Source organism: Protopterus annectens, chromosome 2.part2 (assembly GCF_019279795.1).
Source record: "Protopterus annectens isolate FY-2018-M chromosome 2.part2, PAN1.0, whole genome shotgun sequence".
Lineage (NCBI taxonomy): Eukaryota > Metazoa > Chordata > Ceratodontiformes > Protopteridae > Protopterus > Protopterus annectens.
The window spans coordinates 216,012,554-216,084,642 of record NC_056730.1 but is presented as its reverse complement, the minus strand read 5'-3'; positions in this window follow the sequence as shown (position 1 = coordinate 216,084,642).

Sequence of the window (72,089 nt, the reverse complement as noted above, 5' to 3'; positions counted from 1 at the left end):
TATATATATATATATATACATATATATGTACATACATACACACACATTGGATTAAGGTAAAGAGAGAGTTTCAGGCGGAGGGAAAAATTGGAAGGAAGAAGATGCTTAGACGGATGGTAGAGTGGGGTGGGAAGGTAAGGGTGTAGACGTGTGAAAATATTAGAAGTAAGCAGATGCTTATAAGAATAGTACAGAAGGATGGGAAAGAATGGATGCAGAAATATGTTAGTGGTTAAATGGGTGAACTTCAAGTTTTAGGGAGAGGAAAGAAAGCTGTTAGGGAATGAAAGGAGTTCACCTGTTAAGAAAATAATTTGTACTGTAGAATCCTTTCTTACATGAAAATCAGCCTTCTCCTTCCATAATTATACTCTGAAAAGTATGTAGTGTTATGTGGCATTAGCTAATAGCACATTATAAACACAAGCATATATTCTTCTTTGCAGCTCAGTAGCATGTTTTACTGGAAAGTATGCAATAAGATCATTTAAAAAACATGGGACAGGATTCACGAAGGCTTGCACGGAGTCTAAGAGTAGTGTAAGACTCCATGCAGCCTTCGCGATCCAGGAACAGCCCAAAGTCCGTGTAAGAGACAAGCTAAAACGTCTTTTACACGGAGTGGGCATGGATAAGCTAGTCACCTCACTTGCAGCCGAATAGCATGCAAATGAGGATGATTAGTGATCAAGGAAGCCCAGAGCAGCCCGTGTAAGAGACGTTTTAGCTGCAGAAATGTACTCAGTTGACAACTGAGTACGTTTCTGCAAAAACCGTAATGGAGCCATGTCAGCTCCAAATAAAGGGTGCATATGTGTCAGGCAGCATGGTAGCCCGATGCAAAAATAATAAAAATATCATTTTTTTTTTCGGCAATCACCGATGTTTAAACCCAGCGCAGCCACGCGCAAACCGGCTGCGCTGTATAAAACATAAAAACGAAGGTTATAAACCCACAAATGTGGGTTTTATGCAATACATGGAATGTCAATGCAGGGACCAGCAGACCAAAACCAACATGGCCACCGTGTAGTGGTTGCTAAGGGGGGAAGCTGAGTCTAAGAGATGTAACTAAGCATTAGCAGGCAATCTGATGCAAATGAGTGTTAGGATACTGAATTCCACTGTCACATAGCAAATGAGCACAGTCTGAGTAGTGTCAGAGTTACATAAGGGGGAGGAACAGAGTAGGAGATAGGTGACATCACAGGGGGGAATGGTAAAAAGAAATGCAGTTCATTGGAGGTCAGAGTTACATGACAGATGTCAGATAGATATCATGGAAAGAGGTGTGCCACTAGATAAGCATGAGAAAGTCAAGAAATGGAAGGTGTACACTGTTGCCTACACCAAAGTTTCTTGCTGGGCATGCATGCGCACGTGTGCACGCCATGAAGCGCGGGTAAGGCAGTGTGCGTGCGTGTAAGGCAGACTGAGCATGTGGGAGCATGTTGGGAGATGCTTAACACTGTTTGCATGGGTGTGCACATGTTTTAATCCAAATAAGCAGATTCTGAACCATGTAAGCATGTATGCGAACGTGTAAGCCACTGTGAGCGTGTTTCTGCTGGTTTGCCCACGGCTCCTCCCTGAGGAAACAGAGAGGAAAAAGGAAGCAACAGATTTAGTAGGAAGCTAGCAGGGAATACTGCTGGAGCTAGCAGGTGAAAACAATTAGAAGCAGGCAATTACACAGGCAGAATAGTAGCCCAGCCCAGCACTTAAAACTCTGCAAACAGCAGTGCAGGATGTTTCTCTTAAGAGACACTGCAAGACAGGAGTAAGTTATTAGAAGTGAAAACTGAAAAAGCTGAACTCAGAGCAGAAATGTTAGGGGCTGCCATAGCTGTCATAATGAGACATAGGCGACTTGCTGAGGGTGGTGACAATGCAGATGGTGACAGACAACCCACAGTGAGTAGACGGAGAAGAGTGTACAGGCCCAGGGTCACCTACCATGGGTTACATGAGCTGGAGATAGTAGAGCGCTATAGAGTGGACAGAGACCTCCTGCAGAAAATAGTGGAGCTGTGCAGGCCATGCCTCACACACAGAACCAACAGAGGGGAACCCATCCCTGTGGAAACCAAGGTATGTGTTGGCCTAAGAATACTAGCAACAGGTACCTTCCAGAGACCAACTGGTGATATGATGGGGATATCACAGGCATCGGCCTCCAGGGTATTGCACCAGTTCCTGGATGCCATGTCAGCACATGTCGGTGATCATGTATATTTCCCCAATGCCCGTGAGGTATTGGCCAGCAATATGCGTCTCTTCAGGCAAATAGCGGAATACCCTGAGGTAGTGGGTGCAATAGACTGCACGCACATATGCATTAAAGCACCAGCCGGTGAGCGGGGTATGGCATACATCAACCGCAAGGGCTTCCCCTCCATCAACTGCCAGGTCGTGTGTGATGCCCAGGGCATAATAATGAATGTGTGTGCTGGCTGTCCTGGGAGCTACCATGATTCCCACATCTGGCATTTGACGCAGCTGTACCAGACATTTGCCAGTGGGGACATCCCGCACGGACACCTAGTGGGGGATGCAGGTTATGCACTGGAGCCGTGGCTAATGACACCCATCAGAAACGCACACACACCTGAACAGGAATGCCATAATGAGGCACACGCACAAACACATAATGTAATAGAGCGTGTGTTTGGGCTGCTCAAGTCATGGTTCCGGTGTCTGGACACATCTGGTGGAGCCTTGCAGTACACACCAACTACATGTACCCAAATTGTCATGGTATGTGCTATGCTACATAATATGATCTTGCGAAAACAGTTGCAGCAGGACCAGCATAGGGCCGGGCCAAACAGCCCCCCACCATTGCCAAGGCCATCATAGGCAGAGCGTGACTCGGAGGAGGAACAACCTGAGCCTGCCCCAGTAGGCAGAAGGAGGCATGCCCAGTATGCCCTGGCCTTGGCAAAGAGGCAACGCATAGCACATACACTGGCTCAGTAGGAACCCTGGGAATGATACCCCCTCTGACTCACTCAAATAATAACATGGATGCCTACAATGACATGACCTGCTCACAAACATGTACAGGGAAGTGAAATATGCGCATCCGACAGAGGCAGCCCTGCAGCACCACCTGAGGCATGAATGCCATGTGTTAAGTAATGTAACACCATGTACTATATGCACACCTGAGGACCCTGACTAACATCCTACCCTCACCAAGCATCATACCACAATATGACAATGAGATGATCAAGTGCAATAATTGACTGAAGTATCGCAGTTAGTCAAAGGGGATCCAATATGTGCCAGTCTGGGATGACATGCTGAGCATGACATGATGCTCCACCTGCTAGGACTGGCGTGCACCTATCAGTGCAGGCCATATGGATACTGGCAAAGGCTGTTGTTACCCACAGTGTGCCCTGAATAGGTAAGGCTCAAAACACAAACCTATCTCCATAGGTATCAGAAGGGATAAGAATAAGATAAGGGATAAGTCGAAACAGCAAGATGCATGCAGTCTAAACTCACCCAGTATGGAGAATGTTGATATCTGTGCTGTAACAGAAAACTGAGTCAAGGCTCACAACAGCACCCTAACACTACTAGGTTACACCTCATACTGTGCTGTACAGCCTCAAAACATGGAACAAGCTACAAAAGGAGGGTGACTAGCAAGAATTGTCAAGGATAACCACACCCCCATGTTGGTACCACAACAAGAAGTGCATGGACTAGCCATGGTCAAGTAACAGTGGCTAAAACTGCCCCCCAGTTTATAGCCTGCTACAGACTACTGTCCCAACACCAGGAACTGCACCTGGTCTATGCTGGAATACATGAATATATCAAGTCCTCCAAACCACATTATATTGGGTGACTGAAAATACCCAGACATAGAGTGGGAGCATTATACTAGCTCCAACAGTGTAGGACAAAAGTTCATAGAATCCATAAACCAAAAGGCCCAGGAACAATGTACCACTCCCACAAGAGGGGTAAGCATACTGGATGTGATAATCAGCAACATGGGTACTGGATGGCAAGACGAGAAGTGTATTGCTCACTGGTAAAACCAGACCATAGAGTAATCACACTGGATATACAAATCCTGACCACAGTCCCTGGCCAGAAAACCACAGTGGAAAACATGTGTAAAGCAATATTTGCACTCCTCCAAACTGATGTGGAATCCATTAAAGGTCCTGTGCAGGTGCAAAATATGGGCCACACCTCAGAACCTGTAATACAGCCATTCCATGAACACTGCCAGGAATGCTTGGATTATGCAATCCTAAATTAAAACAAGACACAATGCCATACATGCAGGCAGCTGGCATGGTGGACACCACCCATAACCAAACCATGCAAGAGAATGAGGAAGCTACTACATGATAGAGCAAACATAAACAATGAAGTAATCACTGATCAGTAGTATGGCAATAAAATATGTCCACACATACAATCCACTAAGGCCAGCCACAACAAGTTGAATCTGTGAATCCTGAGGCAATGTTACACCTGCCCCAAGTACACAGACAACCCCCAACTCCACCCAAGAAATACAAATATATGTGAGAGATGCAACCATCTATCCAAACTGGAGGCTGAGCTCCCTCAACTCAGTACTCCCAAAACTAGTCAGGAGGAGAAGGTAACCACACACACCACAAACACAGTCCCACATAGACCTATCACAACTGCAAACCAAACACATAAACACAGAAAAACATTCCCGGAGGCACAAATTACAAACACAGCACACCAACAGAGGCCTCTAAAGCAGACACCCAATCAAACAACCTCCAAACATAGCACATGCAACACATAGTACACAAAGCTGGTGTGCCAAACAGTCACAGGCCAGAAGGAGAAACAACATGCCTGATACAGTTGTAATAGGTGACTCCATAGTCAGACACACTGCTGTCCCGCACACCAGACTGAACAAGGGAAAGGGCACAATTAGCTGCCTGTAGGCTGCCACAATACGCCACATAACAGAAGTATGCAGGTCACTCCAAAGCAAGTAGAAATATGATGCAGTCATAGTCCATGCTGGTGAGAATGACCTGAGATGTACCTCCCTAGACTACATGAAAAGAGACATAGATGAGCTCTCTGATTATGTAGTCCAGGCCGGTATGACACTCACCATTTGCAGCATCCTACCCTTACCAAGAATAATGCCACAGTACAAACACAGAATGATCAGTCATAGCAAGTGGCACACTTACTGGTGTCATTCCAAGGGGATCCAATGTCTGTCTGCTTGGGATGTCATGCTTGACAAGCCACGCAGCTGTTCTTGGGATGGCTTGCACCTGCTACCCCTGGGCGTCTGGATATTGGATAAGGCCTTTGCCACCTCCATAGAGCCTTTTGTAGGCAAGGCTGAAAAGACTAACCCACCACCCTAGAAAACATAAGTGGAAAGAAACATAAGGGTAATGCTGACCAATGCCAGATATGTAAACCCCAATATGCATGCTCCCAAGGCCATCCCCAGTATGGAGAACATTGATGTCTGTGCAGTGACAGAAACCTGCTGCAAGCCTCCTGACAGCACACCAGCACTACCAGGTTATACCACATATCATGTGTCACGGCCCCAAAACCTGGAACAAAACATAAAAGGAGGGTGAGTATCCATATTCAGCACAGACACCCATACGTCCAGGTAACTGACAATGCACAAGGCATTGGAGTCCACCCATGTGCAACTAACTGTAGGCAAGACTGCTGTACAGTCTGTAGCATGCTACAGACCACACTCTCACACACAGGAACCCCACCCAGCCATCCTGAAGACACTGGACAATATGAATGTCCCACCAAATACCAAACAAGGTACCACAAATTACCACATAGGTGGTAAACCATTATGTATGGAAGGAGTAATCAGGGACCTAGGGACACAAGTGGACAGTAACCTGTTATGTGACACTCACATTGCCAATGTGGCTAGGAAGACTGTTTACATTTGACACCGTATCAGGAAAGGATTCACATCTACGTCAACAGAGGTCATTGTGCCCCTGTACTGTTCTCTTATCACACCCATAATCTAGTACAATGCCTCATATGGGATGTACCTTACCTGACACCTGCAGCAGTTAGAAAGACCTCAAAGGTACCTCACCAAGAGGATAAAGGGTCTCAAATATTTGTCATATGCTGCCTGGCTGTAGACACCCCAGCTGAATGCAGTCACATACTGCCTACACAGAGGCATTGCATGCCTGTTGTAGAAGGCCATGCCCAACACAGGAGTAATGAACATGCTCCACCCCAGAAAACTCAAAGCCATCGGAGCTGTGAGAGTGAGAGATGTCAACCTCAACAAATAATGAAATAGGATGTGCTGGTGGGACAGATACATAATCCAGAGGCTCCCCACACCCTGGACCAGAATCCCACTCCATGTTAGGCAGAGCCCCTCACTGACACTCTTCAACAGGAATCTTGCCAAGTGGATGGATGATTGTAGAGTTACACTGGGGTCTTCACTGTGTCATGTCCAGACAGAGGCACAGCAAAGCAAATCATAAATGGCCATAATATTCACATAGCAAGGGGTGGCAAAAGCCACACACACTCTGGCTAGGCTAACAAATGCCCTAGGGTGGATAGCCTAGTATGAACCTATGAACCTATGAAGATACAAATTGTACAGGACACTAAGGATAATCCCAAGGCTTTCACAACTGATGGTAGGAACCGTGTTGGGAATTCACAGATATGCTCTGAATCACACAAATATCACAAACACACACACATATTGCCAACATACATCCTGACAGGTGCAATGCAACCCCCCCCCCCAGAATGCAAAATATCTATCCCAGCAGACTGCTGGCCCCCTGACATTGCAGATGCTGAGGTAACAGCCAGCATCTACAAAGCAAAACACACAGCAGCAATGGTATGAGATGGTGTCCTGGGCTGAGTGCAACATGGACTCCAAGATGAATGGAATGCCAAATCACACTACTGCTCAATGTCAGCCTTACCACAGAATATGTACCCAAAGAGCAGTGTAAAACAACAGTGGTCCTTCTCAACAAAGGTGTTGCCTGAATGGATACTGAAAACTACTACCCCAGAATCCTGAGAAGCTCGGTCTGCACAGCTATGGAAAGGATCAGCATGTACCACAGACATAAATATATCGGGGACCTACTGACACCGGACCCTACCCAGTGTGGCTTTCTTAAGTGCAGATCCTGCCCCTAAACATGTTTGACTCAATTGAAACAGTCATTAAGGTCATTGATGAGGGCAATGTGGTCCACACAGTGTAGCTGGACCTTGCAGAGGCTTCTATACAATACCCTACGTGTTCATTATAGATAAGCTCACCAGCTTAAATATAAACCCCTATGTCAGTAGAGGGGTTGCAAACCAGACCAAGGACAGAACAGACATGGTCAGACATGCTGCAGCCATGTCAGACTACAAACCAGATATAACTGACATCCCACAAGGCTTGGTCCTGGGATCTCCCTCTTCTGGTATATATGTCCCATAGGTACAGGCAAACATGGAAGGACTGTGTCTGAACATGTTTGCAGAGGAGTGCAAACTGCTCACCATATATGATCCACCAGCTGACACAAGCATCCCACAAAAGGGCCACATAGAAACAGACAACTGGTGCCATAGCCATGTCAGCAAGCTAATTACAGAAAAGTGTATAGTCAACCACCGTGGATATACAGTAAGTGCCCACCAATTACCACATAGGTGTTAACCCATTATGTAGTTAACATGTAATGAGAGACCTGGGGACACAAGGTGATAGATATCCTGCATTGGACAAACATGTGCTGTAGTGTTTACAGAAACATACCATATACCCACCTAATCATGAAGGTTGTCAGATCTAGATAAGGGGAGGTCATTGTGGCTCTGCAGTCATCCTTCATCAGCGGTACAATTGACTACAATAGCCCCTGTGGGATGTACCTCAGCAGACACCTCCATCAACCGTAAAGTCCCCAACAGTACCTCACCAGGAGTATCAAAGAGCTTGCACAGATGCCATGTGTTGCCTGTGTTGCTGGTATCAATAAACATGCTGCACCTTGTACAATCTGAATGGCAGTGAGCTATGCACATGAGAGACCTGAACCCCAGCACTGACTTACATAGGACAAGCTGTACTGCATGATCCATAACACAGAAGCCACCCCCACCCATGAGTGAACTCCCAGTACAGGCTACCCATAGAGTCACTTATCAATTTTCCTCAATAGAAATCTTGATGAGTGGATGGGAGATGTTAGCTTTATCCTGGGTATTACTGTCATGTCACAGGTAGACAGAGGCACAGTATACTAACCATGACATATGTCATGGCAAACTTCACTTACAATGTGTGTTGAAGGACAAACACTCTCTCAAACTAGCATTAGACATGGACTAGGGCACATCGCTAGTGTTTGCAAATGTACACCTATGTTGTGGAATACACTACCAATGTTGGACAAGCCTGGTTTAAGTAGTTCATATCTGAACAGAATGCAACATGGTCAGATGTACACAACTGGCCCCTAACCAGGCTGTTGTGCTCACTATCAAAATGTAAAGCAGTGATAGCACTAAAGCCCAGGATACTGTCCACCACAGTCAAAGTACTACCAGTACACTATACAGTACTACAGTGTTAGGTCAGTGTGAAAGGATGTTGACAACTGTATGCAAAGTATCCCATGCAAACACTGCAGGCACAGTATAATCCTGTTGTGTTCACACACAAAGCAGTTGTACAGTAACTACACAACATGACACACAACACACAACCATAAATGGGTGATATTTGTTGAAGTTCACACTCATCCGCAGATGTGGTGGGCTGCAGAGTTCAACATATGGAATGCTCACACTGGGCATGCTCACACACTTTGATAAATGAGGCATATGTCAGACAACATGCCATGGGAAGGCTGAACTGGGCATGCTCACACACTTAGGCCAAATCTCAGTTTAGCAGTTGGACACACATATCTGGTATTTTTACGTGTTATTCCAGGAACCAACCACATTACAGCAGTCTGCCCAGTGCACACAGTTAAATAACTACAGAGACATCCGTGATATAGTGGATCCCTCCCATATGCAAACATCTTCCACAGATGCACAAGTTGTTCATACAAACAGGGAATGCTATGGCAAGAAAGATGTGCAAACAGTCTATCAGCAACAAATAATGTGCATTTGACAATTAAACATATGGGTGTAGAGGTCAACACTAGGCTGTTTGCCCTAGGGAATGACAGCTTAGCCAGAGTGTGCTTGGCGTCTGCCTCCCCACAGGATGCATATTCCCCTTTCTAAACACCGATGATGTCAGCACCCTATAAGTACAGCAGGAGAAAAGAAACCTTCCAGTAATGCAAATAACGCGCTCCGCTAATGCGTCTGTCTCAAATGTCATAACATAGTTAGTTAGGGGTTTGAATCCTACAAGTGTGTGTGTTTGTCTGAGGGGGATTCGTGTGTGTGTGAAGAAAATGTTCCTTTCGGCAACTAGGAGAACAGACTACAGGATGCACATTCCCCTTTCTAAACACCAATGATGTCAGCACTCTATAAGTATAGCAGGAGAAGGGAAACCTCCCAGTAATGCGAATAGCTCGCTCCGCTAATGCGTCCGTCTCAAATGTCAAAACATAATTAGATAGGGGTTTGAATCCTGCAAATGCCAAGTGTGTGTGTTTGTCTGAGGGGGATTTGTGTGTGTGAAATTGTGTGTAAGGCAAATGTCCCTTTTGGCAACTAGGAGAACAGACTACAGGATGCACATTCCCCTTCCTAAACACAGATGATGTCAGCACTGTATAAGTATAGCAGGAGAAAGGAAACCTCCCGTAATGCGAATAGCGCGCTCTGCTAATGCGTCTGTCTCAACTGTCATAACATAGTTAGGTAGGGGTTTGAATCCTGCAAATGAGAAGTGTGTGTGTTTGGCTGAGGGGGGGTTAGTGGGTGTGTGAGAGAAATGTCCCTTTTGGCAACTAGGAGAACAGACTACAGGATGCACATTTCCCTTTCTAAACACTGATGATGTCAGCACCCTATAAGTACAGCAAGAGAAGGAAAACCTCCCAGTAATGCGAATAGCACACTCTGCTAATGTGTCTGTCTCGAGTGTCATAACATAGTCAGATCGGGGTTTGAATCCTGCAAATGGCAAGTGTGTGTTTTTGGCTGAGGGGGGTTAGTGTGTGTGAGGAAAATGTCCCTTTTGGCAACTAGGTGAACAGACTACAGGATGCACATTTCCCTTTCTAAACACTGATGATGTCAGCACCCAATAAGTACAGCAAGAGAAGAGACACCTCCAAGTAATGCGAATAGCACACTCTGCTAATGTGTCTGTCTCAAGTATCATAACGTAGTCAGGTAGGGGTTTGAATCCGGCAAGTGTGTGTTTTTGGCTGAGGGGGGTTAGTGTGTGTGAGGAAAATGTCCCTTTTGGCAACTAGGTGAACAGACTACAGGATGCACATTTCCCTTTCTAAACACTGTTCAGCTGAAGGCCATGGCTCTGGCACAAGTTGTCTGTTTCTATGATGCCCCTTTGGAAGATGCTTGTGTCGGCTGGAGAGTTGATTATGGTGGCCAGTTCGCAGTCATCTGCATATCTGGTCAGCCACAGTCCGTCCGTGTTGGCCTGTACCTCCAATAAATATATATCAAACAAGAGAGGTCCCAGGACTGAGCCTTGTGGGACACAACTCGTAACTGGTTTGGAGTCTGGCATGGCTCCAGCAATTCTAACCATGTGGGTTCTGTCCTTGAGCCACTGTGCAATCCATCTAGTGACATAGGGGCTTATATTTAAGCTGATGAGCTTCTCTAGAATGCCCAAGTGGGGTATTGTTGTGAAGGCTTTGCAGGTCCAGGTAGGCTGTGTGAACCACCTTCCCCTCGTCAATGGCCTTGGTGACTGTTTCAAAGAAATCAACCAGGTTAAACCTGGTAGTGCTGGTGTGCTCTCAGTAGCCCTGAACCAGGCATCTGTTACTGCACAGATATCGATGTTCTCCATGCCAAGGAGAGTTTCGGGTGCATGCATCTGGAGGTTTAGACTTCTGGCGTTGGGTAGCATTACTCTTAATTTCTTATCCCTTGTGATACCTATGAAGGTGGGTTTGTCATTTGAGCCTTGCCTAACATAGGCACTATGGGGGTAGCAAGAGCCTTTGCCAATATCTGAAAGCCCAGGGGTGACAGGTGCAGGCCGTCCCTAGCGAAGCAGGTAGTTCAACAGAAGATGAATATGTGAAGGTGTAGTGCCTGTGATTAGTTAGCAGTAGCATATATGACTGCTCACTTGGACACATGCCAGGTAAGTCATATGCACTGTGTCACAGGCAATGTACATGTGAACAGGACAAACAGTGACATCCTGTCAAGTGGGACATGGACATACATATAGTAAGCTATGCAGATGGCACTAGGAGTCCACAGAAAGTCTATAACTATGCATTGCAGGTGTGATCAGTATTCCAGGGTAATTGCAAGCAAACATGCATGCAAACAAAGCTACAGTAAACAGGGCTGCATGTAGTCCATTGTACAACAAACAAGCTGTACCACTTCCAGTAGGTAACACTGCAAATATGCAGGCACTATGCACATGTATATGGAAATAGACGGGTCAGATGGCTAGGGTCCAGTCTCAGCACACACAAGTGTACAGACCATGTACTGTCAGGATGTACAATAACTGGATGGAAACCCATGTGCTCATACCTGCAGTAATACACATGTCAAATAACAGACACTGAGCCTTCACTCAGTGGTTCCATACTTAGTAGGATGTATGCTACCTGGCCTGCCACCACAGTATCCCTGACATATATGGGGACTCTCCCTCCTGTGACAGTTAGTTTTGTGTGTTGGGGCTGTCTAGCATTGTATGAGATGTGAGCATGCAGTGCTAGGGTGCTCCTGTGTGTCCTGTACCAGTCGTGTAGTACTGCACACATATCAACATCCTCAAACATCTGCATTGCAGAGTCCAGTGTGGGCAACATGCCACTTGCAATTTACATGTCCATCATTGCGTATTACTACATTCATTACCTTATCCCCTGTGCTACCTATGTATGTAGCCTTCTGTTGACATCATTACCACCAGTATGCCAACATGTGCAGATGATACACTATGGTACTTACCATGGGTGTAGACAACAGTACATGACAATCACACACTTACTGCATCAGGCATGCTGTGATATACCCACAATTAATTCAGCACACAGTACTGGTAACAACATGATACTATTACTACACATCTATGTGGTCACCCTGTGCATCAGCAACATGTTAACCTGTACCTGCACAGTTGTTACAGATTGCAAGAGGTGGCACAGTTTCATCATATGCACAGGGTGTGAACTTGGTATGCCTGAGTCAGCCACCGATACCACCGATTGACATGTATGTGTATGTGTGTTGATGAGGGACAGCAGTAGAAGGTGGGGCAATGTTGATGCAGTGTGTGCGTGTATGCGGTAGCCCTAGGTGTTGTCAATTTGCATGTGTGTATGGATGCACACAGTTCCACCTCATGGCTGCCATATACTGGTGTTTATGGACAGCCACAGACTGTACCTGCCAGGTCATACAGACCAGTATCTCTGGCCACGGACATGGTACCTGTGCCTTGCAGGGGTGCTACGGACTGTATCCGGTACCAACCCAGACTGGGTACTGTCATCAGAAGCAGGTGTTCGTTGACTGGGCACAGATCCCTGTCGGGCCTGGCCAGAGCCACGTGCACGTGGTCTCCTGGGGCGGTCTGATGACAGCACAGACCCAGCATTGCTGGGGCTGCTGCTGGCACTACGGAGGTGGCCGCGGCCCTGTTGTCGTCCGCAACGACTGCCAGCTGCTGCTGTTGCTGGCATACGGCCACGTCGATGCCTCAACCGCCCACCATCGCCCTGGCTCATGGACATGTAGTTGTGGAACCGGTCTAATATGTCCCCACAACGTCTGTCTATGACATCGGTGAAATCACGGATGGCAGCCGCAATGTCACGCATACTGTCAGTCCTGGCTGTGCGACATGCTGTCAGCTCCCTCAGACCCTGTCTGGTGTACCATTCCATACGTGACTGTGCCTGCATGACAGCCCGAAACATAGCTGAGGTTGTAAGACCTCTGTGGGCACGTCTGACAGGGGCAGTACGCCCGTGGATGCTCCCACGAGAACCCCTGGACATCTGTCTGTGTGGTACCATCTCTGGGCCATGCCCATGGCTGCTGTGTGGGGAGGCATGTGCCACAGATACCACATTACCCTGGTCAATGCCCACTGTATGCTGTCCATCACCTAGGGACATTGGTGACAAAGGGTGTATTGGCAGGATAACTGTGCGCATTGATGGGGTCGACAGCTGAGTACTGTCAATCGGCTGACCAATGGCGGACCCTGGCATACTTTCCTGTGCCATTACACAGATGTCATCATTATCAGTACCCACGGCACCTGATTCAGGTTCCCTGCTACATGACACCAGAGCAGCACCAGAACCTGTGGGAGGGAAACAGGAAACACAGTTTACAATGTCTACACATTACCAGTGCACAGGTGCACACATGCACACATGCACAGGTGCACACATGCACAGGTGCACACATGCACACATGCACAGGTGCACACATGCACACATGCACAGGTGCACACATGTACACATGTACACATGCACACATGCACAGGTGCACACATGCACACATGCACACGTGCACACATGCACGCATGCACAGATGCACACATGCACACATGCACACATGCACAGGTGCACACATGCACACATGCACACATGCACCCATGCACACATGCACAGGTGCACACATGCACACATGCACACATGCACAGGTGCACACATGCACACATGCACACATGCACACAGTTTCACACAATTGTACAGTACTCAGTATGTGTGATATCAACACACAGACACAGACACACCTACATGCATACAAAGAGCACTACTAAGTGAGCCAAATAGTACTATTACTATCAAGACTATTACAGGAATTGTTAATACACACTCACCAGCATGGATAGGCTGCATTGCTGTTATACCAGAGGGACCTGCAGACGTGAAGAAACTAATGTCAGTGGGCACAACTGTGCCATTGTTACTGAGTATGATACAGGTCAGTAGTACAACAGTTGCCTTTCACAGGTCAGCTGCTAATATTGAGGATATCACACTTGCACATTAAATACTATGGTGACAGCTACAAACCAAGGACACACCTCACACATGCATTAACTACCAGTGTACACAACAGTCAACTATACATATGGCATATTACCTGCACGTTCACTTTCTTGCTGCTGCGTGGCTCCAGCCTCCATCATAATGCATGTCTGCTGCTGTTGTTGTTGCTGGCGGACTGGAGCCACTACACTCATGAGTAGTCCCTCCAGTCTGGTGAGTGGGGGATGTGTAGCCACCCCACCACCTGTGGCGACCTGTTGCCTGTGGATATCCAATGCACGCTGACGGACATGTCTGATTAAATCACTGCAGTGATGTTGTACCTGCTCATATGTCCTATTATGCATGCCTATGTCATTTACCCGACGGACAAGGTCTTGCCACAGTGCAGCCCTCTCCTGCTGATTCTGGCTGGTGCGTGAAAAGAGTATTGCATAATCCCGCACCAGGCTCTGGTGTATCTCCTCATCCTCAGCTGTGGAGTAAGTGGGATTCCGCAGGTGGGCCATGTACCTGAGAAAGAAAATAACCTGATATCAGCAATATATGTCAGCAGAATTTGACACACATACTACACATGCTACTCGACTGTTATGATACAACATATTAAACATATATTGCATCTGTCTGTCTATTGGTGGATACACATGTAAATGGCCAGGTATCAGTGCTCAGCCAGCAACTGTGCAACAGTACCTGGCACACTCCATACGACATACTACCAAACCCCAGCAGTCAGAACACTGATTCAGGTCAAGAGCACCTCCTCACTCTGGGGTTTTTTATCTAGGTACTGTATGGCCTACATCATCAACTACTGTGAGCTGACCACACACTGATTGCCCTGGATATACATATCCCACCTCCACCACCAGCACAAACGACTATAGTGAATAACATTACAGATGCAAACTTTACACTTTGTAACAGTGACATGGTATCCTTTCAGCCCACTGGGCCAGTGGCAAATACAACCCACAATGCTGACCCCTACACATTTGCTTTCTACAGACATCTCCGAGAATGCATGGATTATGCAATCCCATATATGACCAAGCCACTCTCCACAAAGGGACAGCATCCTGTCTGGTGGACCCCAGCCATAGACAAATTGTATTACAGAAGATGGAAGCTACTGCAAGTCAGAGCATAATTCCATAAAGGGAGGGCATGTCTGAGCAGCACTAGTAAGGATCTATTTTCCATCATACAAACATCCATGGGCAACTTTGAGAGGGAAATCAAGGGGGACACTACAGATAACCAGAAGGCCTTCTTCAGTTATGTTAGCAACCTGGTCAGGATCCATCCTATATGGCCCATAGTTAGTACACAACAACAAATATTTCACTGACACCACAGATATTGACAATATTGTGGCAGACAGGTTCAGTGCAGGTGTCACCCCGCCCTCTCCCCCAAAATAAGACATAGTTATCCCAGCTGACTGTAACCTCCCTGTCATCACAGATGTCCAGGTGAGAGCCACCCTCAGGACAGCAGAATACACAAGATGAATGGGACCTGATGGTATCCCCAGTTGCATGCTACATAAACTCTGACAGGAGCTAAACACACATATAGAAGTGCTATGTAACACTAGCCTGACTACAGGATATGTACCGGTACAGTGGCGCACAGCAGCAGTGGTTCCACTCCACGAAGGAGGCACCTCAACATACCAATACAATACAACACAATACATTACATTACAATACAATACTATACAATATGCTATTACCCCTGGGACTACAGTAGCGTACTGTTCTTCTACCCTGACCATTGTGACACATGTGGTGTGATGGTACCTGCTGCTGTCACACAGTTACACAGGTGACTCATATGGCATATTACCTCTCTGACTAACATTCAGCAGGGGTATGTGTGACATGTACTCATGGGGAGTCTTGCTTCTTAACACTGTGTGGTTTATTGCAGGGTATGTCTTATCTGTGGGTAGGAACTTTTACCTCCACATGTGCACTCTATTGCAGTGGCATGGACAACACACAGCAGTCATTTAGGTTGTGGATGGTGTGAGGTGTTACTATGGTTGTTGGACATCTGTCATGGGTGTGACTTACATATGTAAATCTAGGAGTGGTAACCTCTATGTGGGTAGTATATGTGTACTCTGTGGTGTTGTCAGTCACTGTGCATTGGTAATGTGTTTGAGTGCATTGTCACAGTGTTGGACATGTCACTGTGTCCTTCTCCATATCTGTAGCTGTCATGTGAGGTCCATACCATGGCATCCATTATGTGGTGTGGAGGGGTACACCGACCTACATGTCCATAGCTGACACACCATGTTCGCTGACACATACCATGTGCAGGTATTCCAGGGATAGTGTGCCAATGTGAATATCATTGGGGCCATTATTGTACACATTTATGACCCTGTTCACCCCTGACACATGCAGTGGTGGGCAGCCAATCACATATCTGGTGGTTACTGGTGTAGGTGATTTGAAATGTGGTATGGTACTCCGGTTTTGACACTGGTGTTCACTCCATGCCTTTGTCACCAGGCACCTGTTGCAATACATCTGTACACATGTGCCTCACTCAGAATTTATATACAGCTCTCTCTCTCTCTCTCTATATATATATATATATATATATATATATATATATATATGTATTTAGATATATCTATATGTATATATATTTATGTCTGTATACATATACACATATATATATTGATGTACATATATTGCTATAGATGTGGAGAGGTGGGGACACAGAGGGGGTGAGAGTGACAGAGGGGGTGGGACAGGGTGTGTTGAAGGTCGTCATAAACAGTCATACCTGTAGATAGTCAGATCAGTCTGTCTATGTATATGTATCTACATATATCTATATCTGTATGTGTGCATTACATATATATATGTTTGTACAATATTCTATCTACATCTGTCTATGTATTCCTACATCTCTCTCTATGTATGTATACATATATGCATATCATATATATATATATATATATATATATATATATATATATATATATATATATATACACATACATATGTTGACATACATACATTATCCATATGATAGACAGGTATATCAACATGTTTGTCTACCATACTGTATACACACACTAACATACTGCTAAACATACATAACTGTGAAACCTACTTTGTACATGGCACTACAACCTACAATCAACCAACATTGATATATGCACATAGATGCTCTCACATACAAATGTATGTACAGCCTTCACTGATAGTTGCTGTATGTCCCCTGCCCTTTACACATCTTCATATACATATGGATATAGACCAATGACACATATGGAGGGTTCACAGTATGTAGACCTTTATAGTATTACTTTACATTACCTGTGTTTGTCACAGCTGCTTGTGTTGCCATCTGGTTCTCTGTCCTGCTGCTCCACTTCCCAGTTGTCAGCTTTCAGGTGGCTGTTGCTGAACAATTTGTTTGTGTCTGCTTAATTGCAATTTTCTCTGTCGCTCTCTCTCTCTGTCTGCCTGTCTGTCTGTCTCTCACGTCCTTCTCAGGGTGCAATAAAAGTATTGCATGTGTGGACTGGGAGTACAGCATACTTTTGTAGGTATCTGCATATGCCCATGTGATGGCCTCTGCACCAATTGTTAGCCAGCATTTGCTAATTGCATGCAGCCAGTTGTGTACTGATTGCAGTTCTCACTGTGATTTCAGAACAGTGCTATAAAAAGGTATGTGAGATAGGCGTAGCCCTTTCAGATTTTAAGGGCAGGGACCATGCTGTTATGCTGTGGACAATGTTCTGTGAGTGTAAAGGTTGGTATCTCTCTCATATTTCCAGGTGTGTTGTAGATTAACATTCCTCCATTCATTTCTCCAGTTTCCTGTACTAACTGTGTATGTACACTGACACCTACAACTACTACTACTATTAATGTGTGTGTGTGTGTGCTTTCCTTTCACTTTTGCTTGCACTTTGTTGCTAAGGCTTCAATATTTGCCCTTTACAGTCACTACTTGTATGCCTGCTAGGTGTCCTGACTGTAGTGTGCTGCTGTAGCTTTCCTATTTTCCATGTACATTCACACCTTGGAATGCTTGCTATATCTGCTAGGGTGTTACAGCATGCAGTGTGGTCTAGCCATGGTGTGGGCCTTGACATCTATTAGGGTATTTGAGTATGCTGCTGAGCAGGCCCCAGAGACTTTCAGGTTCATCTGTTATCTGCCTCATGGAATGGTACATATCAGTGGGGTACACCCATTAAAATGTCTGGTATGCTGCAGTTGTGACTGTGGGTTAGCATGAGCATATGTATTACTACACTTTTTCTGCCATGCAAGTGGTGAATACTTTCAGGACTCCATAGTTACCATTGCATGTGTTACACCTTTCTGCCTACTGTTTGTACATTTCACATGGAGTCTGTGGGGCATCCCTGTAAGTCATTCACTGTTGCTATATCTAGGCTCTTAACTATTCAAATATGGTGGTGTCAGACCCGACATGTGTACAGATATTTGCAGGTTGTCCACATTTCTGCCTCATATTTTGGTCAATATCTCATGCACACCTTTTTCTGGCAAATCACTCTGGGCTCAAGTCAGAATATGGTGACAAACATTCAAGTTTCAGACTTCATACCCTTCCAAACATCCCACAAAATGCAGACCCTGTTACTCTCTGAACTGTCTGCGTTTGTTGTAACATTATTTGTAATGTGTCCCTGGTTTTGGGCCTTTACTCCACATATTTTATTACTTGGTCCAGATGTGTTCCTGTAAGAGGTTGTGGGGTATGGGCAGTGATTATCCTGCTGTGAGTATGTATGTGGCTTGCAAGGTGCTATAGTGACATTATTACCTACTAGCTACCAACTAGCATGGTTGTTTCTGTTCACACACTACTATTATGGAAATCCACTAGTTTTGATAGTAATTCTAAATGGCATGCTTTGTGTACTACACATCTATATTCCCTTTACATTCATTCCTACTATTACATAATATATTTATTTTAGCACAATGTTCTTGTATAAGAGTCATGGCTTAGTGGTAAGTCATGCAGGCTACTGTTTCCAAGATCCTGGGTTCGGGACTGCCAGTGGGATTTTATTTTGCTTCCGAACTGACTGCAACACCTGTCAATCAAAGTGACTAAGGCACTTTTAAGCAGTTGTAACCGGGTTAGCGCTGGTTTGCATGGAGCCCAAGCATGCGCACTGGCGGTTAGCTCTGCGCACACAAGTGCACACCCGCTTACAACCACTTAACAGTGCTTACTCTGGCGCACACCCGCGCTATTTTCTTTGAAAGAAAAGAAAATGGGGAGACAGGAAAGTGGTGAAAAAGGGGTTACAAAGAGGGTAAGACAGCAGGGAAACAAGCTTGGGATGTGCAGGAGGGATGTAGGTAAGGCCCATAGCTGCCCATTTCTTCATCAGCAACAGCTGTGCATATGTATGTAATTTGGTGTGACATTTGAAACCTTCCACCCCTGAGAGAGGTGTCAGGACAACAATAATACTTGTTGTACAGCCAATTGTAATTGATAGGTTCCATGTCCAGCAGACATGTGTGCGGAATGGGCAGCTATGTATGGGGCATAATTTTTTTGTGGGTACAGAGTGCCCTTTTTTTTTTCAGGTGAGAGTGGTATGTCAGGTGAAGGAAGTCGGTACAGCTGGGGAGGTAGGTTGGGTAGGTAAACAGACAAGACAAACAAGACACATACAGGGGCAGTGTATGACACGTGTGGGGGGGTTACACAATTGATGGGGACGGAGGTTTGGATATCCAGAGCCCATGAGCCCACAGATGGCAACAGTGGAACTGATATCCCCACCCATAGGCAGTTGCCACTGTTCCTTCACTGCCCAGGATGGGGCTGTGCTGGGGGCTGTGTAGGCGGGGCAACAGGCATGCACATTAGTTGCGCCACCCGTGCCTCGAGCTGGCGTAGGGGCTCGAGAACAGAGTCCCGAATCTCCCTACGCACCACAGTCTGGACGTTACGGAGGGTGAGTGATGGTTCTCCTCCGGCCACACTTGCAGAGGGGGGGGCAAGCCCCATCCCCTGCAGCGCTTCCACCCACAGGTGGCACAGGGCCACCGGAGGAGGGTCCGGACTCAGCACTAGTGCCAGGTGCACTCGCCAGCTGAGGTGGGAGAGGTAGGTCCGCTGGAACCCGCCTTCCCTGTCGTCCTATGTTTTGCATTATGTCATGACAGTTTGGGTTAGTGACATATAATACCATTCACAATTAGTTGTAACAGCATGCATTAGTATTCCCATTAACCAAACACCCAGATATTCACACCATTGAACAGCGTGCATAACACATGCATAATTTGAACAGAAATACACAGTCCAACAACATGCAGGGTTAATTGATGGCAACAGGCCATCAGGTGTGGATGTATGAACAGGGCAGATGCATCAACAGACATGCAAATATATATGACCCAACAGGACAAACATCCAGGGGTGTTAATTGTGATTGTACATACCATTTTCACGTGGAATGGGTTATATGTGGTTATAGGGTGGGGTAAAGAAAGTAATATTAACACCTTCGAATAACAATACATATGCTGTACATTTGTAATAGCTACAGTTATATACACACTACTGTTCTAACTACAGTTTCCTATATGATAACTATTTCAACTTGGTGATAGGACTGTTACTGCAACATCAATATACATTTTATTGTTCTTCATACACATTCATATCTAGCTTTATTCAGCTACATCATCCTGCTACATTTGCTTTATATAGCTGTAGACAAGTGTGGATGTTTGGTATATCAGACAATCATCCTATCTGCATATTGCAGACTGAGAGCAACATATCCAGATTTTGGGATACACATTCCAGATGCAGCAACACTTTGAACAGATTTCGCTGTTTGGTTTTGAATCTCACATGCATTTCATTCTGTCTTGACTGCAGTATACTTTATTCAGGGGTTATTACTACTGTATTGCTGGATTCATGACACTTTCTCACACTCTCTCACTTGCTTTCATTTTACTATTCAGGATGGTACTTACTTCTAGGCTTTATTGACATGTTTTACCTGTAGTTATTACAATCCTTTCCAGCAGTCTCACTTCTGTCATGTTTCAGTATTTCCACAGGGATATATTTCACATATGTGATTTCATCATCTTCTGCAGCTATACTTTTCAGCCTGCTGCAGGTTGTGTACTATTTTCTTACAGGTAGGGCATTTTTATTTCAGAATATATGTCAGACAGTTTCATTTTTCGGTTTAACTTACAGGCTGAAACACACTTTTGTAATCAAGCAATACTTGCATACACTTTCACACTGTTACTTGCAGATTTTATTCCTTACTGACTACACTGCACTCTTTTGCTGACTGTCATACTTTTATATTTCTTTACAGTTACTTGTAGTGGATTACTGACCTGCCTGGTGGCGCAACCGCACCAGCCTATCGCCATAGGCTCTGCGGTTCGCAGAACGGACACCTGCAGCTGTAATATAAATGAAGTAATATTGGAATACACATCTCCATAATATCAGCTAGTTTAATTTCTTACATACATAATTAAATGTTACTTACTCAGTAGTGGGGCGTTGGGTGTTTGCCGGGCCTCCTGGATCCAAAGGTTCGGTTGGTCCTGCTTGCATCTCTTCAGGTCCGCATGGTGGTGACGGACCTGCTCACCAGTCCTTGGAATCCCTGTGGCACTGGTGAGATCATGAGCCAACCGGTCCCACGCCTCGGCCCTGTATGCTCCCCAGAGGACCTGGCCCTGCATGAGTTGGGCCTCATGATTATGGACTAGGAGCCAGACCATGTACCTGGACTCCTCAACACCCCACCTCTGTGCTCGAAAGCAACTACCCTCTCCTACTCCTGTCATTCTGCCTGCAGGTCAGTTCTACAATCGTTTATGTTGTGTATTCCCACCTATGGGGCTTATATAGTCCGTTTTTCCCACACATATCTGTGATTGGCCATTTTGGAATTGTATCAACTTCAGTAAACCTGCATTGTCATGCTCTAGTTTGTATTCATTCCTATATATTAGCTATTATTGCATTTAAAGGTACTGTTGTCATGGCTTAGTGGTTCTGTACCTTGACTATGGTGTATAGTATCCTGGGTTCAAACCTGGCCACTGCTTTTTATTTTTCATGACTGTCTAGACATGCTGATGGGTGTGTCTGTGTAAAGGCAGTTTTGATACGGCTTGCTCAACGTTGCCCGTCGGTTAAATTGTTTGCGCGATGCACAGCTCTGCGCAAATGGGGTACGCTGCTTTAAGCCTCATTTGGCTATCGGCACGCATATTACGCTCAGCTCAGTTAGGGGCACATAGATTTAGCATGTTAGACCACTGCTCAGCTACGGGCACTCATTTTGCACCAGTTAAACCACTGCTCATCTACGGGCAGATGCACTCACTTTGTTAAACTGTAGCTCAGCTATGAGCACATCTGGCATTTTTTCTTCTTTTGGTACCTCACATGTCTTCAGTATAAATGGGCTATTTCATTACATTTTACATAAATTATGGTTTTATATGTACATATTTGTCAGGGACTTGTTTCCTGCTTATTTTGAAAAAAAAAAATTGGTGTTGTGGGGGCTCGAACCATGAATGCCTGCTCTTCAGCCAACATCTCTACCGCTACGCTATTGCTTCCTGGCTTATTTTGCATATTTAGGTCTTATATGCTTTCCCACTGACTGCTAACTGTAGCTGCGCTACGGGCACGCCAGCATAAGCGCACTCACGGTTAAACATCTTTACAATTTAAAAAAAAATATAACGTGTTCATTTATATATTTTATGTTCATAGTCTGTGGGGGCATGTGTTGTGTTGTGTTTATTCACATTTCCGTGGACTCTGTTGTGGGTGTTTACTTTGGGCACTTTTACACTTCTGGGGGCGTGTCCGCTTGCAGGGCTCGGCCTACGGACACGCCACCTACTGTCTTACACGGACCGTGTTAGACTTAGGTGTGATTCAGCATGCTCTCATGAATATGCAAAGCATGCTGACATCACTCCGTTTAACTGCAGCCTCTGTGTAAGAGTTATAACTCTTACACGGAGGCTTCGTGAATCCTTGCCATGGTATAGCTGGGATTCTAGGAATTCTACACCATTTCCCAGCATACAAAGTTGATTCCTCAACATGCCTTTTAGAGTAGCAAACTGCCTTTTTCTATGACATGTCATAAATATGGAATTAAAGTTGCTGCACATATACTAAAATTGGGTCTATGTTCGGCTACCAAATTGTAAAAAAGACAAACCACAAATTATGGAAAACAGTGAACTGCAAATGCAGCAAACACAAGCAACTTCGAAAAAACTTCATTGAATGGCCATAGTCGCCCAACAACCAGGAAGTAAAGGAATGTATAAGGTAAGTGAAGGGAAACCTTTCATAATTGCCATATTCTCCACTGTATTGATATATATAGTTTGTGGGGTTCAGTCCCCCCCACCTTGGTTGGTTGTGTGTGTGATCATGGCTGACTATGGCCATTCAATGAAGTTTTTTTCAAAGTCGTTAGTGTTTGCTATATTTGCAATCCATTGTTTTCCATTCGAGAATTCACTGTTTGCAATTTTTAAAATTAGGTAGCCAAGCACAGACCCACTAAAATTAATGTCTTACAAGTCGTTAATTGCATATCTAGACATTTAATAGACATACCACACTCTGGGCAGTTGTGTTTTTGTTGTACACTTGTAAACTGTAATATATACATCTGAAGTCAAGACATTTCATGTCCTTATACTGGAAGCAGACAGGTAATCCACTGTGGTGACCCCTAACCAGGAAAAAGCCGAAGAAGAAGAAGAAGAAGAAGGATTCTGTAAGAAATACTACTCCCTTAAAATTAACTTATAGACTATTGTTTACATGGTGTGCATGGCTACACCCATGATAAAAAGCAATGAATATCTGGTAACTGTCTAAAATGTCAGGACTTACAATGCCAGATCTCAAAATGTTGACATTAAATGATTGAAAATCTGGATTTTTATATATTAAGTGAAAGCCTGCCATTTCTAAAATATTCATTTTCCTCTGAGGCATGGCAATCTCAGAGTCAGTGTATATGTAGGTTTTGGTAATGTTAGAGACTTGTTCTCTCTCCCCTGCAAAAAACAAGTTTAATTGAGTATTTTCATCTTTTTTTTTTTTTTTTTTTTGGTGTTGTGAGTCCTTCCTAACATTTTGGTAGGGAGCCAGACATCTACTTGTTTTTATTATTTTATTATTTACTTATTCTAGACATCCCATGCAGGTACCTATAAGATACTAGCCTCACATGAGATAAATGACATCATTATGTAGGTAAAAACTAAGAGAAAAATCAAGCCAAGCTAGATTTTCCACTGTGTGATTCCTTAGAACCTCTTCTATTAGAGATGACTTGGGATATATGCAAATGACCCCTTAAAAACATCAGGTGTTTCAGCTTTATGGCAGTTTTGAATGCCCATGACTTTTTTCCATTTTAAAGTCTGTTCTGGACAATTTCAGGCCAAAAAAGCCAAACCCCACCAGCTGTGGACATGTAAGTTTTGGTCTTCGTATGGCCTCGTTAGCACAGCATAAGTGAACTGTTTGGCTTACCTTTGGAAACACAAGGTTGTTGTACCTTGGCTAGATTTTTCTTTCAGTTTTTACTGATTGATTTCTCTGTGTGACTTGTTACTTGTTGTTTAAGTTTGTTATTTGGGATATTTTGCAGACACCCTAATGGTTATGGACATCAGCTGGTTACAACAACCCTGTGTTTCCAAACGCTTGATTGGTTTGTCTGTGTGACCTTGTTACTCATTGTTTTAGATCATTTTGTAGGTAAACAGCTTCCTTTATAATACAAGTTTAGAAGGAATTGTCAAAGCAAAGTAAATCCTAGTGACTCACATTTGATTGGCATATTTAAAAACAACTCTCAGTTATTTATTGTGTACACTAAATAAGTTTCTTATTTTCCAGTGCTAAGTTTCATTAAATCAGACTAAAATATCCCTAGATGCTTTTGCAGTACACAGCTTTCCGTCCCCTATTACCCTATTACCCTACTCTACTTCCCTTGGTGTCTACACTTACTCCTCCCATAATGGTGCTCCATCACATTTTACTGTTCATCACACTGCTTTTATACCTCCTCTCCCTCACTTATAATACCACTAACTTCCATAACTATCATATCCATCACTACCACTCCCCATCACGTACTGAAACAACAGCACAACTTTCTTTTAATCCTTATAGCATCATCAGCCATCATCAATACCACTGCAGCAACATTCTTCTTTTCCACTTCAAATATTTACACATCCACTCCACTCATCCATCCACATACAGGCATTACCAACACGGAAAAACTCAGGTACTTAGTTCTACACTCCATAACACAGATTAACCTGCAGGCAGATATCCATCCCAAACCTGGCCCTAACCATAACTCTTCTTCCAACAACTGTCTCCTTCTAGACTCCACCACTACTACTACCATACAAAATCTGGCTGGCTCAGCTCCATGTACTTCACTTCTCATAACCTCCAACTCAGATCTACTAATAAAAAATTTCAACCTCAGAAGCTTCCTAAATAAAATAACTGAATTCCATGCTACCTTGACCACCTACCCTCCAGACATAGCTGTCATTACCGAAACCTGGTTAAAGTCCCATGTCAAAGACTCTAAAATTACAACTAATGGTTACAACATCATAAGGCAAGACAGACTAAACAAATGAGGAGGTGGTGTAGCTGTTTGTTCAAAGACTCTCGTACAGTGCATTTGCTATCATGTATGCTTCAAGTTAAAATATTCTGATACCTTGTGTGCAGCATGGTTTTGGAATTATTAGTGCAAATGTGAACAAGCAGTGTTTCATGCCTAGAGGCACTGTAGGAAGTAACTGCAGAAATGCCTGGAGGCACACTCAGCTGTACGAGTTAATGTACTGTTATGTTAAACAACTGTACTGTTGCATTATGCTATATTAACTACTGTGTTATTAGTAATTATTGTGCTTATAATCTTGCTTATAATTTGTTCATAGGTTCATAGGTAGGTACTAGGCTATTGGCCCTAGGGTCTATATAAGCCTAGCCAAAAATGTACCCTGGCTTTCACCACCCAAGAAAATTATATTCCTGTGCCCCTGTCGAGCAGAGCCAAAGAAGTCATCCCCGGGGAGAATTTCCTATCTCCCATCCAATCATCAAGATTTTTCTTGAAGAGTTCTAATGAGGAGCTCTGTTTGACATAAATAGGTAGTCTCTTCCAGAATATGGGAAGTCTCTGGGGCAGGAATCTATCCCTCCAGCATGTCCTGTTTATTGTGGTGACAAGGTTTAGGTCCCTAGAGTGTGTAGCTCGGAGGGATTGGGATTTCTTTAAGTGGAGCATGTCTAACAGCTTTGGGTTTGACATAGCTTTGTATGTTAGGCAGAGATCGCCTCTGAGTAGGCAATATGCGACGGAGTAAAGATGGAGTTTTTTGAGACGGTCTGCTTAGGGCATCTGTTTGAGGCCAGTAATCCTCTTTGTGAGGTATTTCTGTGGCCTTTCCAGTTGTTGTAGATGTCTTGTGAGGTGCATACCAAAAGGGGCGTTGTACTCTATAATGGGTCTAAGGAGTGATGAGTAGAGGGGAACAATGACCTCTTTTTTCTGGATGAGAAACCTTTTGTGATGAGGTGAGTCACGTAGAAGGATTTCCTGACCACTGTGGCAATGTGATTATCAAAAGAGAGACTACTGTCCACCTGTGTCCCAAGGTCTCTTATCACATTTTCGGCATTAAGTAGACTACCAACTATGTGGTAGTTCATGGGTGCAGAGTTTTTACCAAAGGGGATGACAATACACTTTTTGGCATTGAGCTTCAGGCCATGGCTTTGACACCAGGCATCTGTCTCAGTGAGGCCTTTTTGTAGTATGTCCACATCGTTAGGAGTTTTAGCTCCTAGTTTGCAGTCATCTGCGAACTTTGTTATCCAAAGACCTTCTGTGTTAGCCTGTACTTCAGAGAAGTAGATACCAAACAGTAGAGGACACAGGACTGAACCCTGTGGTACTCCACTTGTCACTGGTCTGAAGTCGGATTTGGAGTCTGCTGCTTTCACAGTGTGGGTTCTGTCTGTGAGCCAGTTGGCAACCCATCTTGTGACATAGGGATTTATACCTAGTTTAGTGAGCTTATCTATAATTCCAGAGTGGGGGATGGTGTTCAAAGCCTTGGCGAGATCTAGATAAGCTGTGTGAACCACCTTACCCTCATCTATGACTTTGGTGACTGCTTCAAAGAAGTCAATCAGGTTTAGGAGACATAATCTGCCATTTACAAATCTGAACTGGGTAGGGTCCAGAGTTTGGAGATTACCAATGTCTTTGTTTATGAGTTCCATGATGATATGTTCCATGGCCTTGCAGACCAGGCTCATCAGGCTAATGGGGTGGTAGTTCCCAGGGTTCATCTTGGCTCCCCATTTGTGGAGTGGGATAACCATAGCGGTGCGCCATTCAGTGGGCACAAAGCCTGAGGTGAGGCTATGACTGAACATGGTATTTAGGTAGGGTGTCAGTTTATTCTGTAGTTCATGTAGAATGCAGCCTGGGATATTCTCAGGTCCCATGGATGCTGTGTTCTTGGCTTTGGAGAGTGTGTTTTTTACCTGTGCAGCCATGATTTCAGGAACTTTGCATTCTTCCGGTATAGAGATGGCCATCTAGGGGGTGACAGGGGGGTAAAGTTAGCACTGAACCTATCTGCCAGGATGTTGACAATATCAGTAGGTTCTGTATATTTAGTGTGATTGTGCTGTAACTCAGAGCAGATCTGAGTGCTGCCATTGAGATTCTTGACATAGCTATAGAATGCTTTGTGGTTGTCTTTAGAGTCAGTGGCAATTTTGTTTTCGTAACTAGCTTTGGAGGATTTTATGAGGGATCTCAGCTTCTTACTGAGGTTGACCAGGGAGTTCCTCCAGTCATGGGATTTTACTCTTTTTTGCAAGTTTCCTTCTTCTGTTGTAGAGTTTGTTTATGGGAGAGGACCAACATATTGGCTTCCTTTTTTTTGGAGGATAGCATCTTGGTTCTATTAGGGATAGCATGATCCATGCACTCGTGTAAGTGCTTATAAAGTGCATTTGTGTAGGATTCAGCAGTTGTACCTCTATTGTCCGTTTGCATGAGTGTCATGAAGTTTGCCACTTCTGTCTTAAGAAGTGTGAAATTGGCTTTGGAGAAGATTTTTATGGTGGTTTCCCTAATTGGGGGTGGGGGCGAGATGTGGATGTCTAGGGTGGTTAGCTTGTGGTCAGATCTGACCAACGAGGAATTGACCACTGGTGTGAAACATCGGTTGCCCATGTTGGTAATGACCATGTCTAGGATATTGCTGCCCCTGGTGGGGGTGTGAATAAGTTGATCCAAGGCGTTGGAATTTATGAATTCCAGAAAACGTTGAGCAAAAGAGTTGGTACATAAGTAGTTTTCCCAGTTAATGGTGGAGTATTTGAAACTGCCCATTATTAGAGAGTTAGGTTGTACTCTAATACTTCCCAGTGTATCAAGAAATGAGGAATGGGGAATCGTTAATTTGTCTGGAGATTTTCTCCCTGGGTCTCCACTGAATATGGGCTACTGACCAAATCAGACACTACCCAGTAAACAAATATAAATAAATAAAATAAAATATAAATTAACCCATATGTTATGTGTTGAATAGCTGGCTGGTTCTCAAATTTGATCCAGGAAGCTAGAATGGGAAGACCATCTCTACAAACAGACCAGTCATTAACAGAATCCTTTAGACTGCTGTGCTGGGACCACTCCTTTTTGGCTTTTGTTAAACTTAACAAGGAACTCCAGGCCATTATCAAATCAACCAAAGCCAGATATCAGGTTGAAGTAGCAACCTAGACAAAGGATTACCACAAAATATTTTAATTGTTTTAGAAAGCTCAGAAACCATGTCTAGCAGTGCAAGTTTGATATATAACAGTTAGGATATAAGATACTCAGACCCAGACAACATAGCCAATATACAAGCAGACATATTTAGTTTAAATGTATTCCCAGATCACATACCAGCATCTATACTCTAACTGATATCTTCTAATAACAAGTCCTCAGAGCACTATCCAAGGAAAAGAATGCTACTTCTATGGGGCCAGATAACATACCAGGTCACTTACTGGTTAGCCTGTAACACGACTTGCCAGGCCCCCTTACCGAGGTTATAAAATATCAACCTGCAAATGTTATGTCAGATGAATGGAGAACAGCAACAGTCTTCCTTTTGCACAAAGGTGGGGCATCCATGGATCCAGGTAATTTTAGAGTCATAAACCTAACCAGCCTAATCTGTAAGGCTATGGAAAGGATCATTATGGAATTAATAAACAAGGATATCAGTACACTACAAATTCTTGTCCCAAGCCATGTCAGATTTTTCAAGGGCAAATGCCTACTTAACCTGGTTGACATCTTTAAAAAAGTCACTGAAGAAATGGATGAGGGCAAATCAATGCACACCACATACATGGACTTCACAAAGGTATTTCACACCATCCCACTCATAGGTATCATAGATAAACTCTCCCTGCTAAATGAAAATCTCTATGTAACTCATGACTTAGCAAACTGGCTCACAAACAGAACCTAGAAAAATAGGACAGGTGACTACCTTACAACTGACCATATTTTCACAGAATGTTCAGATTTTTGCCTCACTTTTGATCTCATAAAATTTTGGTTTAATGACAAATCACTCAGGATTGAAGTCTAAATATTGGCATAAATTGGTATTTAGGATTTTGTATCCTTTAGAAAATGAATGCCAACAGAAAACATGTTATTTTTAACAACTTTCTAAGTTTATAAAAGGAATATTTAAAATCTTTTTTGAGTCTTTGTTCTCCCATAATTTTAAGCTTTGTCCAGATTTTTTGCACTAAGAAGATGAGAGGTATGGGTAGGTGATACTACCTCCTCAAAAATAGCCATCACTATCCGTGTACTGCAGGGTTCTAGTCTTTAGCCACTTTTCCATTTACTTCTTTAGGTCAAAACAAATGTTCAGGGTTTATGGCTCTGTACGTTTGCTGACGACTGTAAACTTGGTGCCATCATAAACTCCCCGGGGTACACCAAAAATACTTCAAGTGTCCTTTCCCAAATCAATAGCTTGTATCAAGCCATGGACTAAAATTAAATGCCATAAAATGTATAATTACATCCTTCGGCAGGCATGACTTCCCTTGTAACAATAACATTTGCAATACACCCTGACAGTTGATTCCATTGTCAGGGACCTAGGAACCTATACTGACAATGAACTGTAATTTGATCACAATGTGCCCATTATTATAAGGAAGTCCTTTTTCACTGCTCAGCTTATATGTAAACGCATGGTATCCAAGTTTAGTGATGTATTTATTTCAATGCACTCGACTCATTTGAATATAATGCCCCATTCGGTAAGTACAAGGACAAATATTTGCCACCATTTGGGTGATCACACCACTTTCTCATTAAAACAATCATGGACCTAAATCACAAAAACTAGGCAGACCATCTCAGAGCCTATTCGCTATACTTGCTGTCACACAGGCTGCTAAGAGACTACCGCTATGTCATGTATAGAGCCAAAGAATACCCTATCCTGACACACCTATTACACATTTGCAAGTCCAATGGTAGTGAGAGCAGCTGCTCAGGGGATCTGAATCTCTTTCAATATAAACAGAACATGTCAGATGGGTAGGAGTGTATCACAGAGAATACATCTTCTATGGAACTCCCTTCCACTCCACACAAACCAAAGTACTGTCTTACGCTATTCAAACAATTTGAATGAAAGAATTGGAAACTGTAAATTTATCCTTGGTGTAGCACCCATGTCCCTCATGGATAGTGACACCAAGTAAATGTTCCATCATTTCCTTGATTTACCAAACTCTGCATCATGAGTACTCAGAAATATAAGGGATAAAAACTACTATGAGAATGTAGGGCTAGGCTTCCTAAGCTCCTCACAGATCAATAGCCTAGTAAGTATCTATGAACCTCTGAAGCTATGAACCCTCACTCAGAGGGCCACAGGTTCTCAGCATTTTCTCATAGACCCGAATGAAAAGCTACAGATTAAAGAGTCTGTAAGGGCTTTATGACACATATCAAGGTCTTTTGAGCATGAACATTTGGTCAAAAGCTTGTCAAAGTGATTTATATCATTGAAACTTTTCTCTGTAGTTGTGAGGGAAGTAAACTATAACATTCCATCATTCAAGCTGATGGATACATTACATGTATATATTATGTATTATTTTTGATAAAAAGCTGGGACAATGTCATGAACACGATATTGCTAATTACAATGTTGCATTGCCTTTGTTTTGGAAAGGAATTCTTTATAAAAAATTGCAAAATGAAATGTCCAGGTGCTTATGAGATCTCAACAAAATGCTGAGAGAAGCGAAAATGATAAAATACCACTACAAAACTGATCAACAGCTACAAAATGTCTTGGTAGGTTTTGATATGGATGTCCTAAAATGAATGTGTCCTGCCAAAAGACAATATTTTGAAGATATACATTTACAACAATCAGCTTTGTCCCATCACTGTAAGAATTACTTATGAATAATGCATTGATAGCTGTCCTTGATATGAATAAAAATGTATTGATCTGGGATGAAAATCTGCTGCCAAGGCAAAACAAAATGCCTGCATGTACACAGCTCCTTTGCAGACTTAGATAATGCGCTTCCTGAAAAGTGCAGGGTATCCCCACTGTTTCAGATGGAAGTTAGATGCTGGATCACACATAATTTCCTACCGACAGGTAATGGTTTATAAGCCATAAGATGAGTATAGTAAATTGTACAGACCTATGACACAGTAAGAAGAAGCTGCATACTTTGATGAACATGCATTTGTGAAGCATGAGAGCTTGCAAACTGTAAAATGCTGTGACCAAACGGTGCAGAGCTGTCCAACAGCTGAGAAAAATGAATATAAAGTGTAAAGAAGAAATGTCTAATCATCACTGTGGTTAGAGTGAGACGACAAAGAAACAATCCAGGAAGATACTGGCCAACCATTGCATGATACAGTTGCTTTTAAGGACATAATGAAACTGCACTTAATGTAAAGAAACTTTAAGAAATGTTTCTATATGCAGAACATTATGGAGAGACTGTACAGTAGCAGTGTGAGCAAATATTCCCTAACAGTCTAACTAGATTCACACTTATAGTACATTCAGAAATATATAATCACTGTTTCAGAACAACCCACCTGGCAATGAAGAAGGCCAACAGTTGCAGTTTAGTTATGATATCCTGACAAATGTGTTGAGTGATATTTCTAAAAATAGCATCTAGACAATGACAAATAAATACCAGGAGAATTCAATTTATCTTGGTATATGTCAAGCCAGGATTAGCTGTAAGAACGAGCTATACACTGAGGGCATTTATAACGGAATACAATAAACTGAACAAGACACAGACAGGCAGGAACTTTCATGGTTTGAATCAGAACTGAAGGATTAGTTATCTTTTTCTTAACTACTTGTCTGTCAGAGGGCCAGATTTCCAAGTTTGTTTGGCATAGTTCATTAAAGAAAATATTTGAGCATTTGCAGGTTTCTGCTTCTTGAATAAGCTTTATTAACTACTAAAGGAGATGGTTTATCTGATATCTGATAGAGATAGTAAGGATGAACAATTCGCTGTCACAATATGTTATCTACTGTTAAAGGCAGCTTTTGAGACAACCATGTTCCAAGAAGTTAATTTCATTGACAACTATTCATAAATGAATGCTAACACTTGGGACAGACCCTGCATTGTCATGAAGGTCAATGTATAAATATTTTAAACCATAACACGCATGCTGATGTCACTTTTCTGCTGTAAGCCACTCACTCACATACAGCTAAGAGTGGACGTTATGTGTGCAAAAATGTTTTATGAGTTATTGCTTCTTCTGATTTAGATGCATTGTTATGGATATAGAGTTTATGTCAGCTCTTGTCCATATCTATTACTATGAGTAGGTAAGAATAAGAAAAATCTTTTTTCATATTAGCGTATCAGAGATTTCTTTCAAATAATATGTAAACTGCAACCTGCAGCGACCCACCTGTGTTTTATTGTTGAAAATTTCACAGCTGTCTGTCTACCTTTTATTTTTGCCTGTTTTTGTTCTTGTTCAGCACTGACATTTGCAAGCAGAACCAACAGTGAAACAGCTTTCTGTCTTATAAGAAGTGACAACTTAATATCTTTTTCATAACTAACTAAAAATTTCAGAGCAAAGCAACCATGAAAACATTTTACTTCTGAAAGAGACTGTGCATGAGAAGCATGTTACTGTGAGAAAAATATTCAAATACAGCTTATTTTTTTCTTCCTGCCGTGTTTTTAACAGATACGCTGTTTGTCTTCCATCAGCTCTCAAGAAGTTTATTTTTATTTGTCTTCCTTTTTATTTGGTGGTTAACACATCAGCAAGACTCCTTTGTGTATGAGTGAAAATAAATTGTAATTAAGTTACTAATGGAATTTATTTGCTGATTTAATTTTTATCATGTAATTGGTATTACATTTGGTGTCTTTAAAAGTTATTTTCTTTTGGGTGTGTCACTAACCTTTTTTGGTTTTATTCTCTTTCAATACTTCATGCGTGACTTAATGTTTATTTTTTCTGCACTGCAGTCTAAAGACCAAGGCTTCAACTAGTTTTCACACCATCATTTCTCATGCATCATCTCTGTTATTTTAGATTAATTTAAGTTCTTTTTAACCAAGTTAGTCAAGATGTCCTTCTTTGACCCTTTTCAACTGTGATCCTGATCACAACAGTGAAGGTACCTTCAGAGTTTGGAGCTACCTACCAGCTCTTACAGCAATAATGTTTATAAAGATATTTTAAATTAATTGATAAACTATTTACATCTTTTTTATTTATAGAAATTAATTGTAAAGTGTTTTTTTTCTTGTATAGTTTAAGTGGATTATATTATATTAGCCAGACTGTAGTATCATCTGAAAAAATAGTAAAGGGCAAAAACAGCTGAAAAATAATCAAATGCATTTTGTGGGTAAAACAGCCAATTAAGCGCTGGTCAAGTAAATGACTTCCATTTTACTCTTCATCACAGTGTCTACTACATTTTCCCTGGAATTCATAAAATAAATAGTCTACTACAAATAGGTGAATTTACTCTATCTGCAAAAATTAGAAGGACTTATGTCAATAAAGTGTGCATGATAGTTTTGAATGGAAATTTGTTAGAATTTATACACTGGCAGATTATTTTCTCTTCTGCAGACCTCTGAATTGCGTTTTTCAACCAATCATACTTAACAGCTTTTGTTAGAATTTATACACTGGCAGATTATTTTCTCCTCTGCAGGCCTCTAAATTGCGTTTTTCTACCAATCATACTTACAGCCTTATGTGTTGGTAACATACCTCTCAACCTCTTAGACCAAGAAATCTGGACAAAGCCTTAAATAATGGAGAGACAAAGGATGAGAAATAAGGACATATTTTAAATATTGTTGTTATAAACTTAGAAAGTTGCTAGAATAACAGGATTTGTGTTAACATGCCTTTTATTAAGGATGTGAAGTGAAGTCTGAAAGTCAGAAGGATGTCATTATTTAGTGAATTCTCCTTGGTGATTTGCCAGAAAGCCACAAATTTTATGAGGAACGGACCAAAAATATGAGGCAGAAATCTGGATAGTTGAGAGGTATTGTTGGCAGCGCACCCTGGCAGTCACCTCCCCGCAACACACATGCAGCCTCTCAACTTAACTGCCACCCTCACACACTCAGTCACACTCACTGACACACTCACATATTCACCCACATGCAAAATTACAGAGACACACACACACATACACACACACACACACACACACACACACACACATGCACATTCACGCACATCTGTACTCTAAAACCACCATTTAACCCACCTACTGTGATAGAGAGAGACACACACACACACACACACACACACATATATATATATATATATATATATATATATATATATATATATATATATATTCTATGTTGGAAGCAAACTCATGAAGTGAGATAACAGTTATAATGCGTTTCAGTGGACTTCTCAGTTTTACTACAAGCAGATGAACATTTAAAACTGCTATTCGTTTAGCAAAACTGTTTGCAGTGGTTTTCACCTAATGTTTAAACTTATCTTTTATGAGAAGTAAAACCATGAATTGGGTCTTCCCTAATGCACAGGTCTTTCCTAAAGTGTAGTTTCATAGCCACTCTACAAATCATGAGCAACTATGGCGCTGGGTTTGATTTTCAGTATCTTTGTATACCAACCACACAAGTCAGCTCAAGTTGCTTAACCATCATTATCTGGTGATAAAAGGATGCACCTGTGTCTCGAGGGCTAACTTATTTATCAGAAAAATATATCAACATTACTACAGTAAAAATTCCAGACAAATAAATGCACAGTTTCAGAATTATGACGCTATTTTTGAATAAAGGAATGTACCATTGTTATTTTTGTAGTGTTTATTTTCTTAAAATAAAAATCAGAAAATACCCCACTTCTGTGGAAAACATCAGATTGTAACAGTAGACATGTTTCCCATTTTAATAGAAATGTGCCTTCATACCACACTTGATTCAGTCATTTTTCTGTACAACTGATTTAACACACCGAAGTATACATATTTATTGCCTATGCTATATAATTTATGTTTTAAATATAAAGTATAAATAGTCATTTAATAAGTGCAATAAGGCATTTAGAGCATGTGCGTGAAATACATTATGACACAGAAGCCATTCAATATCTGATACATGGCATACATGGCATATAGTACACACCCTCCCATTCCTTATAGTTTAGTTAAAAGTAAAACTATATGATATTTTGTGACATTAAAAAATATAAGTGATGTTTCATGAATATAATGATATGGTTGCCGCTAAATTAAATGTAAGTCCACTACCTGAGTGCTATGTAGAGCAGCTCAACAGGTTAATTACCCCAGCAGTAGTGTCAGAAGCTGTGTGATTATGGGTTTAAATTCCACATAAACTTTGGGACAGGAATTTGCATAAGGGTCAAAGTATTTACCTCACTTATACAATGCACAGGGTTTTATTCTGACCTCAGGTTATTGGCTAGGCATGTAATAATCTGCAGACTGATAGCCTCGTATTTACCTATGAAGCTGAGATAAAAAAAATTGCATGTACTTCTTTGACCCAGATACCTTTATATATTCTACTGCATATTTGGCATCACTATCTGTGCGCTATACTCAAATGTGTGCTTTCCTTGCATGGTGCATTTCTCATCAGATAGGCTTTCCAGTAAAATTAGTGTCTGTGAGACCAAAATACAGTAAATGATAAATAAGGATGTATATATATGAATAATGCAATACTTTTAAATGCTAGGAATCCTTATAGTGATAGAAAACTGGTTTTCAAAGAACATGTTTTTGTATGATGAAGTACAAAATACTGCTGTGCTAGGTGCTTTGAATGTGATTCTTCTGCCTTACCTTGGATATTACTGGTAACATCTACTTTCAATTTAAGTGATTTTAGTACACCTCAAATACCTCGTCACAGTACATTAGCTGTTAGTCTCTGTATATTGTTTGCTTTGGTATTAAGACTGTCCATCTGGACCCTGTTCATTCTTAATGTATACTTAGACATATTCTGCAGGGGTCTATATTAGATCACCGAATGCTTAAAAAAGCGAACAGTGATTGATCAAGCTTATGTAAGCGAAAGCTTACAATCCTGAACTGTCAGAACAGCGATTTTTTTTCCTAGGAAAACAATCGCTGATCCAAAACACATATACACAACACAAGCACACCAAACAAACAGCAATCCACACACATACACCTAAAATCTGACACCTAACCCTACACTAAACTATACACACACCACTAACTATCCACTTACCTTAACCCAAACCCTAACCCTAAGGTCTGTCACTATCGCATACTCACCTCACCAGCTCTCTAACCATAACTCACCTAGCCCGCCCTAACCCTCACGTCCACACAGTCGCACACATACCTAACCCGCGCTCTAACCCTAACTCACCTAACCCACCCTAACACTCACATCCACACAATCTCACACTTACCTGAAACCGACCGGTAACTTTCCACCACAGCACTGAAAATACTGAAGCAACAGAAATGGACAACCAAATTCTTTCTCTAGGAAAAAATGTGGGTTTCTGTTGCTTTGATATTTTAAACTTTTGCTTACATGAGTTCAATCAATCACCATTCGCTTTTTTAAGTATTCGGTGATCTAATATAGATCCATTCTGCAGAACATGTTATCTTTGCCATAAGCATAGAAACAAAAAATGTGGGGAACTGGAATATATAACCATATCTCTCAACTATCTAGATTTTTGGAGAATGTCCAGGTTTTTTTTCTCTTTTCTTTGCTCTGTACCTCATAAAATTTGTGCTTTTCTGGCAAATCATTTAAAAACTGAAGACCTTAAATAATTAAAAAAAAAAAATGGGTTTCAGACTTCATATCCTTCGGAAAAAGCAACTTTCTGAGTTTATTTGAGCAATTATTAAATCTGCCCCTAAATCTGGGCTTTTGCCCCCCCCCCCCCAGTATTTTGGCATTGTGTAGATTTCTTTTGTCAAGAGGCTGAGAGGTATGGACATAAGAATAAGCATGTAGCTTACAGTGTGAAATTCTACAGAAGCATATAACATTACTGATATTCAAAAATTGGTTATATACAATAAAGGGGGTCTTAGAGTATGGCACATCTCATATTAATACACTGCATACAGAAGAGAAGTAGTAGAGATTAAATGCTATCAGAACGCGAGGATAAGAAGCAGAAAAAGACTGAAATGGAAGAAGTGATGAGCACAGAAAGAAAGTCAAAACCTGGAAGCTAAGAAGCTGCAGGAATGAAAACTTATTTGGGGAATTAATGTATACCAGTATCCAAAGAGACAGGAAAGATGCTAGCTACATAACTCATTTACTTTTCAGATTCATGTCTCATCAGAAAACTGTAAACACATGCCCAGCCTACCTGCCTTGTTAGTAAAAAGCATAAGATAGTGCCAAATTTCACAGTAACTGTAATTCTATACCAATATTTCCAGCAATAGATGGTATTTCAAAAGGCACATGAATAATGAATTCATTATTTCTATGTCTCATCTCCCTGTGCACTATTCACTTCCCAGTGAATCATATAAAAACAAACTGCACTATGGTACTCCACACTGTAACTAGGTCACCAAAGCAATGGATGAGGGCAAAGTAGTTCACACTGCCTTCCTTGACCTAGCCAAGGCATTTGACACACTACCCCGCTCAGGCATATTTGACAATCTTTAGAAGCTAGGTACAAATTCTTATGTAACATGGTGGTTAGTCAGATGGCTCGCAGACAGGACCCAGGAAGTTCGAACTGGGGAGTCCACTTCTCAAAGACGTTAATCACAAGTTGAGTCTACCAGGGATCAAGTCCTGGGACTGCACATTTTTGGCATTTACTTCCCTGAAGTCAAGGCCAATGTAAATGCCCTCTGGCTGACTAAATTTACAGATGACTGCAAATTAGTAGCTATTGTTGAATTGCCTACCAACACATGTTCTCCAGGAAGGGCTGACACAAACAAACAACTGGTGCCAGAGGCATAGACTAAAACTAAATGCTAAGAAATGCATAGTAGTATCCTTCATCCACCCCTGGTAACTCTCATATTGACAACACTCCCTTAAGAGTTGACCCAGTAGTCAGGGACTTGGAAGACACATAGACAGTAATCTAGCCTTTGACCATCATGTGTCTACAGGAGTGAAGAAATCAATCTATGTTGTGCAACTTATATATAAATGTATGGCATGGTCCAAGGAAGTCATTGTTCCACTGTATTTAGCATTCATTAGACCTATCATTGAGTATGTACCTAATCAGGCATATCCAATAATTGCAATGTCCACAGAGGTTCCTCAGTAAATAAATACAGGGTGTAAGTAACATGCCCTATGCAAACTTCCCCAAGGCTCTATTCTTGTATTCTGTCTCCTACAGGCTGTTGAGGGAGATCTATGCCTGGCATACCATGTATTGTTAGACCCAATTCTGATGGACTTTCCTGCATATCCACAAAACAAACAGGAACAGAATTAACCATTCTAAAGACTTAAACCTTGCCTGTAATATAAATAGGACCTGCTGGAGACACAGGTATGTATCCCAGAGACTGCCCCTTCTCTGGAACAGGCTTCCCATCCATGTGAAGCAGAGTTCCCCCTCTAACCCATTTCAAGTGTAACTTGGACAATTGGATGGGGAACAGGAAATTCATCCCTGGTTTGGCACCTATGTCTCTAATGGACACAGGCAGCCTGTAAATGGTTAATCTTCCAGGCCCCTACTTGTAAATGTTTCACCACCCAGGCTCCTGCTTACACTTATTAAGGGTACCAGTACTTGTCAGAGATTTGAGATGCATGGCTAGGCTTAAATAGGCCCTTGTGTTTGTTTGACTAGTTAGCACCTATTAACTACAAATATAATATCTGTAAAGCAACAAATATGAACATACAATTGCAAATTAGATGCACAGCCAGTTAAAAAACAAGAACAGATAATTTGTTACCAGTTGAACAAACATATGTAAACATTCAATTGCATGACAAATTTATAGCTGGGAAAAACGAGGTTGCAGAATAACTTTTATAATATGTAGATATTTACATTTAATAGTAAGAAATGTTCATAGTTAAAGTTAGATAGCATAGTAATGTAAGGTTATAGAGCAGAAAGACCATAGTTAAAGTTAGATAGAGTGGTAATGTAAGGTTATATAGTAGACAAAGGAGGCTTATGAATGCCAAAGATGACAGTATGAGTATAAGAGAAGGGAGTAAACAGTGGCAATGAGCAATATGAAGGGAAGGAGATAGAGTGGTTGGCTGCTACTATAATATACTATAAAAATAGCAAATCCTAAGAGCTAGGTTATAAGTTTAACTTGAGATAGTGACAGAGAGAAATGGAAGAGAAGGGTCATGTACATATTTACAAGAGACCTGTTCATATGTAGTGAGAGCTGTAATGTAGTATGTGAGAGGTCATGGCTGGTGTTAGACAATGATTTGAAGATTACGTAAGGTCACCTGTATTATTTCATTTGCAGTTGAATGGTCTGAAAGATACAGTTTAAATGCAGACCTAACATTAGTATAGTCAGTAATGTAAGTGAGTGCGTGTGGCAGAGAGTGGCAGAATTTTGGAGCAAGCACTAATAAATAAAAATCTGTGTGATGCAACTTAGTAGAAGGTTGTTTGGCGTGACAGTACTGATGAAGCTCGACTTGTGCAGATGAACCAATGTAGCTTGTATTACAGGTGATACATGTTGATGCCAGAGGGGAGAAGGTGACTTGGTAGAGCTGTTTAAAAAGGAGATACAAACAGTAGGTTGGCTCTAGCTTGAACTGTAACCAGTTTGAAGTGAAGTGATACTTATTTTGTGTGGAGTTACTGATAACGTGGATGATAATGGTTGAAGAGTTGTTCTTTATTCGAAGCCGTAGCAAATAAAGGTAGTACATATCCACCTGTGCAAGTAGTATGCCTTTACCAATGGCTGCTCTGGATGAGGATATTAGGAAGTATGACATTTTTAGTGCCCAGAAGAGTAGGCAGTTAATTTTGGTTTTGAGTTTTTGGATGTAATTCATTAAAATTCATTGAAGGTGTAGTTTCTATAGCATTGTTGTGAACATTTGTGATATAGAGTTGGCTCTTGCCAATCGCTTCTTTAGTGCCAGAGAGCTTGGACCTGTTTTTTTTTTTTTTGTATTTAGGAGTATCTTTCTGGAGATAACATGGTTGTTTATTTATTTATTACATTTACTTCTATTTATCAATGATTGGACTGAAGACTCCCTTTTCAGTGAAGGTCCTGGGAGAAAAGCTCAGTGAATGTACATATATGTGTATATATATATATATATATATATATATATATATATATATATATATTTACTTTTTAACACATAAACAAATACAGATGATACATAAGCAGTGAGCACTGATAATATAAAAAGCATTTCAATGCATTTAAAAAGACAATGCAGAGAGAAAATATATACAAAATAATAAATACCAGAATCATGCATAGAAAAAATAGAATACTAATACAGAAGGGTATAAGATGTGTGCTGAACTGTGAGAATTTAGGAGGACATTTGTCAGTAAAGTATGCATGATGAAGTATTCAGAGAAAATTTGTGAGAAATTATGCATTGTCTTAAACAGATAGAGAGAGAGAAAGAGAGACAGAAAGAGAAGGTAAACACGTGGAAGAAACAGAAAGAATACAATATGGAAGAGTGCTCAGTATAGGAGGAAGTAGAGAAGAAAGAATTTATGGGTGCAACTTATAGTGAGGAATGAAATGATAAGATATAGGTTGTAGAACAGAACTCAGAGAAAGAAGTATGTTGTTGGGAATAGCAAAGGTATAAGCCATGCAAGGCAGAAGGTATGTAGTCCTGGTGGCCATCCATGCCTGGTCTGTCAAAAAACTTTTTGGCTTGGTATAGTAAGCCTGGCTTTTGTTGGTTGTCTGTTGTATGGTAAAGTCTAATTTCAGGTGGTTATCAATTATGACTCCAAGTAATTTGGTGTTATGAACTATTTGTATGGAAGCACCATTGGATGAAAGGAGAGATAATGGGTTCTGTTGGCTGAAGATAATTTTGAAACAGAAGAGCATTAGTTTTGCTTTGGTTTGATTGTGTTTTTTTTGGGGGGGTTGTGAAAAAGGTTTAAGTTATCTAACCAGGTTTCAATAGCTGATAAGGTGATTTTTTGGATTTTTTGAGGAGTGAGATACATGGAGTTGCACATATTATGCTGAAGTCATCAGCATCTTCTATTCAAGATGAATTCTATGGTGAGGAATGGAGGTCATTGATGAAGATATTAAAAAAAAAAGTAGGCCAGGGTTTTACTACTGTGGGCCCCCAACAAGGATAGGGAGGAAAGAAGAGTAGGTATCTGATAATTGTACACTTTGGGTTCTTTGAAGAAGGTATGATATAAATCATTGATACCAATTTATTGTATTGAGGAAGTGGATGAGATTTGCATCTGTGCTCTGTGAGTGGTTTGGACGTGGACTAATAGTAAGGAATGTATGCATTTGTAAGCACCAAAACCAAGGATATAAGACATGGCAACACCAGAGGAACTGCTCTAGTTTTTTATTCAAATCCAGAGAACACTTAAAAACAAAAAAGACATCAGTACTAAACATTTTTGTCCCAACAGATTCAAAGGGACTTCTTCAGAGCACATTTTGTATAATGTTAAACACACTTGTGCCTCTTCTATTTAACATTTACACAGCTAAACTTCACACTACCAACAAACCTGCCACTACACAATATACTGATGATTAATTCCTTATCTGCTGTGCTCCTTCCCTAACTAAACTTCAGGAGAACAGGAGATCATTCAGTACCCTTAGACTGTCATTGAATCTTATCTTGAAAACTCTCAATTACTTCTCATCTGCAACAAAAAATAAATGTATGCTTGTTACCCAAAAACAGTTCCTTAACGAAATATATATTTCACATCACCCTATTTAGTAGCACAATGATAAAACAGAAAGCCAAACTAAACCAACAGGAGTTATAACTGATGACAACCTTAAGTCTGACCTCCATATACTGCAAGCCATCAATAAAACGTATCCAAGACTTGTCTCCAGCTATAGGTCTCAGACTCTGTGAGGACTACCTTTCCATCAATATACCTTCTTCTGACACCACTACATGCTTCACCTCTTCTAACAAATAGCTATACTACCTATAAATATATAGTGGCCTCATGCTAATATAAAGTAGTTAAATTTGCAAATGACCTTTCTCATAAAACATATCATTGCCTGTCATTTAAACAACTTTAATGGCTTAAATTCCCTATCCAACTTACTCACAACTAATCACTGCTCACAACATCTTGTACCATCCTAAGAAATGCTCAGCATTAGGAAACACTTTTTGTACTACTCACCCACTAGAGACCTTTGCACTAACAAACAAATCCTACTAGCCATCAATAAATCACACAACACTGCTTGAAATCACCTGCACTCCAACTATGTGTCAAAACTATGGCATGATATCCCTACTGATATTAAACAGATAATGCAAAGAGCATCAGAACCTTACTTATATAGCAACAAAACATATCTTGGCTCTATTTGTCCTGATAACCAGGCTTGTCTTTCCAATCCCTTTCCACTGCATGAACACAAAGTTCCTCTTATCCTATTCTCTCTCTTTCTGCCTCCACAGATATAACCATTATTTGCATCCCTATACTTTCTCCACCCAGTAACTAAACATCACCCACTTTCTTTCCTCTGCTCTGCTTGTTTATCCTCTCTCTCTCTCTCTCTCGCTCCCTACCTCTCATCTAGTCACATCCTTAATATTAACTATGAATCCTATAAGTTCTCAACAGAACACTTTTCAACCTTGTAAATACATTGTTACTTTATGTAATAGAATTGCATAATTGTTACTGGATATACTTGTTAAATATGGTGTTGCTGAACCTGTCTTTAAACTCTACTGTCAAAATTTTACTGATTAAATAAATTAAGATAAAAGACCTTTCAGTCAATAACCCAGTAACCACCTAACAAGCATTCATGCAACTTTTTGAATATTTTCTTTTTGGTTCTTCACTGAAAATGGGCAATGCCCAAATGGACTTTCCTGGTTAGGAAAAATAGATAGATAGATAGATAGATAGATAGATAGATAGATAGATAGATAGATAGATAGATAGATAATGATTTTGCTCCACATTATAAGTGTGCCTTTTACTAGTCTGTACCACACACTAGCTAATATTTTAAAATTGTTAAACTCATCATAAGTAACACAAGCTTTGGGGGCCTGCTCCCTCTGCTTTTAGTTTTATTTTCCGACAATGTTTGGTTTGTATTTTCATAATGCTTGTTGTTAACTTAAATGTCTCCTGTCATTTATATTTATCCAGGCTGAGAATTAAATTGATCCATTTGTATCAGTGTTCTAACCCAGTTACTAAATTGAATACAAATAAATAATAAATATGCTTTTAGCATACTAACCGCCCATTTTCAATTAAACATTGCAAAGCAACTAAGTCTAAACACAGCAGTGATCTAGTTTTGGTCTGCAAATTACTCAAATGTGTGACATTATTTAAAGAACTATGCTTATTGATGGCTCCAGATTTTGCCAATGTGAAAGAAAAACATCAAATTTTAACCAGGTTATTCTAATAAAACACAATTCAGCTTAAACTGTAGAGTAGGGATAACTTTAATCTAGAAATAAAGAATGCTATGATAATAAATATCCAATGGCAGTACCTTAGGGACTCTGTGTTACAATGGGCAGTACACTAAATTTCCATTAAAATGATAAAAGACATTTAAATGTTGTGGGTTCAAATCCTACCATACTTGACCTTCCTCATTTTGGCTGAAATAATGTTAGCTCTGCATCTCAGCTTTTGCTGGAAGTGGATTTGAATTTTTTTTTTTTTTTTTTTTTTAGACAGAGTCTGGCTAAAGCACATTCCAATAGAGAGATCAAAATGGCTGGATTGATATCTGCTAAGTCAGGCCATATTTTTTTTAATTGTATTTAATCACGATGGTAGTCCAACTGGACAGAAAGCTACTCCTATGCAGTAGAGGCCCTGGGAGAAAAGCTCCTGAAAAATTCTAACATTACATAAAAAAAATAGTAAACAGAGGTACACAAATAATCAACAAATAAACAACTTTTAAAAACTCTGGGAAAAAAAACATTATATAAAGTGCATAGTAAACAGAGGTATACAAATAATCAACAATATACAGCATTTAAAAGCTCTGAAAGAAACACTACACTAAGTACATAGTAAACAGAGGCTTACAAGTAATCAGCAGATATACAACATTTTGCAGTGTATCATTATTTAATAGCAGCAGTAGTATTTATAGAGCTATGAAACATATTTGGAAAAGAACTTGGTTGAACGAGTGAAAAGGAGAAAATGGAGGATTAGTAATAAGAGATGAGAGGATGTGTTAGTTTAAGAGGAAGGCAGAAGAGGACGAGGTAGAGAACAATGAGGAAATGTTGACTGATAACTAAGGGTATACAGCAAGAAAATAATAGGAACTAGAAGGGACAGGACATTCATGTACAGAACCAGGTATCTTTTGGGTGTTCTCTACTTTATCCATTAAAACAGTTGGTGTTTACTGTGTTTCTTAGACAGAGAAGAAGCAAGTTCCAATTTTTGACCAAGAAAGTGAAGTATGAAGAATTAACAGCTGAGCTGTTTGCTTTTATCACAGTAAATAACAATTTTCAGTGGCTCTCAGCTGTCTACGTGGGTTATAGTTGGGGAATATTTTTCAAAATAGGGCATTTGTCTGGATAATAAATGAGCTTATGGGAAGTAACTAGTTGGGAAAGTGTAAGGTAATGTTTTAGCTTTACTCAGTGAAGTTTTATTAATGCCAGACAGTGATGTGGCTTATAATGATGACTGGCGGCAAATGCTGCCATCTTATTATTAAAGTAGTGTAGGGATGAGAAGGGATTGAGCAATACTTTTTCTGGTATTATCTGAGAGATATTGTTTGACTCTATAGATTGCACCTAGCTTTTGGTGAGTGTTTTTTACTGTTTGTTTTATGTGCTGATCAAATCTTAAGCTTTCATCAATACTGACTGCTAGAATCTTAGTTTGACTTACTAGTTGTATATTGTTGTTGTTAGAGGAATTAAATTTGAAATTATGTTTATAGTCAGTTGAGTGCTTTGGGTTAAATAGGATCAGGTTTGTTATTTTTAAGGTTAAGGAGCAGCTGCTTATCAGACAGCCAGTTCTGTGTGGTGGACAAAGACTCTTGGGTAAGTTATTTTAATTTAGCCATGCTTTTAGCAGAACAGATGATTGTTGAGTCAACTGTTTAATGTACGATACTGGGTTATTTAGAAGATAGGTACAGATCATTAATGAATATACTGAACAACACAGGCCCTAAAATAGATGCTGGGTAAACACCCACTGTAATGGGAAGGAAAGAGGATATGCCATTTTGCCTTTATCTGCCTGTTGTCAATTTGAGAGTTGTGTCTTCTCAACATTTGAAGTCTTAATAGACTCTTCTGCAACTTACACACACACATGTTTGAAGACGTTACATTGACTTAGTTTCAATGTAAAGATATCACTCTCCATACTTGAGTATTTCCCTTGCCATGCACTCAGGTCTGATGGAAACTTTGGTGATACTGCCACATTAGTCATGGGCTACATCACCTCTATTGAGACTCCCACAGACCCAGAAACTAAACTAACTAAACTTTCAACTTACCAGGAAAAAGACAAATTATTAATTTACAGCCTGCTACAGGATGTCCTCCATGTCCAGTGATTACAATGCTAGATTTCTAAATGTACTTCAGAAAGTATTAGTCAAAATGCCTTTAGAATGGGAGATTTCAACTAACTCCCAATAAATTGGAGAAACTATACATTTAAAGTCAGGTATCCCTAAAGAGTTTTCGGCTTAATAAATAACAATTCCTAGGAAAAGAAACTTAATAAACCAACTAGAGAACGTAATATTCTTGATTTGGTCCTATCTAAGATAGCCACCATGCATGGCTCTCCATGGTTCATAAGTTCATAGGTTCATAGAGGATAACTAGGCTAATGGTCCTAGACCCCTTACAAACCTAGCCATATTTATCCCGAGTTGACAAATTGTTGGTGGATAAGTTTGACCATAAAGCTGTAAAATTTGCTTTCAAGATCTCCATAACCCTGCAGTCAGTAATTCTAAATTCAAGGATTTCAAACAGATAGACCTCCTCAAAATATATGCAGAGCTATCCAAATTCACCTATAACATCATCTGATCCAACATAGCTACTGTTTATACAAAGGAGTTCTATACCTACTTAGATATGTTCCTGTACCTGGCTAGCCTTACTGAAACCAAATATAACGGGAGGTTTCACAAACATGCCTCAAGAATGGTCAAACGAGATGATGTGCTTGAGCTTCTCCATGTCCAAATTACCATGGTTAATCCCATATCGTATCCTTGGAAGCTACAGATTGCCCCATATGACCCCTAAAACACATAGTTTAAACTTGCACCTACTGGAGATACTTACAATTCAAACCCAACACCACACTCACAGAAGATTTTAATTATAGTTATAGATGGCTGTCATTTTGATCACACTGCTTATCTGGACTTAGTCAAAGCAGTCAGCACTATACCCCATGCTAGTATCACTAATAGGCTGTGTGCCTTAAAAGTAGATCCATTCAGGACAGTGAACTGACTGAAAGATGTAATCCGCATTATTAAGGTGGTAGGTGTCTCCTCAGAAAGTATAAAGGTAGCTAGTGGTCTTCTCAGGGCTTATTACTGGGACTCCTTTTTTGTCATCTTATTCTCCAATCTCCAGACAGGGAATTGGCACCTTAAGTTTGCAGATAACTACAATGGAATATATACAATAATTGAAAGATCCTTCTCACAGATGATACTATTAAGGTTGTGACAGGGGACAAGCCATTTTTCACCTTTAAGCGCAATAGAAATTTGAAAGATATGTCATGCACTGATAATGGTTTTAAATCTGGAACTGTTCCTGACTCATAGTGGGTTGGGACCTCTGCTTGCAGAAATTTCAAAGCTTGTTCCTTGGTAATGTTGAACAATGTTTTCTACATCCGATTACACATAAACATTGCATTCCAAAGCTTTCTGCTGATAATCAAGCAAAGAATGTGATACACCTAGTCAAGTGTAATATATGTGCATTGTTTTATGTAGGCAAAACTAATTGTCATTTAAAGGACAAACTTTTACAACATTTGTCAGCATTATGGTTACACAATGAACATAATGCTCTTTATCAGCATTTTGAGTATAATGAAGGCCATGCATACTCATTCTTGGTTTTGCAAGTTGTTAAAGTTAATCCCAGAGGTGGTGATCTAGTGAATTTCACTGAATCATGTGAGATACATTGGATAATTGAACTTAGACTGGATAGGAGCCCAGGCTTGAATGGGATAAGTCTTTTAAAAAAAAAGCTTTTTTATTTTATACTTTTTTTTTTTTTTTTTTTTATTGTTTTTGTTTTATTTGTTATGGTCAATCTGTGAATCTGATGACGATCCTGAAAGCGCTTATTCATTTATATGTTTTTTTATGTTTTTATTTTCATTTATTTATCATATATTTTTTTTTAGCCTGGTGGTTCGGATACTATTTCTTTGCTAATACGATTCATTTGTCTGCACCGTTGGTGCTTTCTGTTTGATTTTCTGTTAGGTAACTACAAAATGAGCATTACTGTCAAACCTCTTTCTGATATCCATTCATTACAGCAGGATCTAACCTTGCTACCAAATGATGAATATAAAGATGCTAAAACAAAATGTAAAAACAATGTAGAATTATCACATTTGGTAAACCACTATCTCCCTCATCATATAGTATAGCCATTATTCTAAAGCAAAATAATGATGTTGGCAATTCCTTTTCCTTTGACCAACATATAGCTACAGAAGTCAAAACGTTCTTTCATTTAGCACAACTAATATCTAAAGGTATATCATCCTTGTCAAAAGATGTTATCGTCCCCCTGCATGCAGCTCTAATTAGACAAATTACTGAGGACAATGCCCCTTTTGGGTTGTAACTTTCTGGACTTAAGTAAATAGAAAGGCCCAAGAGGATCCCAGCCAAGAAGATGGTTGATATAAACTCCTTGAGCTACTAGGAAGGGCTTGAATTGCTATTCTTTTGCTTGGTTTCTTATATGCTTCTGCGGGGTGATTTACACCTTGCATTCTGTATTATCAGTGGTCCAGTCCTCCTTTGTGTCTTGTATCATCACAAGACAACTTGCTCTACTAATACCAGAACTAGGGACTTGAATCAACACCAGCATATCAGCAAAATGCACAAGAGAGACAAATTTATTATTAGTGCCTACCACCCTTCCGGAATATACTTTTTCTTCAAGTTAAACAAAGTAATTTCTAATTATGTCTGGATAATTGGTTGGGTACCCAAAACTTTATTTCAGGACTGACTTGCTTTGGTCATCCTGATAAAGAGTGTACAGTATATGGATGGACAGTGGTAAGTCATAAATGATATTTGTAACTCAGTTGTCTTATATTTTCTATGATCATATGATTCTATAATCTTCACAATGAAGTGAGCACTAATATGTTTCAATATTCCTTTTTGGAAAGTTATGGGATGGATGTGAGCTATTCACTTTTCACCAGTATGAAAAGCAATGAGTAATACATAATTTGTTGTGTATGTACAGCATAAAAGCACAAAGAAAAAGGGGACTATAAAGAAGGAAGACAAAATGTAGTTAAAAAATAGTGGGTACTTACGTATTATTGCAACCAGATTTTCGTGGTTGCGGTAATATGCTTGTTGGCCCAAAAACAGATTGTGGGAGTAAAGTTAAGGTTGAATTTGATGTTTTCTATGGATACAACCTATTTTTCCCAAATTCATAAGCAAAATTAACATGGAAATGTGAATCCTGTTTGCGTACTTCATAATTGGTTACACTGCTGTCATACTGCTGGAAATGAAATGAGAACACCTGGGAAATGTTTGGTTGAACTGCTGCCGTACTGCAAGAAGGATTATTCCAAAGCTGACAATACATTTTTCAGAGAATAAGACATCAAGAGCAGCAAATTTTGGGGGTAAATTATTGGCTTTATTTTACAAACATTTGAAAAGAATTTAAGTTAAATAGAATAACAAATAGATAAAGTACTTGTACAACTGAGGCTAAACTTAATATTACATGTAGTGTTAGGTGGTACTAAGATAAACATGTATGGAGTATCTGACAGTACCGGATGATTTTTTTGATTTCAGATGGATAGTAGTTACTGTTGGAATGTTTTCTGGATGTTTTGGACAGCATACTTGTGGATTGTTCAGTCGCGGGTGTATTATGAGTGACATGATGTCGGGAAATGGCATTACTTCAAACAGTCATTTTTTAAACTGTACACTGTTCTTCCTGCCTAAACAATGTCTTTTCATAAAGTTAACATTGCCACTGTAATTCTGCAGACATTTCTGGTTGCATTCACAAACCAGGAAGCAAGTGGTATTATCACACAAATCTGGTTGCGATAATACGTAAGTACCAAACAGTGTATTACATCAGTCTGGTACAATACAATCTTACATCTTATTCTTTTGCCACATTTAGTGGGATGTGATCATTTTCATTTGTATTTTATGGCGTACATTATTACTACAGAATGGGGTGCAGCAACTAGCTCTTCAAAATGTGACTTTATTAAACTACAATGAGAATATCCTTTCTTATTAATGAGACAAGATGTCTAACCTTCTGCAACACAGAAGCTTGGCAGATAATTATGACAGTGTTTGATATAATGAGTACAGAATCATAGGAGAAGATATAAAGCATATTTTATTTAAATTATAAAATGTGTTAAGTACATTTTTGAGTGACAGTAAGATGATCTGAGTAATAAACATTAACAATTGCAGTAGCTTTGGACACTAAGATTATCTGAGTAATAAACATTAACAATTACTGTAGCTTTGGACACTAAGATTACCTGAGTAATAAACATTAACAATTGCAGTAGCTTTGGACACTAAGATTATCTGAGTAATAAACATTAGCAATTGCTGTAGCTTTGGACACTAAGATTATCTGAGTAATAAACATTAACAATTGCTGTAGCTTTGGACACTAAGGTTGGGAGGGTGGCTTAATGGCTAAGGTGTTTGCCTTACAAACACAAGGTGCAGGGTTTGCGTCTCACAAGGGATAATTTGCTAGGCTTAAAATGGCTCACAAGGGCAGTTAGCTTAGTACTAAAGTATGAACCTATGAAATGAAGGTACATTTACACTGACATTATCTGAGTAATAAACATTAACAATTGCAGAAGCTTTCGACACTAAGATTACCCGAGTAATAAACATTAACAATTGCTGTGGCTTTGGACACTAAGATTACCTGAGTAATAAACATTAACAATTGCAGTAGCTTTGGACACTAAGATTACCTGAGCAATAAACATTAACAATTGCTGTAGCTTTGGACACTAAGATTACCTGAGTAATAACCATTTACAATTGCAGTAGCTTTGGACACTATGATTATCTGAGTAATAAACATTTACAATTGCAGTAGCTTTGGACACTATGATTATCTGAGTAATAAACATTTACAATTGCTGTAGCTTTGGACACTAAGATTACCTGAGTAATAAACATTTACAATTGCAGTAGCTTTCGACACTAAGATTACCTGAGTAATAAACATTTACAATTGCAGTAGCTTTGGACACTATGATTATCTGAGTAATAAACATTTACAATTGCAGTAGCTTTGGACACTATGATTATCTGAGTAATAAACATTTACAATTGCTGTAGCTTTGGACACTAAGATTACCCGAGTCATAAACATTTACAATTGCAGTAGCTTTGGACACTATGATTATCTGAGTAAAAAACATTTACAATTTCAGTAGCTTTAGAAGTATGATGTAAACATAGAGGGTGGTATTCATAGTCTCACTCTTTACAGATGCACAAAGCAAATCTGTGAATCGTCCCACTATGTCTGTATTTAAATGTGCAAAGTGCGAGCCATTGCCCCTGATTTTAGAAGATCACAGCCTTGCAATGGAACATCCAGTACACATTTGCAGATCTGAATCAGTGTAAAGTGAGTAGAATTGAGTTGAGCTATATTTGTAAAAATATATATGTTAATAAAGGTTTGAATGCTGTCACATTTTTCACAAGTGGTAGACAACCTGGATCAAGAGACTTTCTTAAAGATCTTGCACTAGTTATGGCTCAACACCATTGACCTGTAGCTTATCAAAACTTTTTAAAAACTTTTATTTACTCTGAGGGTGTCCTTATATGGACATAATGTTACAGATTTTATAAGACTGGAAAGGGTGAAGATAGTCAGAAATAGTAGAAAGAGCAATCAAAGAAAACAGAAAAGGAAAACATTCTAATCATTGTGCAGGAAGAGTTGAGATATTATTTATACTGTTTTGGTGTAAAAAAGCCATTTTCTAATGTTTTTTATAAGCACATTTAGGCAGGAATAAAGGCAAAGTGAATAGGGAGTTGGGTTAGCAAAACATTAAGTATTTATTTATGATAAAACATAAAAGATAGACAAGAAAGACAGGAGCAATACAGTGGATTGACGGAGGGGGAGACAATATATACAGAGGTGGACAGACATAAGTGAGAATGATGATGGCTATCAGATGGAAACCATTTTGGTCCAGAGAACCTGGAATATTCCCCTGATGTGACAGTTCTTGGCAGGCTGACTCCAATGTTGTGGTCATTGAAGCTTTCAGTCACTTGCTTATCAGTCCAAACAGTCAATGAGTCCTGTGCCCACAAGGGTTGCCACTTTATCAATTTTGCTGGCAATCATATTTGCCATCACTGGTGGGACAAGTGGTAGAGGGAGCTGCACTGCAGCTATCAGTGCATCAAGTATCATGTTGTGCAGAATGCAGCAGACAGCAAGCATTCTTTATAGGTTCAATGGAGGTTACTAGGCTAATGGCCCTGGGGCTCTTGCATGTCTAGCCAAGAATTTATCCCCAAAAGGAAACTTCAGTCAGCACCTGTCACCCCTGTCATTGAGGAACACAGGTAGAAACCCTGGTACAAATTTGTGGTGTCCCTTCCACTCATCTAAGTTGCACTTGAAGAGGGTCAGCGAGGTATTTTTGATGTGTATGGAAAGTCTATTCCAGGGAGGGGGCAGCCTCTGGAAGACAAACCTGTCTCTCCAGCAGGTTTTGTTGATGTTGCATATTAGATTCAAGCCTTTTAAGCTGGTAATGCACAAGGAGGTAGACTTATGGATATGGAGCATCTCTAGTAGGGCATGGTCCGAGATTGTCTTGTAGGCGAGACACAGATGACCTCTGAGAAATCTGTATGATACCGAGTAGAGTGATATTGATTTGAGCTTGTCTACATAGGACAGGTATTGGAGGGTATGAATTCTCTTTGTGAGGTATTTCTGTGGCCTTTCCAGTTGGTGCAGATGTTTGGAGAGGTACATACCAAACGGGGTGTTATACTCAATTTTTGGTCTAATGAGGGAGGAGTAGAGAGAGGTAATGCCCTTCTTTTTTCTGGATACAATCCCTTTGCTTATGAGATGAACCAAGTAAAAGGCTTTTATTACCACTGCTGCTACATGATGGTCAAATGTGAGATTATTATCAACCTGAGTACCCAGGTCTCTCACCACAGGCTGTGTGTTTAGTGGGTTGCTGTTGATATGGTAATCAGTAGGGGTCGTGTTTCTGCATAATGGTATGATGATACATTTTTTTTTGCATTTAGCTTGAAGCCATGACTTTGGCACCAGTCATTAGTTGCTGTGAAATCCTCTTATAGTAGGTTAACATTATTTGGGGAGTCAATGGCAGCACCCAACTTACAGTCATCTGCAAATTTGGTCAGCCACAGGCCTTTTGTCTTTGCCTGGACCTCTGAGAAGTAGATGCCAAACAATAGGGGTCCCAGGACAGATCTCCGGGGAACTCCACTAGTGTCAGGTCTGCTATCAGAGGTGGAGGTGCCTATTTTGACCTTGAGGCCACCCACCTGATGAGATATGAATTTATGACATGTTCTGTTAGCTTTTTGATGATGCCAGAGTGGATGATTGGATCAAAGGCCTTGGCCAACTCAAGGTAATCTGTATGTACTGACTTTCCCTCATCCAGAGCCTTGTTGACAGTCTCAAAGAAGTCAACCAGGTTCAACAGGTAAGATCTGCTGTTGACTATTTCAAACTGGGTTGGGTCAAGGGGTCATGCAGTAACAGGTTCATATAGCAGGGCTGCTCAAACTTCTCCAGGCAATGGAAATGAGCTTTGATCAGGCCAAACACTCATTAGATGGCTGCCTCTATCTGGAACAGGGTGGTGTAGTGCTCCCCAGCAGCTCCCTGAGAGTTACAGACTGATATCATTAATGAAGGTCTGAGGTGATAGGCTGTGTCACCTGAAAAATAAAATAGGGAAGGGGGCACATAACAAAACAAGCATGATTACTTAATAACACCTTTGTTGCTATATAGATACAAAAATAACTATGGCTAATAACATTTGCACTTGCCAACTAGGTGACCATGAGGACTTCTACCATACAGGAACAGAGAGTACATCATGTGTGACAGAGGTGAGAATCATGGGCACTTCGAGGATGCTGGGCTCGCATGTTGGTGATGCATATGAATGTATCACTCACTGCTTGGAATTTGGTAGAATGGCAGCCCTTCCTGTTCCTGTACTGCTCCCCCTGTAATCCAGACAGGGCCCTTATAGTAATATAGGTGCAATCTATCACAACAAGCACATCAGGAAGTATTTTATTCTGTAGAAAGCATGCATGGTACTGGCCTAGTGCTGTGGTGACACAGGGAAACAGATATGCTCATCCACATATGCCAACAGTATATCAAGTTACTGCTGCGGTATCCTCAAGGCAGAAAATTGCATTATGCACATCGTGTCCCCAGTATGTTTCTGAAAAGACCCCATGGCAAGGAAAGTGAGGCCTATATATATTTTAGTATTCACTGGTATAGGAAAGCCATTTATTCTCTAATTCCCATTTTGTAGGCCATAAAAACTTCCCATAGCCCTTATTATTTATTTCTTTAACATTTGTTTACAAGGATAGTCCAAGTGGCACAAGGGCCCTTTCAATGGAAGCCTGTTAGGAAAAAGTTACAATAAGAAAGTGGAGAGCAAATCCGATAAAAACACTACAAACAGCTATCAGTTAATAATTAGAAGACAAAAAATACATGTTACAGAAATGACTAAGTAGTCTTAAGTATTAAATCAAAAGAGAAAGGAAATAAACTATCTTGAACATTAAGAACATCAAGAACATATGAGTAGAGGTATTATAGGACAAATATGTTTGCACTGTACATGTTACAAACATGGATAAAGGCCTTAAATATTTTGCAACACGAGAGAAGAGAATAAGATAACGTGTGAACAATCAACAGCAAGTAAGTAGAGCAACTACACTGCAGTGCACATCATTAGCAGTGGCTTCTAAGTTAAGGCTTATATAAAGCATTCATAGAGGAGTGACTTAGCTGCTGTAAGTGGGGTACAATTGCTGCAAAGAGTAGTATAGAAGAGTGTATGTAGTAGTTAAGTATGTAGTGGGTTCTGAGTTGTAAGTCAGAAGAGTAGATTGTGAATGGCAATAAATAGGTGTAGAGATATTGAGCTAAAAGATACAACAGTCTAGTGAGGTTTGATAGGGTGTGTGCATGAAAAGTAATGGATGGGTAAGAGAAAGGGTATAGGAGGATTGACTACAAAGGGTTCATGAGCTAAGAACTGGTAGCCAGAAAATGGTAGATTAAAGAATGCCAGTAATAATTAGTTTTTGTAGCTGTGACTTTATGGTATTTGAGGATGAGGTTTAGAGGATATTAAAGAGTTGAGGTGTGACCCTGTTGAATGTCATGAACATGACCATGTTTCTTTCAGATGATATTTAAGATATTGTTTAAAGGTTTAGAGGTTATAGGCTTATTTTAAGGTGAGCGGGATGGAGTTCCAGAGTTTGGACACATAGGTGGAGTTGTGTTATTAGACTCTGTGACTAGTAATAGGTGTTTGGGGAGTGGTGTTTTTTATTGGTAGAGTAGTGATGAATTATGTTAATGTTGCTGAATCATTTATGTGACTTGCAGCTTAGGTTGTGTGTACTGATTGACAGAAGGCTTGGATAAGTTGCAATTCAAACCTAGGGCTATGCAGTGGTGTCTTCCAAATAGGGTGCTAGCAGCAAATGTTGATATTTTATTGTAGCATGTTTCAAGTAGATGAAAGTATTGTGTGGCTTGCAGATTTACAGAAATGGAAGCATTGTAAAGAAGGTTTTGGAGTAGATAAATTGGGAAAATTGTTTTGTGGTGTCATCTATAAGGTAGGACTTTATCCTATAGAGGGCGCCAAGTTTTTTTTTTTTGTTTTTTTTTAACTGCCTGTTTTAGATGAAAGTCACATTTCATATTTTTGTCAAATATGAATCCTAGAAAATTATCAGGTTACTGTTTCCATTTTTGTAAATTTGGAAGAGGATCATTTGAAGAGATTCTTATGGTGAGAGAATTTCCTTTGGGGTGAATGGAACTAGTTTTGATTTGTGTGGTTTAGGAACAGCTGTGAGCCGTAGATCCAGGTTTCAGTAGACTGCAAGGATTCTTGGGTTACCTGTTACAGCTTTTCCAGAACCATGGCACAGCAGACTAGGGAAAAATAATTTGCAAGTATGGAGGTTGTTTATATGCCTGAACACTCTAAACCAATCCAACAATTCCTGCTCAGCAAAGTTCAGGTGAGCTATCTTTTGAATACACCTTTTTCACCTAGGCTGGCAAACACTGTTCCTCACATCACATTTTGACATGATTAAAATAAACAACTCACAGCAGGAAACAGACTAGCAGCAAAAACAAGCATCTTTGTGTATTACAAAGGAGATAGAAAAGATGTGGATTCACTTTTTATAACCTTTCTGAGCATGGCACAGACATGCATCAAAAAGTGACCCAATTACAAAAAGGAAGAAGAGATATACTCATTTATATAAGAAAGTTGCAGATTTTTTTCACTCCTTCCTTATTTGCACCTCATTATTCCCTTATTTGTATAAGATTATTTCAACCGTCTTTTAACAGCTTCACTTTGACACTGTCACTGTGTCTGAATCTTAGCTGAGTTGAGCTTGTTCTCAGCCCTGACCAATACCTGCTGCACATATGTGTAATGACTATGAATGCCTCACATTTTATTTATGTTCTCTTTATTTATTTTACCCTATATTTGCATGCTGTCATGGATCCTTGTATAATAAGACATAGCCCACTTGACCTTGTAGGTTCTGGGATGATATAGCAGCTGGTCTGTAAAACTGTGGCAGAATAGTTTGGATATTATTTACAGAATATAATACATTAAATATCAGATAACCAGGTAGCTAGTTTTGTCAGATGACCCTTTGCAGCTGTGACCAGAGTCAAAGGCAAATTAAAATAGAAAATAGTACCAGTATGGTCATACAATATTAGTACCACAAAAGATGACTAATATCATTTATTATATTATTCTTTATTTTAATGTATTAACTATATTGATAGAATCATCCATGGGTCATTTTCAGGCATAGAGGCAGGGAGTATCTAGGTCTGTCTCTGTTGGGAAACACACAGGAAGGCTTAAAGTGAGGTTGATTTTATTGGCGAGAGGGCAATTTTCATTTATCAGTACCCTGTATGTTCACAGTCACATAGAAAATTATTTTCCTGTAAAGCTACCTCTAAAACTATACCTAGTAACTAGTAACTCAATTGTGCAAATAGCAACTAGTTTGTGCACTTAAGAGCACTAACTCTTGAATCTACTCCTACACAGTCCAGTTTTTGCTTCTAACCTCAAAAGCACCCAAGCTAGCCTATTATTAACTCCTCTTGTACTGCATCAGTGCAGTTCACCTAAAAAGACCTGACATCATGGATATGCTCTTTTCTAGTTACTCCATCAGCAGTCTGGTGGTTATGAGCATCCTGGGACAATATAGCAATTGCCTCATGTTCATTAACAACCAACTAATCCTTAGAAAATCTGATGCAGTACGTAAGAAATGCAACAAGATGTCACTGAAGGCAGAACTCTTGTATCTAAGCACTCAAAATAATAATAAGATTGTCAGTAACATACACACTACACGCACCACACATAGTATGAACCTGACACTAACAAACATATACCAAGGGACTACATAACAATATTCCTGAACACCAAAGACCTCCCAGATACTCATTCTGCATCAATTATCCTCAGCAAACCCAAAATCACTCTTCCAAAACCACAACCAACACCATACATGCAGCCACACCCCATGGAGACTCAACTACAAAGCCCATAAGACAAGCCAACACATTTTCAGTGCTCTAGTTATAGAAGATTCCATTGTGGATATACAAAAGCCTCATTCGTCAGGCTGAACATTTAATTCATTAGAGCCAAGTGATGCATCCAGGAGTTTCTGTAGTGACAGCCTACTGATGCCTTTATTTGCCTTAATAACCCCAAAACCATGCTGCATACAAAGATTAAAAGATTACATCTTAAAGGCTACACAATGGCAAATACAAATGTATTGATATCTGGCCTCTGTCTAGTGCAGGTAAAGGGGTATTAATTGTTGTTCATTTAATATGTATTTATATTGCCATAAATGTCATACTTTTCTAAATATCTCAACATGCAAGTAACCCAGGCAAAACTGGTTAGCCTCATATTTAATCTCTTGACTGAATGAATAAAATGCTGCTTACAGTATGTGTGCAACTTGACTGGTTGCTGAGGTTAGTTGTCTATCGGGGACTAGCATCCACAAAGTTACTGAACCACTAAGGTCACTGAACCAGTAGGACAAAGTCATAGTCCATGTGGGTGTAAATGACTTGAGAAGTACCTCCCTGGACTATATGAAGAGAGAGACAATGCCCATATGCCCCAGGCAGGTGTGAGCCTAGCATTGAACACTATTCTACTTTCTACAAGGATAATGCCACAATGTGAGCAGGAGATATTTTACTTTAATAATTGGCTTAGCTTCTAGTGTAATTTAAATGGGGTACAAAATTTGGAAGCATGGAATGATACGGTAAAGAGACCAAATTTATTTGCCAAAGATGGTCTGCACCTGCCCCTGCAATGCTTTTGAAAATTGGCTAAAACATTATCCTTGACAGTGCCTTTTGTAGGCAATGCCAAATTGGCAAACCTTCCATCTTAGCAAAATTAAGCCAAGGGAATTTAAAGGTGTTACTGTTCAATGCTTGGATTCTAAACAAGAAACACCGCTCCACACAGGCTCTATTCACCATAAGAATTCAGATAACTGTGTAGTTACTGAGACATGATTTAAAGCCACAGACAACACCATGGCAGTGCAGAGATACATTGCCTTACACACACACATAGACCAGCTACTGCATAAACAGGATCTAAAGGCAGAGGTGTCTTGATCTAAATGAAAAACAAACATACATCAAGGCTGGACAAACAAGATGATGTGCTTGAGCTTCTCCATGTCCAAATTACTACAGATAGAGTCCAAAAGCATATCCTTGCAAGTTATAAATCATCCCATCACTCATACATCCCATAGCTCACACTTAGACCTAATGGAGACACTTACCACTCACATCGACACTTTATTGATGGGGATTTTAATTACTGTCTATAAACTGTGAATCCTACACAACCCCAAACTTGCTGGCTCAGCTGTAATTTGTAAACACAAATGCCCTGGACCAGTTAGTATATTTGCCACTAATGGTACAAACATATGGGATCTGGTACTCACAAATATGGGAGAATACTGTGTTATCCCACCACCACCACTGTAGTGTCCTCTCTGGGAAGATCAGATGATAAGGCTATCTCCTTTGAAACAAAAATCAATACTGTCAGGATAAAAATACACATTAGGCTTATAAAAAACAACAACAACAACTAAGACGACAACTTAAGTCCACTAAAGCCAATTATGAGGTAATGATAACCTCCCAGGCCAAAGACAACCACAAGGCTTTCTTTAGCTATGTTCAAAACCTCAGAAGCAGCACAAGGCAGTGGGCAGAACTGATTGTTAATGGAGCCACTTACAGAGAGCTGGAAGATATAGCAAATTTGCTGGCTGATATATTCAGCTCCTGTTTTATCTTCTCCTTCTCCAAGCCATTCCCCAAGTAATACCACCAAACATAACCACCCAACTATAACTAAGAAGCAGGATCTATATATGTTCCCTAATGCTAAGAATACAGGTTCAGTGGGCCCTGATAATAAATCAAGATGCCTGTTAAATAGCCTGAAACATGACCTATCTGGACCTCTGGAGTCATTATGTAAGCATAGACCCCAAACAGGCTTTTTGCCATTTTAATGGAGGACTTCAACTGTCAGACCTCTGCACAAGTGTGGTCCATAAATAGACTCTGGCAACTATGGAACCATAAATCTCAGTAGTTGCATATGAAATAGCAAGCATTCATACACTGGGCCCAAACCAATTTGGCTTTGTCAAGGACAGATCACACCTTCTCAACCTGGTGGCAATGAATGAGGGCAAAATAGTGCTTATTGCTTAATGCCTATCTTGAACTGGCTAAGGCATTTGATACAATACATTACTCAGCATCATAAACAGACTGACAGAATTAGGCATTGACCCCTATGTTATGTGCTGGATAGCCAGCTGTTTCTCAAATTTGACACAGGAAGCTAGAATGGGGAGATCATCTCCAGAAAGAGACCGATCATTAGCAGAATCCATCAGAGTTCTGTGCTGGGACTGCTCCTTTTTCACTTTTGCTAAACTTAGCAAGGAATGCCAGATCATTATCAAATCAACCAAAGCTAGATATCAGGTTGAAGTAGCAACCCAGACAAAGGATAACCGCAAACTATTTTTTAACTATGCTAGAAAGCTCAGAAACCATGTCTAGCCTTGCAGTTTTATGTAACAGTAAAGGATATGAGATACTCACACCAAGAGAACATAGCCATTATACTAGCAGACATATTTAGTTTAAATTTATTTCCAGATCACATACTTGCATCTACACCACACTTGATATCTTCTAATAACAAGTCCTCAGAGCACTATCCAAGGACAAGAATGCTACTTCAATGGGGCCAAATAACATTCCAGGTCACTTACTGGTTAACCTGAAACATGATTTGCCAGGTCTTCTTACAAAGGTTATTCAATAGTAACCACCAAATGTTGTGCCTGATGAATGGAGGACAGCAACAGTCTTCCTTTTGCACAAAGGTGGGGCATCAATGGATCCAGGTAATTTTAGAGACATAAACCTAACCAGCTTAATCTTAAGGCTATAGAAAGGATTATTATAGAATTAATAAACAAGGATATCAGTATAGTACAGACTCTTGTCCCAAGCCATGTCAGATTTTTCAAGGGCAAATCCTGTCTACTTAACCTGGGCGACTTCTTTAAGAAAGTTACTGAAGAAATGGATGTGGCCAAATCAATACACACCACATACCTGGACCTCACAGAGGCATTTGATACTATCCCATTCATAGGTATCATGGATAAACTCTCCCTACTAAATGAAAATCCCTATGTAACTCATGGCATAGCAATCTGGCTCACAAACAGAACCTATAAAAATAGGACAGGTCCATACCTCACAACTGTCCAGATTTTTGCAGAATGTTCAGATTTTTGCCTCATATTTTTGGTCTCATAAAATTTGTGGTTTTATGGCAAATCACTGAGGACTGAAGTCACTAAAAAATGACACAAGTTTGAGTTTGGGGTTTTGTATCCTTTAGAAAATGAATGCCAACACAAAACCTTTTATTTTAGCAACTTTCTAAGTTTATAAGAGGAATATGTAAAATCTGTCCCTATTTTATGGGGTTTTCTTCTCCCATTATTTTTAAGCTTTGTCAAGATTTTTTGCACTAAGAGGGTGAGAGGTATTAATAGGTGGTACTACCTCCTCATAAATACCTGTCACTATCAGTGTACCGCAGGGTTCTGTTCTTTAGCCACGTTTGCATTTACTTCTTGTAGGTCAAAGAAAATGTTAAGGGTTTATGGCGCTGTAAGTTTGCTGATGACTGTAAACTTGGTGCCATCATAAACTCCCCAGAGGACACCAAAACCCTTTAAGTGGCCTTTCCCAAATGAATAGCTTGTATCAAAACCATGGACTAAAACTAAATGCCATGAAATGTATAATTGTATCCTTTGGTAGGCATGACTTCCCTTGTAACAATTACATTGAAAACACACCGCAACAGCTGATTCCATTGTTAGAGAACTAGGAACCTATACTGACAATGAAATGTCATTTGATCACAATGTGCCCACTATTGTAAGGAAGCCCTTTTTCATTGTGCAGTTTATATGTAAACAAATTGTATCCAAGGTCAGTGATGTATTCTTTCCAATGCACTTGACTCATTAAGCCAATCACTGAATATAATGACTCATTCAGTAAATACAAAATACATGTCCAAATGCTTTTCACAGCTTGGGTGATCACACCACTTTCTCATTAAAACAATCAAGGGCCTAAATCACAAATGCTAGGAAGACCATCTCAAAGCCCTGTCCCTCTACTTGTTGTCACACAGGCTATTAACAAACAACATCTATGTCAGGTATAGAGCCAAAGCAGACCCTATCCTGCCAGACCTAGTGCACATTTGCAAGTCCAATGGTAGTGAGAACAGCTGCTCAGGGCATTTCAGTCATTTTTGCAACATAAACAGAACATGCTGGATGGATAGGGATATATCACAGAGAATGCATCTTCTATGGAACTGTCTTCCACTCTACATAAAGCAAAGTACTGTCCGACTCTATTCAAACATAATTTGAATGAAACAATTGGAAACTGCAAATTTACCCCTGGTATAGTGCGAATGTCCCTCAGGGATAGAGGCAACAAGTACATGTCTCAACATTTCCCTGATTTACCAGCCTCTGCATCATTAGTACTCAGAAATATAAGGGATAAAAGTTACTATGGCTAGGCTTCCTAAGCTCCTTACAGATCAGTAAGTACCCATGACCCTGTGAAGCTAGGAACCCTCTCTCAGAGGGCCACAGGTTCTCAGCACTTTCTCATAGACCACCATGAAAAGCTGGAGATGAAAGAATCCATAAGGGCTTTATGACAAGCATCAAGGTCTTCCAATCAGAAGACAGGGGTCCAGGGAAGTCAATAGTGTGGGAAGAAATAGCCAGGGAATTGTTATGGCTAAGCTTGAATAGGCCCTAGGGCCGATTGCCTAGTACCAACCTATGAACCTATCATGAACATTTGTTTAAAAGGTTGCCAGAGTGATTTACATGACTGAGACTTTTCTCTCTAGTTATGAGGGAAGTAAACTATAACATTCCTCCATTAAAGTTGATGGCTACATCACATATATTTATATATATATATATATATATATATATATATATATATATATATATATATATATATATATATTTATATATATGTGTGCACGCGTGTGTGTGTATGTGTGTGTGTGTGTGTGTGTGTGTGTGTGTGTGTGTGTGTGTGTGTGTGTGTGTATATATATATATATATATATATATATATATATATTTATATATTATATATTATTTGTGATAAAAAAAACTGGGACAATGTCATGAACAAAATGTTGCTTATTACAATGTTGTATTGCCTTTATTTTGGAAAGGACTCTTTTATATTATAAAAAAAATGCAGAATGAAATGGACAGGTGCTTATGAGCTCTCTTAACAAAATGCTCAGAGGTGAAAATGATTACAGAAACACTGCTACAAAATTTATTGACAGCTACAAAATGTCTTGATAGGTTTTGATATGGACATCCTAAAATTAATAGCTCCTGTCAAAAGACAATATATTTTCAAGATATACATTTACAAAAATTCAGCTTTGTCCCATCACTGTAAGAATTACTTATGAATAATGCATTGATAGCTGTCCTTGATATGAATAAAAATGTATTGATCTGGGATGAAAATCTGCTGCCAAGGCTAAACAGAATGTCTGCATGTACACAGCTCCTTTGCAGACTTAGATAATGCGCTTCCTGAAAAGTGCAGGGTATCCCCACTGTTTCAGATGGAAGTTAGATGCTGGATCACACATAATTTCCTACCGACAGGTAATGGTTTATAAGCCATGAAATGAGTATAGTAAATTGTACAGACCTATGACACAGTAACAAGAAGCTGCATACTTTGATGAACATGCATTTGTGAAGCATGAGAGCTTGCAAACTGTGAAATGTTGTTGTTGTGACCAAACGGTGCAGAGCTGTCCAACAGCTGAGAAAAGTGAATATAAAGTGTGAAGAAGAAATGTTTAGACATCACTGTGGTTAGAGTGAGATGACAAAGAAATAATCCAGGAAGATACTGGCCAGCCATTGCATGATACAGTTGCTATCAAAAATGCAAAGAAACTGAACTTAATGTGCAGAAACATTAAGAAATGTTTCTATATGCAGAATATTATGGAGAGACTGTACAATAGCAGTGTGAGCAAATGTACCCTAACAGTCTAACTAGATTCACACTTATAGTACATTCAGAAATATGGGGTGGGAAGTTGGCATAATGGTTAAGGTGTTTACCTTACTAGCATAAATTGCAGGGTTTGAGTCTCACATGGGGTAATTGGCTAGGCTGAAAATGGTCCACAAGGGCAATTAGCCTAGTACTAACCTATGTAATCATTATTTCAGAACAACACACCAGTCAATGAAGAAGGCAAATGGCTACAGCATAGTTATGATAATCTTATTGGCCGATATTTCTAAAAATAGCATATAGACAATGACAAATAAATAGCAGGAGAATTCAGTTTATCTTAGTATATGTCAATCTGGGATTAACTGTAATAGTATTCAGGTCTATTTTAGATAACCAAAATCTACTTACCTTGAACCCATATTCATCGACACCAAAACAGCAAAATTCACTTCTGTGACCTTTCCTAGGGTAATGAAGCAATTGGCCAACACCACATCTTTGCCCTTTTCTCCCCTGTGGTGTGATCTCAGAGTTGGTATATATAGTTAGGGGGGGTGGGGTTCAGTCCCCCATATTGGGGGGTATGTGGGCAAAGCCCCTCACTTTATTAGGTTTGATTCAGTGCAATGTGTTGTGTGCTGTTATGGTGGCCAAGTGATTACTTACCTTAGTAAAATTTTCAATGTTCACTGAAGTGTGTTTCTCTGTTCCTGTGTTGATGAAAATGAGTTTCAGGTAAGTAGATTTCAATTATGTAACATAAACCCAAGCAATCTATACACTGAGGGCATTTACAATTGAATAAAATAAACTGAACAGGACACAAGCAGGCAGGCAGGAACTTTCATGGTAGAAATAGAAAACATTTGAGCATGTGCAGGTTTCTGCTTCTTGAATAAGCTTTATTAACAACTAAAGGAGAAGGTTTACCTTATATCTGATGAAGATAGTAAGGATGAGCAATTCACTGTCACTATATGTTACCTGTTTTTATGGACAGCTTTTGATTCAACCATATTTGCAAGAAGTTAATTTCATTGGCATCTTTTCATAATTGAATGCTAACACTTGGGACAGACCCTGCATTGTCATGAATGTCAGTGTATCAATATTTTAAACCATAGCATGCATGGTGATGTTACTTTTCTAATGTAAGCCATTCAATAGCATACAACTAAGAGTGGACGTTTGTGTGCAAAAATGTTTTTATGAGTTATTGCTTCTTCTGATTTAGATGCATTGTTATGGATATAGAGTTTATGTCAGCTGCTGTCTATATCTATTACTATGGGTAGGTAAGAATAAAAAAAATTCTCTTTTCACATTAAAGCATCAGAGATTTCTTATCAAATAATATGCAAAATGCAACCTTTAGCCACCCTCATGTTTTTTTTATGATTGAAAATTTCACAGCTGTCTGGACACCTTTTATTTTTGCAAGTTTTTGTTCTTGTTTGGCACTGACATTTACAAACAGAAGTAACAGTGATACAGCTTTCTGTCCTATATGAATTGACAACTTAGCACTTTTTTGATAAGCAATTAAAATATTTACAGAGCAAAGCAACCATGAAAACATTTTACCTCGAAAAGAAACTATGCTGTGGAAGTATGTTATTATGCGAAAAATAGTCAGATATTTCTTATTTTTTCTTCCTGCCGTGTTTCTAACCGATAAACTGCTTGTCTTCCATCAGCTCTCAAGAAGTTTCTTTTAATTTGTCTTCCTTCTTATTTGGTGGTTAACACATCAGCAACACTCCTTTGTGCATGAGTGAAAATAAATGATTACGTTACTAATGGAATTTATTTGTTGATTTCATTTTTCTGTAATCAGTTTTTGTAATTTAGAGTTTACTTTTTTTCTGGCAACCACTGCAATTATAATGCATGCCTGTTCACCCTTCTTCACAAAATGATCAAAGGAAATAATAACGCTCACAGCCATTATTTTCTTCTGTATTAAGATCCGTATCATTAAATGGAATATAGTGGCAATAGTGACAATGAAATTAAATGTTTTTCTCTGTTTTATTTTGTTTACCCAAGTGTTCTGTAAAAATAATGCTCATTTTCTGTTATAATATATACAGCAATGAATAAATAAGTGATCAGGTCAATAATATTTTAGTTCTTCCTTGCTAAATTGGAACTGTATACTGTAGCACTCCTTTGCCTGCTGTGTTGTTACAGATTATTTGGACATACATTTTCTTGTTAATCCTACCATTTCTAGATTATGCTAGATGTTTTAATCTTTCTTCCACAGTACTGTACAAACACTTGACAGTTAAGGGTGAACCTGACCTAATCCGTTCATCTTTAGTATTAAAATAAATATTGTTAATGTTCTCCTTAATATCTTTCACTTTTATGACTTCTCCTGACATGCATAGGACTTGCTTTCAAACTAGGATTCTTTGGCATTTTACCTACTCTTTAGGTATTTTACACTCCTCCATATCTTCTCTTAGGTTCATATGTTCATAGGAGTGTACTAGGTTAATGGCCCTGGAGCCTTTACAAGTTTAGCCCATAGGATTACCCTGGCATCGTGCCACCCGGCCTTAGTTCCCAGTGCCTCTGTCAAGTAGAGCGACTGGAGTGATCCTCAGGGTGAATTTTCTATTTCCCATCCACTCATCAAGATTTCTCTTGAAGAGGGACAGTGAGGTACTCTGTTTGACATGTATGGGAAGTCTATTCCATAGCATGGGCAGTCTCTGGGTTATGAATCTGTCCCTCTAGTACATTCTGTTGATTGTGGTAATGAGGTTGAGGTCTATGGAGTGTGTGGTGCAGAGGGATTGAGATTTCATTAGATGCAGAATTTCTAACAGGGCTGGGTCAGACATGGCTTTGTAAGTCAAGCAGAGATTACCTCTAAGTAGGCGATATGAGACAGAGAATAGTTGGAGTTTTTTTGGGTCCATCCATATAGGACAAGTGTTTAAGGCCTAGGATCCTCTTTGTGAGGTACTTTTATGTCCTCTCCAGTTGTTGCAGGTGTCTAGTGAGGTAAATGCCAAATGGGGCATAGTACTCGATGATTGCCCTAATGAGGGAAGAGTACAGGGAGACAATGACCTCTTTCTTCCTGGATGCAAAACCCTTAGTAATGAGATGTGTCACATAGAAGGACTTTCTGACCACAATGGCAATGTGGCGGTCAAAAGAGAGATTGCTGTCAACCTGTGTTCCCAGATCTCTTATAACGCCTTCTGTGTTCAGTGGACAACCATCGATATGGTAATTCATGGGAACCAGATTTTTTCCCAAAGGGGATGACGACACATTTCTGGCATGGAGATTAAGCCATGGTTCTGACACCAGTCGGTCTCAGTGAGACCTTTCTGTAGGATGTCAACATCACTTGGGTAGTTGATAATAGCTCCCAACTTGCAATCGTCTGCGAACTTTGTCAGCCAGAGTCCATTCGTGTTGACCTGGACTTTAGAGAAGTAGATACTAAACAAGACAAGACCCAGGACCGAACCCTGTGGGACTTCACTAGTCACTGTTCGGCAGTCTGACTTGCAGTCAGCTACTTTCACAGTGTGGGTTCTATCTGTGGGCCAGCTTGCAACCCACCTAGTGATATAGGGGTTGATGCCTAGCTTACTGTGTTTTTCTATGATTCCTGAGTGGGGAATGGTATCGAAGGCCTTGGCCAGATCAAGGTAGGTTGTATGAATCACCTTGCATTCATCCACAGCTCTGGTGACTGACTCAAAGAAGTCGATTGAGTTGAGCAGGCATGATCTACCCTTCACAAAACCAAACTGTGTGGGATCCAGAGTTTGGAGATTCCCTATATCCTTGTTTATTAGGTCTATGAAGATGCGTTCCATAGCTTTGCATATCAGACTCATCAGGCTAATGGGGAGATAGTTACCAGGGTCTGTAGTCGCTCCTCCTTTGTAAAGAGGGATGAGTGTAGCAGTGTGCCATTCGGTAGAGACAAAGCCTGAGGTGAGGCTGTGATTGAACAGGGCACAAAGGTGAGGTGCCAGTTCACTCTGTAGTTCATGTAGAACACAGCCAGGGATATTGTCAGGTCCCATAGAAGCTGTATTTTTGGACTTGGACAGTTTTAACTTGTGCAGCAGTAATACTGAGTGCCTGGCAATCTACTGTTAATGTGACAAGTCTTAACACTTTACTCATCAGACTGTCTGCAATCTCTCTTTGTGTATTTCATTCCTCAAGCAATTATTGCAAGAACCAGTTGTTGCTATATTTCTCTGAACATCATGTGTCCTACTCATCTTTCAAACATAATTATATAATTTAAAAGATTTTGATTATACTGCCTTTGTGCCCAGCTGGGCTTCCCCAGTCAACAAACATAAAATAAATAAAAACAATATCTCATACATATAACTGATCTATAATGTGGTACCATGAAAGATCACTATAATGGCAAAAATAACATCTATCAGTGTACAACTGGCTCCCTTTTCTGCATTCTTCACATACTGCTGCATTGACTAGGCATCTTGTTTCTTCTTGTTACCAACTTGTGTATATTACATTTGGTGTCTTTAAAAGTTAATTTCTTTTGAGTATGTCACTAAACTTTTCTGGTTTTATTCCCTTTCAGTTCTTCATATGTGGACTTATGTTTAAATATTTATTTTTTCTTCACTGCAGTTCAAAGACCAAGCCTTCAACTAGTTTTCACACCATCATTTCTCATGCATCATCTCTGTTATTTTAGATTATTTAATTTCATTTTAACCAAGTCAGTCAAGATGTCCTTCTTTGACCCTTTTCAACTGTGATCCAGGTTACAACAGTGACAGTACCTTTAGATTTTGAAGCTTGCTACAAGGTCTTATACCACTAATGTTTAGAAAGATATTTTAAATTAACTGATAAACTGTTTACATTTTACTTTTTCATATGCAAAATTTTCATGGGAAAAATGAGTGCAGCCAGTTTCATAGTACCAATGTTTTTGTTGCCAGGATGGCATGTGACTAATATGTCATTCTCATAACAAAATACAAACACATCCAATAAGAAAATACTATAACTCATGATTGTAGAAATTTGTATCTGTGTCAACCGATGTGTCACTTTTACTTCATTTCTTTTTATTACAATGCCCAGTCATCTGCACTTGCCACAAGAAATGCAGCACTGTTATCTTCCATCTTTTACATCTGTATCATTGCATAGCTTTACATCTATATATCTAATATATATATAGATATAGATATAGATAGATATAATACACACACGCACACGTGTGTGTGTGTGTGTGTGTGTGTGTGTGTGTGTGTGTGTGTGTGTGTGTGTGTGTGTGTGTGTGTGTGTGTGTGTGCATGCGTGCATGCGTGTGTGACTTCATGTGTGTGTGTGTGTGTGTGTGTGTGTGTGTGTGTGTGTGTGTGTGTGTGTGTGTGTGTGTGTGTGTGTGTGTGTGTGTGTGTATGTGTGCATCTTGGACGCAAACTCATGAAGTGAGATAAGTGTTATAATGCATTTCAGTGGACTTCTTAGTTTTAATACAAGCAGGGGAACATTAAAAACTGCTATTGGCTTAGCAAATCTGTTTGCAGTGGTTTTCCCCAAACATTTAAACATCTTTTAAGGGAAGTTAACACCATGAACTCAAGTCACTCTTGATACACAGTTCTTTCTTAAAGTATAGTTTCATAGCCAATCTCCAAATTATGAGCTACAATTGTGCTGGGTTTGTTTTTTAATATCTTTGTATGTCTACCACACAAGTCAGCTCAAGTTGATTAACCATTGTCTGCTGATAAAAGGATGCACCTATGTCTCTTGGGTTACTCATTTATCAGAAAAATGTATCAACATCACTACAGTAAAAGATCCAGTCAAATAAATACACAATTACAGAATTAAGAAGCTATTTTTGAGAAGAGGAATACACCATAGTAATTTTTGTAGTGTCCATTTTCTTAAAATAAAAATCAAAAAATATGCTTCTGTGGAAAACATCAGATTATAACAGTAGACAAGTCTCACATTTTAAAAGAAATGTGCCTTCATACCACACTTGACAAATTCACTTTTCTGTGCAACTGATTTATCACAGCAAAGTAGACATATTTATCACGTTATGTAACTTGTGCTATTAAATATAAAGTATAACTAGTCATTTAATTAGTGCAATAATGCATTTAGAGCATGTGAGTGAAATACGTTATGGCACAGCAGCCATTTGGTATCTGACACATGGCATACAGTACACACCCTTTCATGCCTTATAGTTTAAAGTAAAACAACATGATATTTTGTGACATTAAAACAATATAAGTAATGTTCCATGAATATGATGATACAGTTAGCACTAATGTTAGTCTGCTACCTGAGTGTTATTTAGAGCAGCTCAACAGGTTAATCCCCCCACCGGTAGTGTATGACACTGCAAGATAATGCATTCAAATTGCATAAGGGTCAAGGTCTTTACCTCACTTATGCAATGTACAGGGTTTTATTCTGACCTCAGGTTATTGGCTAGGCATGTGATAATCTGCAGACTGACAGCCTAGTATTTACCTATGAAACTGAGATTAATAAAATCGCATGTACTTCTTTGACGCTGATACGTTTATATATTCACCTGCATATTTGGCATCACTATCTGTGCGCTATACTCAGATGTGTACTTTTCTTGCATGGTGCATTTCTCATCAGATAGGCTTTCCAGTAAAATTAGTGTCTGTTGGACCAAAATGCAGTAACTGATAAATAAGGATGTATACATATGAATAATGCAATACTTTTAAATGCTAGGAATCCTTATAGTGATAGAAAACTGGTTTTCAAAGAACATGTTTTTGTATGATGAAGTACAAAATACTGCTGTGCTAGGTGCTTTGAATGTGATTCTTCTGCCTTACCTTGGATATTAATGGTAACATCTACTTTCAATTTAAGTGATATTACTACACCTCAAATACCTTGCCATACTACATTAGCTGCTAGTATCTTTATATTGTTTGTTTTGGTATTAAGACTATCCAGCTGGGCCCAGTTGTTTCTTAAGACTTGTTTGTTGTTTCGTAGATATAATCTGCAATGCATGTTTAACAATCTTTGCTATAAGTGGAGAAACAAAAGATGTGGAGAACTGCAATACATAACCATATCCAAATTTTTGTAGAGTGTCCAGGTTTTTATCTTATATTTGGTCTGTACCTCATAAAATTAAAATGTACTGCATAAAATTTTCTGCTTTTCTGGCAAATAATTTAAAAGCTGAAGACCCTAAATAATTACAACATTTGAGTTTCGGACTTCATATTCTTCTGCAAATGCATGTTATTAGAGCAATATAAAATTTGTCCCTAATTTTGGGCCTTTGTCCTACCATTATTTTTGGGGTGTCTAGACTTCTTTTGTCAAGAGGCTGAGAGGTATGCACATACGAATAAGCATGTAGCTTACAGTGTGAAATGCTATAAATGGATATAGCTTTACTGATACACAAAAATTAGTTATATA